The following is a 57,252-nucleotide window of genomic DNA, read 5'->3' as shown; positions in this document are numbered from 1 at the left end:
AAGAAATATCACTGGATTCCATTCTCAAAGTCAGCACCCACATTTCCATTCACAGTGCAGCAGAAAACAAGGCCCTTGTGTCTAAAAAAAGATCTTTGGCTTCTGGATTTTGATGTGTCAGGTCTCCCTGCTTCAAAGGTCTTAGGAGATGTTAAATGACAGGCTGCTTTGCGATGGTGCACTGGCTTTAAACTTCATATTTACATCGTCCAAGTTGAATTAAACATTGCTCAGTTCCCAATGGGGCGTATTTCCACAATCCTTCAGTGTAAATTACTTAGAGTGCTCCTTGGAAACTTCCGGAAAACCTCCGTGCTTATTTGGACTTTTAGACCATGTTTACTCTTGAACTACCATTACCAGGTTCCAAAAGCTCGTCAAATCTTAAAATAATTTTTAACCTATAATTACACACTGGGGGGGGAGAACTGCAGGTTCCAGGGGAGGCTGTAATTACATTTCTGTGGTTTTAAAAACTAACCGTAATTTGAGGCCATTTTCATTCTAATAGCATTCAGGAACCAAGAGCTCTTTGTATAACCCCCCAGGTACATAACGCGGGGGGAGGGGGGGCTAATGGGTTAGCCAATAGCGTGAAAGCAGCCAAGCTGCTGACCTTCTGAGTCCTCTGTAGCTGTGACCCGTGAGCTGCCTAACAGAGTTTCCCTCGCTCCTTCTGGGGTGGGGGGCAGAGAAAAGGCCGCATTGCAATGTCGCCCCACAAGACAGCGATGGGCATAAATAGATAAGTGTGGGGAGAGACACCGGCGGGTCGGTCCAAACTGGCACTGGAGGGTCGTCCCGATGCCATAGATCTCCAGACACAGGACTTAGAACCAAGGTGCCTGGCCCCCTACGGATGCTGTTTTATTTGAAGTTTAAAGGTCGTTCAGCCCCCGTATGGCGTGGAGGTCAGGGAGGTCACAGAGTTCACCGCCACAAGTTAACCCCAAATAAAGATGGCTACCACTCAGCGTCCCCCTGCTACCATATGCTGTGGGGACGGGAACCTGTCCCAGATGTTCCCCGTCTCCATAGCGAGAGTGTAGCCATGGAAACCGAGCTGAGGCATCCTGGGGGGAGAGCGCCCCCCCAGGGGAAACCAACATCTGCTTGTTTTCTTGTTTTCCTAACATGGCTCACACAGCCACCTCGTCTGGCATGGGTCGCGCTCCGCTCCTCTCGCCGCACGCTAACCACACCCTATTAAAAATAACTGTCCCAGTTAGGCCTCATGCATTATGCAGTCAGAAAGGTATGTCCTTAAAAACAGGCTAAAATTGGCAATGATTTTGGCTTTTGGGACAGTTTATTTGGAATGGATATACACAGTGTGTTCAAAACCTTCAAGACACCTTCCTAATATTGCCACAGTTTATTGGGTAACAGAGTGAACAGGGTGCAGGCAGCGGCCCACCGGGGTGCCCGACCGTACCAGCCCCCAGCCCCCTGTCCCCTGCCCCCTGCCCCCAGCCCCCAGCCCCCTGACCCCAGGCCCCAACCCCCAGGCCCTGTGCTGATTCTGCCGAGGTTTTCTGTGTAGCAGGTCTTTGCAGAAGCACATAGGAGACCGATGAGCATGAAAATCAGCGCTGCCTTCACAGACACACTCAGCCCAGTGCACCAGACTTCTGCTCTCACACCTGTTCAAAGGCTCTTTAGTCTTTCCCTCATAAGTACAATCTATTTACCTCAGTTCTCTCATGCCTTGAAAATCCTTCTTTAATTTGCCTCCTTCCCTTGATCTAGACTGATTGAAATCGATTCAATAGGTGAAATCAATTTGGGATACAACCACTCCTCTGACTGACCGTGTGCAAATACGACGGTCATAAAAAAATTCATTTTCAGACAAAATTTCCTGCGATAACAATGCATGCCAGAGTGAGAGAGATCTCTGAAGTGGAATGTACACAATGTTGTTAAAAACATCAGCTTGGCTCACAGATCCCAAGCTGCTTGGACTAATCAAAGAGCAGAAGGCGGAACATTACCTGATGTAGCAAATGCGTTTTCCCAAACTCTTGAAATGGCATTTCCATGAGAATCCTGTGACTGCGGTAAAACTAAATGTATACTGACTAGTCTCTTCTGGCTGTAATACCTTTCATCACAGGCAACTGATGTTCACCAGCCCTTTCACTGCGCGTGCGGAATCATGTTGATATCTATGAAAAGAGGCTAATCTCTGCTGTAACGGCATTTTGAGTTAATAGCCCCTTCTGCACCCCCTCTGCTTTTTCAGATTAGGGCAAATTTTAATATGCATTTGAATGTTCATTAGCTGTCTCTGGCTACAGCCACTGAGGGCGAATGGACACAGAGCAATTATTAACCAGGATGTATAGATTCTCCCCCACAGTCCATGGCTTAAACCACATTTCACTGGACATTTCTGTCTCATTGAGCTTTATGGTCATTAGTCTATTATTTGGACCCTTTCCACTCTGAATGGTGTGATTATAAATGAGCATGGATATCGCTCTCTTAACATCTCAACAGCTTTGTTGTCTTCTCTGGGCATGTACCCACACTGTGTGTGTGTGTGTGTGTGTGTGAGGGTCATGTGTACATTACACTGTGAGGACCAAATGTCCCCACAATGTGATAAGAGCCAACCATTTTGACATTGTGGGGACCACCTTTTCAGTCCCCACAAGGGGAAACTCAGTTTATAGAAATAGGATAGAATATAGAATAAAAATACATAATAGAAATCTGCATTTAAAAAACTAAAAATGTATTTTGTTTGGTTACTTATGGGATTACGGTTCTTCCCCATATAAATGAAAGGAAGGTCCCCACAAAGATATGAATACAAACATGTGTGTGTGTGTGCGTGATGAATAAAGGAATATTGAATAAGTTTTGAAGAGTGGCAAGTTTATTTAATACTAAATAATAAAAAGGGAATATGACTAAAGACTAATTAAGAAAACCCTACAGCACGTTCTGAAATTCAGACAATGACAGACTGAAGGCCTTCATTTCCACTGCCAGCCTTGATGTCTTTGCTGAGAGCCATGTGCTGTTCATCACCGTTATTGTATTTCAGAATTCTTCATATTTCACCATCATAATTCTCTGTCCCGCTGTCCTGTCGCCATCCATTCTTACATGATTGGTTGCCTGTTGCACACGGCACACTTTCCGTGCACGCTCTCAGGAGGTCGCCTGGGATGGGACTCGTTTGCTGAGCGAGGAGTGACTGCAGTAGCTTTCCGCTGGATTCACCCGCTGCCTTGAATGTCTCGAGCACTCAGCGCATGTGGTCTAAATTTAGGCAAAAGACGTGACCTCACTGAGATGACAGTGCAGCCCATACTGTAGATGTATCATAACAAACACCCACAAACCTACCTCCATGTTGAGTGTGTTAATTGCACTCTGGCTGTTTGTGCTGTTGACAAATTTTCCAAGGGAGACCATTCTTATTTGTTCTTCATGAAGTGGGTGAGGGGGTTTGTCCCACACAGTCTCTATGTTGTTTAACTACATTCTGCGTCTCTCAAGCGGTCGGCAGCTTTGTTGTGCAATGAGGGTCACTGTACCTGAGGCATACTTACATCAGGGACTTCAAATTAAAGGACATTTGTTTTTAAATTCCCTCCATACTTTTGTAAACATACCAAGATTCGTGCAGATGGAACAATGGTTGTGCAAACCATGCAGAATGAAGTTACAGCTACAAGCTGTGTTTCATTCAAATATGAAACAGCTCTTTAGAGCGGAATAACTTTCATGCAGTTTATATAACATATACCAGACCCCTGTGTGCTGCATATTCATGTACTTATGTATGGTCTGTGCATTTTATGTTTCTTGACGTGCATTTCTGAAATTTAATTCTGATTCCTAGTGATTCCTGGTTATAGTTCTTTTCATTCTGATATTATACGAGTTCGCCAACAGGGTCCCGTAGGTGGCGCTCCGTCATACATTGATCAGGGTCTCAGGGAGAGTTCAGGCTGGAAGGTCACGGGCCTCCGCGGATGTGAGTGGTCCAGACCACCCCACCGAATGGGTCCCACCCTACAGCTGAGACCGACAGGCCAAAGACAAGACATTAGTCTAAACTCGCAGAGGGGAAGCAGGCTTGGCATTCCGACCTGAGTACCCAGGCCCTGGGCTTGGGCGATGCATTATAACAGCGCCGTGGTCCGACCACAAAACGTCAGCACGCCACCACTTATCAAAACAACCCTATATGGGAAATGCAGCCACTCAGTCAGGCTCAGTCCCGCAAGTAAATAACAATTATGTCTTGCTGCAGACTGTTATGCTCTCAGCACAAAGGCTATGGGGAAGCGTCCTGAATGAAAAACAGGCTGCTGCACGAGCACCTCCCAGACACTCAACAGCTAGCGAAGCGGCGTGAGCCGGCTTTCCACGGTTCGAGCCGGTGATCCGCAGCTGGTGACAGAGGACAGAGGCCTTGCGGCCACCACACTTAATGCATGACAGCAAAGGGGGGGGGAGGTCCTTAAGAAAAACATAGCAGAAAGAACCTTCAGGGGTCCAGGGGCAGGAAGGAAAGAAACAGGTCAGACTGACGGCGTAGATGCCACGGTTAAACCGGCCCGAGTCATTTTCAGACTGGTTATATTTTATAGAAACTAAACTATTAAAATTAAGATGGACTTCATTGCTTTTTGAGGGAAATTCTGGATATTGCAGCATAACTAAATTTGCTAAATGAAATTTGACCATCACAGCAAACTGAATATGGATACATCTTCATGAATGTATTTTATTTATATATTTTTATAAATCGAAGATGAGATGAAATGAAATGAAATGAAATGAAGTGAAGTGAAGTGAAGTGAGTGAATGAATGAATGAATATTATTTTCAAGCCCAGCCAGTAGGGTTGGGATAAATTATTTTTAATCTTTCTGGTAATTAAACAGGCAAATGAGTAACCAATGAAAGCTTCTGACGCATCCAGAGTCGGGAAATGGTAAATAGTTTCACACATTACTCTTTCTTGTGAGTAAGTCAATAGACATGAATTCTTGACATTTTGCATAGTCTTCATGTTGGTCACGCCCTGCCAGCCTGGGAGATTTGCCTGTGCTTTTAGCATAAATGCTAACAGCTACGGGTGGAAATGATTGTGTACTATGAAGCTGAACAGGCGATTGAGAAGGAAATCCTGTCTGGCGCGCCAACACCACAACTGCTAGACTTTCTGCAAAGCCATTTCCATTTTATTTCCTCCGATTGTCAGAGAATAAAGGGACATGTCATTCAGGCAGTTTGCTGAGGTTTACGGAGAGGCAGACTGGGTGAGGCTTCTCTTAGAAACACAACCCTACACTAACACCTTGGGAACTATTTTTTCCCCCAAAAAGTCAGGAAAAACACACATCACTCAATCATGCCTCGGAGGGGAGGAGAGGGCAGCTCTGTAGTCAAACTGCTTATTTATTGTGTTCTGTTTCAGTAATTCTGAGTACTGCTTACCGAAGAAACGGATATGACTTCCCAGTAATGCTTTTTCATTGAACCGAAAGTTCCAATAACCAGGCTAAATTAAAATCATAAAATAAAAAAGAAATATATGCATTGCAGACATTAATGACAGTGGTTACTAATTTCAAAAGGTGTAGGATTACAAATAAACTTGTACAAAAGGGTAACAAGAAGGGTAACAAGGTCACAGCCCTGTAGACACCCAGCTCCCAGCATGCAAACCAGTAACCCAGTATCAGCTGTTTTTCAATAGGGTGGTTGTTAACTGGAAAAGTCCTTGGTTGTGGTGGGTGGACGGGGAAGGTGAGGTGGTGCAGTGGGTGTCACAGAAATGACTTTCAGCCTTTTAGAAGTTTTCAAATTCACAGTCAAAGTCAGTCATCTGGCACAGGATGTACTTCCACTGGCGATCCCTACAACAGAGAAACGGGAGACGTTTGAGATCGAGAAGGGAATCGACTAGGGATCTGGCCAACTTGGACCGGACGGGGAAGGGCGCTGGGAAGCAGACTACAGAGACTACTCAGATCAAACTGCTGTGTGATGCACTAGTGATGTAATGTCTCACTAATCAGGACACGTGCAAGGCTGTGCCCTCTGAGGTCCCGGCATCTAGCATACTGTCTTTTTTAGAAGCCAGTCGGGGGTAGAAATAAATAGGATTTTAAAAAAGCTCCTTTCTAACGCAATTAACAGGTGACGTGGAAGGGACATGAACGGAAGGCCTCGGTGTAGAATGGGGCAGAAAGACGATGCTTCAGCATTTATGACACTAAAGAAAGTTTTTCAGTGAAACTGGAATAGCACTGGGCGGGGATTCCCCCTCAGTTAGTCTGCACCACTGCATTTAGCCCGTCTCCTGATTTACAGTGGGGTCTAATCATAGTAGATTTATTTATTCATTCATTCGTTTGTTGGTTTTTAAATCAATTTCATTAGTTGAACAATAGTTCTGTTTATAATAATAATGGTATTTATAATTATTGACACAACTCTCTAACCCCTCCCTTATGTGAATATGTGATTTAAATTATGTAAATATGATTCTGACTTAGTCACTGCTTTTTGATAGCTGTCTGATCTCTGTGTGAAAGTGTGTGCATGTGTGTTTATGAACACAGTAGATTTAGACTCTGGTGTCTGGTGTGGACCTGACCTGAGCACAGCACTGAAGGTGGTCTGGGCCCCTCGAATGAAGTATCCATAGCCTGGAATGACCATCTCAGCCTCTTCCCTGTAATATTCCGGAACATCGTTGGTCTTCCTGTTAGGGAGAGGAGCACCAAGCTGATTGCTGTTCTGACATGTCAGCTGACATTTCCGCACCACCCCCATGGGCTGGAGCTAGCTGCTCGAGGGGCGGGGCCAGAGTAGCCCGGGGAGGCGTGGCCTTGGTGGAGGGGGCGGGGACATACCAGCAGGAGTATGGGCACCTGCGGCTGTAGCGGCAGCAGTAAAACTGCCACTCGCGGTCCAGCACGGCACTGAAGTACTGGCTCTGAACCCCGGCCACCAGCCCGTTGTTGGAGCACATGGAGGTCCTGCAAGGAAAAGGGCCCGGTGTCACCACAGTCATGGTGTTTATTGGTATTTATAACGCGGTTCTTGTCTAGGGTGAGGGACAAGGCACCGATCTGGTGTGTGCTGGCAACTGCAGAGACAGAAAAGCTGTAATGGAGAAAGATGCGTCTTTGAACCTTTGAATGCAGGACACACAGCAGCTGACCGCTTAACGGCTGCAGGACACACAGCAGCTGTCTGCTTAACGGCTGCAGGACACACAACAACTGACCGCTTAACGGCTGCAGGACACATAACAGCTGTCTGCTTAACGGCTGCAGGACACACAACAACTGACCGCTTAACGGCTGCAGGACACACAACAACTGACCGCTTAACGGCTGCAGGACACATAACAACTGACCGCTTAACGGCTGCAGGACACACAGCAGCTGACCGCTTAACGGCTGCAGGACACACAACAACTGACCGCTTAACGGCTGCAGGACACACAACAACTGACCGCTTAACGGCTGCAGGACACATAACAACTGTCCGCTTAACGGCTGCAGGACACACAACAGCTGTCCACTTAACGGCTGCTAATGCAGTCGTGCAACACGACACAGAAGTAATGAAAAAACAAAAGCACTAGGGTCTATTTCATTCCTTCCTATGAAGGCATTCTTCTTCATTCTTCATTTTTATTCACTGTGGAAAATGACTGTAACTCATTGCAACATGACAACCTGCTAGTAAAAGTCAAACTCAACAGTGAATAAAATTTGTTGATAACGGATCCTGCTGGATTCCAGCTGCCGCAATTCCAGGGCAGTGATTACTCTGATTGCCATCGGTAACAGGAGCCAGTTAAAACCAGCCTGGATTGCTTGTGCCTGTTAACCCACAGAACTCAAACTCTTGCAAACACAACGTAAATGTTTTACAATAAGACACCTTTGTTGACGGTGCAGGCTGTTGTTATCACAACAAGCTGACATCAGCAGCAGTTAATGTCTCAATTCGCTTTGCCACGGCAACCGTGTCCCCATAACATGCTGTTAGGGAACCTGAAATTGCACTGGCATTTTCTAATGCTAACTTAGGAGCTAATCGGGATGACCTCTGGAACAATGTAACATTTTCTTTAGATGAGTTTCATCGACCTGAGCTGTTCCTCTCCCCAGCATAAACACGAGGAGATTCCTTAAATTTTTCTAAAGGTTTCCATCTTTAGAACGAGTTGTTCTTTTTACCTGATTAAAATTTCACTTATTTCCTGAAAAATTCTCCCTCCTGGCACTTGAACCTTCAGCTTGTGGGTTTCCTCGCTGAGTGAGTGTGTGCTGCGTGCATTGCACAAATGGTGACCATGGTGTCCTCTTACACTGCAAGGTCAGCGACTGTCCCGCACACCTGAGTTGAAAGCATAACCCAGAAAGAGGAGTTATACCTTTCAACACCTGCTAATTCCTGCCTCGGCCTCCTCCTCACCTCGCTCCTCCATTTTTCTCCTTGACTGTGACCTTCTTTCTGATGTGAAACCAGAGGACATCTTTTGGGGGGGGCGGAGGTTACTTTTTAACCGGGGGAATAGAATACTGAAGTCCATAGGCGGAGACATTAGCTGCCCCCCACCCCCGAGGCATTCGCAAAAGCAACATTTGAGGAAAATGGGTGCTGCGGGGTGGGGGTGGGGGGGTAGGCAGGTGGACATAGCAAATGGGAAAACTTCCCAAGGGAAGTTCATTATGGGCAGATTTTCACATGGATAACAGAGATCTATGCAGTTCTGCTTTAGCCTTCTGGAAAATCTCAGGCTGCGGGGGAAGCCTGACATGACACCCCCATGTCGTACAGGCAGCCTGACACCCCCATGTCGTACAGGCCACTGAGACGACCTACATAAAGGCAGAGAGAAACACTGAGGGCCTCTTTATTAAATCTGCCCTATGCTAAGTACTATGGTAGCTTGAACACATTGCCTTGCACATATCTTCAAGGTGACAAGGTTCGTGGCCATTTCAGTTAAAATTATACCCCAGAAGTAGTGCTTTGATGTCATTCTGTAGCTGTTGGTGTCCTCAAGTTGCAAACATCTTTGCTGACCCCTCAGGATAGTATCAACGTTCACTGACGTCATCTTAAGGAAAAACACGATTGGATCAAGGTCAAATGAAGGGCACCGGTGTGTGTCATATTTCATTACGGTCAATATCATCAGCCAGTGGGCTGACAAATGTCCATGACACATAAAACAAGGCCTGTTGTTCCCGGTGACCATGAAGGAAAAGGTTCTATGAAGGTCAAAGTTCGCAGCCAGAGGGGTCTCGGAGCCCGGAGGGCCAAAATTAAACCTTAAAATGCTTCAGCAAGCACAGGAAAGAAGGCTGGACATGTGCTGGGCCAGGCTGCCAAGACAAACAGGGACATTTTGGCAGGAAACTTATTCCATCTGTCAGGGCAGACATGAGGCAGCCAAGATAGAGGGCTTCACTTTGACGGCGAGCAGAAAGCGAGGGAAGGTCTTCTAGGTTCGTAACGGAGGGCGCCCCACCGAACAGATCGGCACACCAGCAGACTTAGTGTGTAACTAAGAACAGCTTCTTTTACCTCAAGACAAGTCACTAACAGCAACAAATTAAGCTGTACTGCCCATTACATCATATGACAACCATTAAGTGTGACATCACCAGAGACCAAATCAGGCAGACTTGGGATTCTCAGTTCCGGATCTCTTGCATAATCTCTCTTCAGCTTGTTACTTATCTCTTCCCTCTTCAGCGTCTCCCCAGGCTTTTGAGGAACGATTGTTTGAGGAGGAGATAATCTCACACATTAAGGCTTGATGAACATCTAAGCTAATTATTTTGGCTTTTTAAAAAGGACACAGAAGGCTGAGGTCTTGCCGTTGGATGCCCTCTCGCACGCAGGGTCCACATGGAAATCTGTAGGAAACTTAGGTCTGAAAATAGCGTCAACTTTGAAAAGACAGTGTGATCCTTCACTATTAACCCCTTAATGGCTGCTTCATTCAGTTACAGGGCAAAACTGTCATTGAGCCGACAGGACAGATTAAATTTGGAAAGATACAAGGCTGTTCTCAGACTGTTTACAGTATGCAAATCCTCATATGCTGTAGGCTGCACCCGTGCTCCGAGGTGGCGATTCCCTTATTCCCAAAGAGTCCTAAAGTCTGTACACTCGGAGTTAGCCATCAGCAGGCAGCAGATTAAAACGGCATTGAAGTGTCACAGCACTGGTGCTGATCGTATTAACAGTCAGGTGGTTCCTGAATATTTTATGACATCACTGCGCCGGACCACTGTGGATGGTCTGTTTAATTAGCTCCGGCGAATAGTGTCACTCAGATACATAAACAGGAGGCATGACTGCAGCTGGACTCCCAGCATGCTCTGTGTCCTGTTAATCGTTCTTTCACCCCCGTCGGCAATTTACCGTTTCCATTTTGAACTGCCACCACTCTAGCATACTAATACGGGTGGTGGGGGGGGGGGTGTCTTAATGAAAAGATGCCTCATTCTAACAGTTGTTAGGGCAACAGGAAAATACAAAACCGAACCACTGACTCAGAGTGTGACCTCCATTGAGGGATAATGATGTCCTTAATGGTTTTTTTGGGAAGTCCCTGGAGTGAAGGCTGCGATGTAGTGCCGGTGGTTTGGGGATAGCTATCCAGGGCTGGGTTTGCGCGAGCAGAGGTGTGTAGATGTAGATGGGAGTGGAGATGCCATCAGTGGGCCGTCCTCTTAATGGCAGCACAGCGGTGAAGCGGACAGACGGATTACAGGCCACTTGGATGCTTTTTCCGGGTTATTAAACTGACTCCGGCCTTCCACACTCATGTCGGTGCTCTGTACGCACGTCCCCTCTTCCGGAGAAACATCGCAGGCGCCTGCTGATGGAATGTAACAGCAGAGAACCTAAACAGCGGCCCACAGATGGATGAAGCCGCTCGTTACCTTTTTCCAAATGGCGGCTTTCTCCAGTTCACCAGCTTGACACATAAAGCGAAGCAGGAAATGCACGAAAATCATTTCGGTTATATAAATTCCACTGGCGTGTGCAGGCGGCGTTTGCAGGCGGCGTTTGAAGGCGGCGTTTGCAGACGGCGTGTGCAGGCGGCGTTTGCAGGCGGCGTTTGCAGGCGGCGTGTGCAGGCGGCGTGTGCAGGCGGCGTTTGAAGGCGGCGTGTGCAGGCGGCGTTTGCAGGCGGCGTGTGCAGGCGGCGTGTGCAGGCGGCGTTTGCAGGCGGCGTGTGCAGGCGGCGTGTGCAGGCGGCGTTTGCAGGCGGCGTTTGCAGGCGGCGTGTGCAGGCGGCGTTTGCAGGCGGCGTGTGCAGATGGCATGTGCAGGCGGCGTTTGCAGGCGGCGTTTGCAGGTGGCGCAGCATATCTAACTATGTTTATCAGTCATATCGTCCCACTCCCACGAAAAAAAGGGACGCGGTTTTATAACCGCGCATTCAGAACCGATGTAGCGTTGCTGACCTGTAGGACCAATCAGAAGGTGACTTACAGGAAAGCAGGCGGCCATGGGAGCCACTCAACCTTCCTGTAGCCTCAAGTAAAAAAAAGACAAAGCCAGACAGAGGTCTCAGTTAGCTGCAGGCCTCCAGCTGACCAAGGCAGGCCTCTCCCACTGGGGACGAGCAGCTAATGAGCTGGGATGTTTCTCTAAATATTAGAGGAACCCAGGCTGCACTGACAGGGGACACAGGTCATGGTTTGGGTCTGGAAATTTCCCTCCATAAGGTCCCTGTTAGAGGACAGGGTGCAAACACAGGTTGTCAATAAGCATCGAAGCTAACAGCACTAGCCTCCTGGGTACCATGTTAAAGGCCGTCACACAGGACCTTCCTGTACCACCTAGTCCATATTGGGGGGGACACTTTGAGCTACTTCAGGTTTTACTAACTACTTTAAAACTGAAAGGCTCCTGTTCTTGGCTAATCAGTTCAGTTCTTCTTGTGCTTTGATTGGTTTGTTTCCCTGACTGAAAGACTCATCCAGCTGTTTCACATTAACATTAGTGACACATGCATGATTATAGGAGACTGACCAATCAGCACACAGCAACAACTTTACAACAAAATTTACAAATCCTGCCTCAGTACAATGTGTCCCCCCTGATCCCTGACATCGATTAGGTGGTAACCCTGATATGCATCATATTCTCCAGGAAACACAGAGATGCCAGATGGTGTAACTTCATGTCTTTGGACAGGAGGTGTGAGGCAACAGAGTTACCAACTAAGCCGTTGTAAAATTAAGAAAACACCGTTGTATGCTGTAGCAGACTTTGTCGATCCACAGCAGTGATAAATCATAAGTGTAATCTGTGGTGCTTTTTGCGGATTTTCTGGTCCAGAATCAGGCCTACAGAGGTGTTTAGGCAAAAATAAGTATGTGGAAAATCGATCCTTTCCTTACAATAGCCGTCCACTGTCGTAATGTCATGGCCTGAAAACACAGGCGGAATAACATCTATCAAAAAGGTTTGTTCTATGTGCAAATGTTGCCAAGAAATACTAATTTTGTGTTACAGCCAACCTAAACCCAGAAATGCATTTCCACAGAACAAAGAGCTGTCTGGCAACCAGATATTGCGAGCAGTTTGGGAAACAAACGGCACAGCTTCTGAGAGAGAGACTGTGGTTTAAATGACATGAGCCCACGCACTCGTCATCACTGTAGCATGTGTAAGATTCTTAGTCCACTCATTTGCATAAAAGCACATTAGTCACGTTAAATCAGGAGTGCATCTGGTCAGAGGCTCCAAGTGTTGAACCATTAAGTTGCACGAGCACAAATTAACAACCAATTATCCTCATTTACTATCTGACAACAGCACACAAATATAACAGATAGATAACTTTGATAGGTTGAACTGTTCACTATAAAACTTGCAGGAGACAACATGCTTTGTCAAAATATCAGGAGCGACTGTAGAATTATTACATGGGAGGTTCTGGTTTTCGTTGCAAATGGATGGAAAAGCCAAAATGAACTCCAGCTGAAGTAAACTAAAGAGAAACTGACAGGTCCGCACATCTTGGTTTAAAAATGAATGAGTATACAGCAAGTTTTAATGAGTACATATTGCAGTGAGTACTCTGCCTGTTTTAATGAGCACACTGCAATGAGTACACGGCAAATTGTAATGAGTACATATTGCAGTGAGTACTCTGCATGTTTTAATGAGCACACTGCAATGAGTACACGGCAAATTGTAATGAGTACATATTGCAGTGAGTACTCTGCATGTTATAATGAGCACACTGCAATGAGTACACGGCAAATTGTAATGAGTACATATTGCAGTGAGTACTCTGCATGTTTTAATGAGCACACTGCAATGAATACACGGCAAATTTTAATGAGTACATATTGCAGTGAGTACTCTGCAAGTTTTAATGAGCACACTGCAATGAATACACGGCAAATTTTAATGAGTACATATTGCAGTGAGTACTTTGCAAGTTTTAATGAGCACACTGCAATGAGTACACAGCAAATTTTAATGAGTACATATTGCAGTGAGTACTCTGCAAGTTTAATGAGCACACTGCAATGAATACACAGCAAATTTTAATGAGTACATATTGCAGTGAGTACTCTGCAAGTTTAATGAGCACATGTTGCAATTATTACACAGTAAATTTCACAGCCTTTATTGATTTCTAGTCCCCTTCCAAGACCTGAGCTTCATTCTGTGGGATGTGGAAAGTTTAGTCAGTGAGACAGCCCCCTTTCCAGATGGACCGTCCCTGGAGCCCTCAATTATGAACAAACAATGTGAGTGGTGCTATCGGCTACTCACAGCAAGCCTAACCTCACATCTGCCATCAACGAACCCTCACATAAGCCATCCCAAGCCAGCTGCCCTAAATCCATCTGGGCATCCATCATAACCCCCCCCCCCCCCCCACACACACACACACACAGTACCGTATTGGTTTATACATCCCTTTCATATAGGCGGAACTTGAGGAAGAATCCCCTCAAAGGTCCAGCAGCACTAACCAGTCTGTAGCAATGACCTGCTGATGTTCTTGCCAATGACAGACTGGGTGCGGGGGGAAGTGGCTGCCCTAGGGGCCTTACCATTCCATCCCGGCGCGGTTGATGTCGTCCCACCAGCACTCAGTGGGCTCCCCCAGGCTGGAAGGGGTGGGCTGGCACTCGAAGGTCCACAAGCGGTCGGACCCCTCCGCCTCGCTGAAGTAGCTCCGGATGGCCACAAGCGCTTCACCGTGGGGGCACTGGAAGTTGAAGCCCTGCCGGAACAAGTTGACCCAGGGCTCTTCGTATAGGTAGTTGGGATAACCCCAGGCTGAGGCCAGCAGGGGCACGAACCACAAAGTCAGCTGCATCCTGGGTTCCTGCTTCTCAGCCCACAGCGTCTGGCTCCCTGGAAGAGCCCCGGCCTCGTTATAAACCTCCGCACAGACATTTGACTCCCAGATGTTTTATATCACGATCCAAGACAATATGTAATTTGCTACGACAAAGACCGCTACGCCTGCAAACCGATCGTAATTTTTTTAAGGTGGAACCCTAACGGGCTTCCAAGAACTATAGTGCACATCAGGGAGGGATGCCTTAAAAAATAAGGAGCGCTTGGCCAGGGCTCTCGTTGTTAATGTATTGAGTGCTGTTATGTAAATAGTGGCCTTGCGGCTGGTTTTCCTTTCATTAGCGGTTCTCAGACGTCGGGCTCTTAGCGGACACGCTGGATGGAGCCCAGGTGCCTTCCCTGAGTGTGTGTCACTGCCTCCTCGGGAACAGAAAGGCCGATAAATAGGTGATAATAGACACGGTTTCCACGCTCCTTTCCGATGGCGTCTGGGCTGTGGGGCTGGCAGTCTGAGGCGAACACCGTCAGCCCAGCACACTGCATCACTCACCGTCAGCCCAGCACACTGCATCACTCACCGTCAGCCCAGCACACTGCATCACTCACCGTCAGCCCAGCACACTGCATCACTCACCGTCAGCCCAGCACACTGCATCACTCACCGTCAGCCCAGCACACTGCATCACTCACCGTCAGCCCAGCACACTGCATTATTCACCGTCAGCCCAGCACACTGCATCACTCACCAACACTTGAAAGCATTCTTATGTTGCCCATGCACCAAAACGTGTGTAAACTGCAAAACTGCACACAAATTACCATAACATTAAAAACAAGGGGCTTATCTACATGCCACTCAGGCCAATGCCCTGACAGAGCCAGTGTAAGGTAATACACTGCTTTAAAATTAAGGCTGTGTGTAAATGAACACTGGAATACACACTGACATCAAGGGAACGGGTCTGAAGCTTTTGTTTGAGGGTTTTGGGGACAGAGAGCAGTGCAGTGTGTGTCAGTGTGAAGCATTTCGAACAGGGTGTGTACACCAGGGGAACAAGCTGATTGAGCACTTAAAGCACCTCATATTTTAATTTCCATTAATTAACTACAATTAATGAAGGATGATAGATGGAGGGGATGGATGAATCGGACATAGTGTTTTTCATTAGCGTTATTAAATGAGGCACTGGTGATTGATTAAGCCAAATTCCATAACAGTATTTCCAAACTTCCCAGGAAGTGTTTACTTAACGACAATAAAACAGATCCCTGCAGGACCTCGATTTATAAGTTCTTCCAAACAAACTTCAGTGTTTCCACAGTTTTTATTTTTTTCTCCCCTCCTCTATTTTAGAAACAGATTGTTCTTGCAAAATGAAGCTGGATACAGAGGCCTTGGACGCCGAGGGAGATCGGGGGGAGTGTGTGCCCAGAAACCTCACAGCCTCAGCTGAGTCACCGAAGTTTCCATTATAAAACTCTTTGGCACTATAAGGAGGTTCCACTAGGGGGCGCAGCTATGAACCACCTCTAATTTGACCAAGCTAGCGAGATGGCAAAATTAATTTTTCTTGTGAAAACTGTCAGTGTTAATGCTACCACTAGCATTGCAGGTAATAAACTACCTGCCCTGACACGATGCATTTCTGAGCTGATAGTTTAGATTACGGTGTGCTTTGTGAGGCAGTTAAATGCGGTAAATGGAACAGTAATTGCACAAAGAGATTTTTCACAAATCCTGAGACCTGTACTACGAAGATGGGTTACTGGCTTATCGGGGTAACTTGTCGGATTTAAGGTACCACAGTTTAAATGGACTTCATATTCGTTCACTTACATTTTGCCCAGACTACCTTAAATCCAACAAGTTACCCTGATAAGCCAGTAACCCCACTTCGTAGTACAGGCCTCAGGTTTTGTGCAAAATCTCTTTACAAAAACCTCACTGAAACTGAAATAAAGCTTTCAAGCTCCATCCCTTTGTTCAAATATTAATAGATCTTATCAATGATTAAATGGTTAGCATAGTAAACTTTGGACTGAAACCTGGGCCTATGAATATTAGTTGCAGTTTTTTTTTTTGTATTGAGGCAGCAAAGGTCATGACAGAACAAGATCAAGGGTCTGTAGCGTATCTGTAAGGCAACGAGGCTTCGGTAGCTGTGAGGCGGAGACCGGCACTGAGGCGCAGAAGCCATAAAATCGGACAGCAAAAAAAAGTCAGTGACAAAGACTCAGGTGCCTTTTTGGGCCAAACTCATACTGGAGCGCCAGAACCGGCCCGCTTTTGCTGGCCATGTCAGCGGCTACACCTGCAACCAATCGGCACCCAGCAGCCGCAGAGGGAATGAATCCCTCGGCACGTAACCACGGCAGCCGCAGCTGCTTGCTTCATTTGCTGTTCTTTCCATGATGGCGAGGGCTGGCAGAGGTCGGGTGGGGCGGAGCTGGGGCGGGCGGAGCTCTGGCTGGCGGAGGTCGGGCTGGCAGAGGTCGGGTGGGGCGGAGCTGGGGCGGGCGGAGCTTGGGCTGGCGGAGGTCGGGTGGGGCAGAGCTAGGGCGGGCGGAGCTCTGGCTGGCGGAGGTCGGGCTGGCGGAGGTCGGGTGGGGTGGAGCTCTGGCTGGCGGAGGTCGGGCTGGCAGAGGTCGGGTGGGGCGGAGCTTGGGCGGGGCAGCCCCCGTTACACTCGGCTCCTTTCCGTGTCTCGTTCCATCCTCAGCATCCCTCCAGGAGCTGTGGAAGAGCAAAGAGCTGTGGCTCAGTCCTCAGAGCTGCAACATGTAAAGAAAACAAACACAGCTCAGATACAAAGGCTTGGTGACAGAGAATAAAATAAAGCTAGAGAACTGTCGGCATGCCATTTTTCTGCACTGTGAATCTGGGGATGTTGATGGATGTTTTTTTGATGATTTTACTCCATAAAGATGGTCTAGGTAACCTCTAATGGCCAGGTGGTAAATCACACACATTTCTTTCTGGGACACGGCTGCTTGAAGCACCTCCTAAGGACCTGCTGTTATCAGCATCTCTCCTCCGCTTCTTCAAAAGATCACTTCTTCATTCCGCCCCTTGCAGCCCAAACATGACCCGAAGTGACGAAATCGAGCTTCCTGGAAAAAAACACACACAGGAGTGAAAAGCATAAAGCTGTTTTCCCGTCAAGCTGCTGCCTGGAGCTGAGAAAAACACACAATTATTTTCTGTGTCTTAATCTGTTACAGTGGCTTTGATCTCACTGGAGAGCCGCCACACTTGAAAAAACCTCAAAATAAATAACAGCACTCCTCCCAAAATAGCACACGAGTCCCTGCTCCGACCGTATCGCCCAGAAAAACAGAAATCCAGCACCAGAGCCTGTATTTTTAACGAAATCAGTGAGATTGAAATATATTTTGGAGAGAAATTATGACCGGAAATTTCCATATCCACGGAAACGCTACTAAACCATTTGGATGGTGACAGCCATTCGGTCCAGTGAGGTGAAAGAATTCGACCCTTTTGTACAGTTTTCCAAAAGGGGTTTTCAACTAACTCTTGGCAAACTTACTGAACCTGGATTCAGGTCAGATGTGTTTTTTTTTGTTGTTGTTAAAAAAACTCCAGATAAAGGGTAGCATTGGCGTGCGTCAAACTTATTTGGAAGGCGAGAGTGATTCTGACGTAGGTGAGCCATCAAGCCGGTCCAAAACTCCTCTGGGACGTTGCATGCGGTTCAGATTATAAGCGGCTGGACCCAGTGCTAGCTTCAGGACTGGTTTGGCGGCAGCCTGGTTCTGCTCTGCCAGTTCGGCTGTACCAAAATCACCCTGGATGTGGAGGCCAGGCTGGGCCTGTGTTCCTCGAGCGGCTGCTGGAAACTCGGCTGTTTCCTGCCTCGTGAATCTTTCGTGAGGCTGCTGTTCATTTTTTGCTTTTTGTTTTGTCATAATGAAATAATCATGCCCTTGCTTAGTGAGTTGGGGATCAGTGCCTATATCTGGGAGGTTGTGGGTTCGAATTCCATGGCTGGTAATCTTGTCACACTCCACAGGTGCTGGCTGACGATGTGCACAGGTCCCAAAAGTTACTCTCAGCCACATGCACATGTGCGTCTCTCTGATGGGATGTGTGAGAACCAGCCGATGTTGCCATGGTGAAGAGGGCAGCACCACTACCAATGAGTTTGGGGGCATTTTTAGGTTGTGATCAGCCTTATTTTTGGGGGCAGGGGTTGTGCTTTTGCTAGAAACAGAGTGATCTACTCCTTTCATTTATGTTCTGTTAAGTTAACAAATTTAAAAAACAATCAGGTCCCACCGTAGTCTGCTCCTCCTGTTACAAGCAGTGCAAAGGCGCCCAGGTTGCTCTGGCTTTGTTCCTCATAAAGCTGCTATGAACCTGTGCAGCCTGTATTTTGGGGGGTGGGGGGTCTGCACCTGGTCCACACCGAGACAGGGAGTCAAACGGGGTCCCTGAGAATGACGCAGCTGTCAGGCCATTTCCTCTTTGGCGTGTCACAGGTGCCATATGACGGACTTGATAAATGACATCAGATCAGGCGGGAACAAGATCAGCATACAGGGCCCAGTCTTATCAGGACCCCCCCCTCCCCCTCCCCCTCCCCCCCCACCTCCCATGCCCAGCAAGTCACGACAAAGGTTTATTTAGGTCCTTGCAACAGGCCAACATTTGTAAACTACGCATAGCTTCCACATTCACTAAGTGTTACGCATTTCTTTGCCAAAAACGATGCCTTCATTAAATAAAATGAAATACAAAGGAATTATGATACTTTATTGGTCCCCACAGCAAAACTGTGCTTTGGCCAAGACTCAGACATAAAAAGGTCGGAGCAGACTGTGGGGTCACAGCACAGGGTGAGCCGGTGTGTGGTGTGATCGGGGCTCAGGGCCTCCTCAGGAGCCCAATGCTGGCCTCAGTCTGGCGACCTTCTGGTCTGTAAGGTGATTAGGATGAGATCCGTCCCATTTTCTATATAATGAAAAAATGAATGCAAATTCCCATCTACAGACAGTCAGAAGTATAGGAATGAATTTCCTTTCACATTCGCAATTACGTGAATCAACTATTCATTAAGTGATTTCATGTTCCGATAATGACAGGGTTGTTTACTCATAATTTTCCTCTAAGTAAATGTGACACCTCATAGTCCGCAGAAAGTGAGTACATGTATGCCCTCAATAATTCACAAATCAAGGAATTAGTGCAGCACGCCAATGGCCGAGGTAACAATGAGGTGCCATCTTCTCGATGTCCGGATGACTGGCCCCTCAGGTCCAACCCGGGCAGGTTAACAATGAAACGCTCCTGCTCCACACAAGGATCATATTTTATTTACGGCTGCCGTCATCTACGCGCTCGGCTGTAAACCGCCTCTCCGCCGTGTCCTCGGGCTACTCCGTGCCCCTCTGAGTTCCAGTGGCCACATACAGGAAGCCTGCAAATAACCGGAATGCCCAGCCTCAGACACACGCGTCCTCAGGTAACCCCGCAGTGACGGCACGGCAGCATCTGGACACCAGAATATTTCCGAAGACCTGGAGCTCATTAATTACCCACCTCATCAGGGGTCAATCGAGAGGGCGACTATCACCTTGGAGCATATTAACCGGGCCTCTAACCGGGCCTCTAACCGGGCCTCACGAGCGCCAGCGGCACCGCATGGCGGTAAGACAGCGCCAGGTCAGTCTCACATGCTCCAGGAGGTCTTCGGAAACCCGTGAAATTACATCCCAGAGACGGGTGGGATCTCAATCGGACACACCTGTGCGCCAAATTTAGGTCGAATACATCATGACACAACAACAGTCCTTCCTTCGTCATCTGTCTGCTTCCTCGTCCTCCTCGTTAACCTCATTAAGATGACGGCAATCCAGAATCCGGGAGGGGCGGGGTATGGCCGCGCTTCGCTGGCCTGCTGGAGGGAACCCGGAGAGTGGAGAACACACACACACATGCCGGCAGGTCCCCAAAGGGCACACACAAACTGCTCACTGCAGGTCCCCAAAGGGCACGCACTCACTGCTCACTGCAACACAGTGCACCATGCTTTGTGCAATAATATTTGTAAAATAACAGTTTATTAATCATTCATCAAGGAATAATCTAAAATTCATACATTAGTTTGACATAGGTGGATGAACAATTAGCTCATTTATTATTTAAAATTTAATTCTTTTTTTTTTTTGTAAACTCCAGTTTTGCTTACCTACTTAAACTCAGTGTAAGTAACCTGAAATGTATGTGATGCTCATGTCACCTTTGGGGAGAAGCCAGAACTGCTGCTGCAGTCAAACCCATCTCCATTCTGGCACCCAAAAAAGTCCCTGTTCCTTCCTGCAGTGGCTCAAGAAGCCAAAAGCTGGAAGCTGCTGAAACAGGAAAAGCCAGAAGCTTCCGGAGTTTAATGAGGACTGGTGGGCTGCTTGGGTAACTGGCACCAGCAGCTGTTTTTCCATTACATGGCCATCGTTAGAACTGCATTGTTTCTATTATGCTGGAAGAAAGCGAAAAAAAACACGTGCTTTAAATTCAAAGTACTTCTACATATAAACAGGATGAGGAAAGAAAGTGGATCGATGCTGGATCTGCTTAATCTGAATCAAGATCCATTTCTCTGCAATGTTCTGACCTCACTGACCTCCACCCTGAATACTTTCAGAGAAAATCTCGGTTGTAGAATATTTCACGTTAAAGAACCATTAGTCCTTGAGTCACACTACAAATTAAATATGTTCCTGAAGACGCAAGAACAGAAGTTGATGTCAGACATTTCTCTCCGACCTCGTTGACCCACACTTGGTGAGGTATTCAGTACGTCAGACACATTCTTCATGCCTGCGAGGCCTGTGCTGAGCGTCCCCGATCCGGATGGCCTTCCGAGCTGAGCGTCCCCGATCCGGACGGCCTTCCGAGCTGAGCGTCCCCGATCCGGACGGCCTTCCGAGCTGAGCGTCCCCGATCCGGACGGCCTTCCGAGCTGAGCGCCCCCGATCCGGACGGCCTTCCGAGCTGAGCGTCCCCGATCCGGACGGCCTTCCGAGCTGAGCGCCCCCGATCCGGATGGCCTTCCGAGCTGAGCGTCCCCGATCCGGACGGCCTTCCGAGCTTAGCGTCCCCGATCCGGACGGCCTTCCGAGCTGAGCGTCCCCGATCCGGACGGCCTTCTGCTCGGAAGTACCACTGCAGTTTATGGTTTTGCACACTGGTGGTGACAAATTAATGGGGGAGTAGCTCTTGAAGGCAAAACTAAGAATCTAAGATTCTGGCCCCACGTGTTTTTTTCACGGAAGTGCGGTCAGGGAGGATGAACGCTAAACCATCTCAGGCAGTTTATATCCCTATCTGACCTCAGATGTGACTGTGAAAGAGGCTCCCTTTCAGTAACAAGCTCATGTCGTTTTAAGGATGACAAAAGTTCTGTGTCAAAATGCTGAAAGTGCCATAGTTTCCCAGCCTGGAGAATCTCCAGTTCACTTAAGCACAGAAAACATGGACCATCTAGTAACATCAAAGACACGGCTTGGAGGAAACAGCTCATATTCTGGGATTGGCCTGGCAACCCTAGTCTCTTTTTGAAGCCAAGGAAATAAAGAGCTTTTGTCTAAAGGTGGATAGTTATAAATTTGTTTTGCCCAGCGCTGAGACATCGGATCTGACGGCCATCTGGAATACCGGTTGAAACTCCATGCCGTGTCACTCTGGGTCAGTATCGCAGTATCGCCTCTGTTCCTCTAATCAGTGTCTCACTGTCGCTTCTTTCGCCAAAGACACTTCAGTGTGATAATTTCTTTAGCACATAAAATGCGATATACATTGTAAATGTTTTAAGCTTAGCAGGCAGCTCTGAAAATAGATGATTGCCAAGTAAGTAAACTAATAATATGCACTGCTGACCTGAGACTTAGGGCAGGTCCCCTTTCCCAGGGATATCGAGATAGATATCTGAGTTTTATTGATGAGTTCAGAGGAGGCTTTTAGTGAAACATGACACTCACCTCCAAAAAGGGAGATTAAAAACATATTTTGGGTCACTGGACTGCGGGTCACGCGGCAGAGCTGAGGGGGACCATGTGGCCGAAAACGGTATTGCAGGCGACGCATTGGCAGCGGATGATTAGGAGCAGAGGAAAGTGAGGGTCAGGTAGCTGCTGGCACTCAGGAGAGCTCTGTGTGACGGCGCCGTGGGGTTAGTGGGCCCCTTCGATCTGGCGGGGGGCACAGCAGCACCAGTGACGCCCATTGGGACTGGGCAGGACGCGCTAAGCTAATTGCATACCAGCCGTTCACAAGCGGCTCTGATTGCGTGGGCATGCAGGAGCCCCCGCGCTGGGCGACACAACACGGCCAAAAAAGGGAGACGGCAGAAACCGTTCAGTGGCATTATGACTTTCGGGGGGGGGGGGGGCTTGTTTTCTTTGTCAGTCACCTCTAGTTCCCTGATCCTGAACCCGATTTAAAATGAGAGGCGGGAAAAAAGTAAAGTGTCACTCAAAACTCAGACCTGCCCTGGATCTTTCAAAAGGCGTGATTTTCGAAATGCTGTAATTCCCAAACAAAAGCCTTAATGCCCCCAGTTTATCTGGGAGATGTTTAGGCACTCTGGGGCCTCTTCTCCTCATCCTGCTGTGAAAATCGCTTCTGCCGCTTAAGCAGGACAGGAGGTGACTGGGCAGCATCTCCGTCGAGCTCTGCGCCTCCCTGGCTGAGCTGACAAGGCCCCCTGAAGGCCCAGCGGAATGCTCTCCGGCTCCCCGTCGAAGGGACGTCACGGAAAACGGGGATCTGCTTTGCTTCTGAGTGATTCGCCGTGGTTACGACCCACTTGGCTCTCTGCCCTCGGTCGCTGCCGTGGATCACTGACTGGCCCCGAGCTCTGGGTCCCCGCTGTGAGGGGCTGACTTTCTTGACCCGATCGCATCAAAAAAAAATAAATGAAAGCACAAGCTGGCAATGCGCAGAGCTGGCGTCATCCGTGACACGCTTTTCTGTTCACAGCGTTGTGAGCACTGTGGCACACATGCGGAGACAGTCATCTTCAAAGTTTCCAAATATACTTTCCTGTGCTTGCTGGCTTGGCACGGCGCCATGGTCAGCTTGACGCTGCTGGAGAAGCTGGATGGACAGTTTTTCATTTGCACACTGACCAGCTTGTCACAATGCTGCACTGGCCACTTCTGGCGTTATTATCAATATTCAGGAAATTATCCACATAACTGTACTTTGACTCATACAAATAAAGTCAGTCCTTACTCATCCATCAGTACTTGGGTCGAAATCTACCTAGTCGTACCTTTCATATTACCCATCCATTAATACTCAGATATATAACCATACAGGGTTGTTGTGAGCCAGCAGCTTATTCCAGAAATCACAGGGGGCCCCCTGGACAGCGCCAGTCCATCACAAGGTCAGTCTTTAGCCTGATGTGCAAAATCACATCAAAGTATCATTATTGTTATGAAGTCAGAAGTATCTATACTGTCCTTTGCAGCTGTAATACCCACGGGAGATGAAATTAAAAGATTGATGGTCATGGTATAGTACAAGAAAACAGTGAGAAATAGAATTATGATTATAGTCCTTTTCAATAATTAAAAATATAACAGTAAAAAAAAAAAATCACCCAGAATAACAGGACCACGGTATCATGTTCGTTTCTTGCCGTGTTCAGAACGAAGCGAACAGGGCTGCATTTAAAACGTCATGCCACACCTCAGACTCAGTTTATATGAGTTATTTAATAACAGTAAGCTTTGTGTTATCAATAAATTCACCACATACTGTGGAGGAGTATCCCTTGCCTGTATTTACTTAATGCTTGTTTAAACATGCAAAAAAAAAAAAAAAAAAAAAACACCAAGAACATTTAGTTCCAAGAAGAACTTACATTGGACTCCCAAAGTTAAGGCTTCAGAAGGTTTGGCGCGGAGGACGAACGCAACAGCCGCACAGACCAAGAGGCTACGAGTGTTTCTGTGAATCTACGCCGGAGGGTGACAGATAATCGGATGCTGCTTGTGGGTCCGGTGGCTACAGGTCGCTAATCAGTTAGCAGCATCGCTAGGCCATCAGAGGAGCCACGGACAAGTGGGTCTCTGGAGAGTCTGAGGGGGAGAGATTGAAGGCCAAGCAGACGGTGTGGCACAGAGATAGCAGCTATCACCCGTAAACAAAGCAGACAGGCGCTCACGTGTCGGTGTGTGAGGGCCAGAGCTCCCAGTGAAATGAAACTTATTTGGGGTTTTTTTCCGTTCAAATTTCCAATATCATTTTGTCTGTACCACTAAAAAATGTTTTTATGTGACACATGGAATTCAGTAAAAAATAAACTGACAAACCCGCTTTGTTATTAATTATATATTTGACAGTGTCACTAAATTGATTTTCCAAACGGCAGACCTATTCAGTGTTTACCTCATTTTGCTAAAAATAAAAATATACAACGGTTAAATTAATGAACTGCCAGACAAAGGAAGACAACAAAGGTTGAGACAAGCAGTCAATCCCTCAGCAGAATATCCACTGCGTGCTCTAACTGTTTAGAGGAAAACTGGGTCCGTGCTTTGCTTAGAAGTGTATTTTAGGAACAGTGGAATTACATCGTTTTATGTTTGTGGGTTAGGATACTGCAGGGCCCAAAAAGGTTCGAGAAGCTGTCATGTCACTGCACTCAGAACGTGCACAGAAGACAGGCCTCATTTCAGCATGGAAGAGTGCCACTGGGTATGATCCTCACACACAAGCAGCCAGCAAGAAAGTCAGCTGGGGCCGATGCCTGGAGGAACCGCAATGTACCCAGGCCCTGCGTCCGGTGCCCGGGGCGGCACAGAGCCCTTAAAGGTGCTGCACTGGATGCCCCACTTCTCACCCAGGTCATATTATTAGCCAGGGACTGGTCACCTGACACTCCGAGTACCGGATTTCTCATGTCCAATTCACCAAGGTACATGGGAGCCACCGTTTTGGATTTCCTGAAAACCAAATCCTTTGACATCCATCAAGATGCTTATCAGCAACCCGGTCAACTTTAGTAAAAGGGGGATGTGCAGGTATGGAGATGCTATCAGGGCTTCTCCATAACCCAGGACGACCCTCCCGGTTACTGGGACACCAGGGCCAGTGGGACAGAATCGCAGCTTTCAGTCGCTCTGCTTGTGAGAGCGAGCCGGGAGGCACCCAGCACGTACCACCGACGCCCACCTGCCAGAGCGGCTTACACCGGCGTCTAGGTTAGGGTCCCTCGAGCTCCGCCGGGCTCCTCGGCCACACGGTCGCACTCTGCACACATCTGCTCGAGCATCTGTGAGCGTTGAACAGAAGAGGCACGTTCAGACACCCGTGACCTGTGAAGGACGGCGTGTGAATGGGCGTGAGTTCCAGGTGCCCCACGGAGCATTTCACTTAATATGGAAGCTCTTCAAAATACAGAGAAACAAAGCCCCCCCTCCGAGAAAGTCCTCCTTTTCTTAGAAAAAGCACAGCCCGGTTTACTCTCTCTACCCCTCCCCCCCATGCCCCCTCCCATCTCTCCTATAATTTGTTTTGAAGTTAAATTAAAGGTGAGTGTTTACACTGTGCTGCAGGGATGAGTATTTCCTAGGGCTGTTTTTGCCGTCCCCCCCCCACCCCCCAGTCATCCAGAGGATGTGTTCCTTCCATGTCGCTGCACGAACATGTTGATGCTGACAATCAGGACTCACAACCCGGATTCTGTCTTTCGGGTCCGATGATGAATTGTTACTCCACCTATTGGAGTTTGCAGCCCATCGATCAAAACAAACATGTGACACTGGACGACTTTGTAAGCCTTCATACCATAATGCGAAACTGTCCTGGCAAGATCGTTGTTATTATCATTAACAATTATAAACTGGAAAGAGCAAATTTATTCATATATGTATCAGCAATTTAATCAACCACAAACTTTCAAGATAACTGGCATATGTTGATTTTTTTAACTTGTTGATTAGGAAACACAATCCAATCATAGACGATGTGTTTATCAAATGAGCGGATTCAGACTAAACTTAGTAGCTCTTATAAAGAAAGGCTGCATTTTTTTCCTCAGTTAATTCTTGGCAGAGATTTAGGAAGAATGACTAAATAGCAATGGACTTGCGGATTATGCAATTTCATATTTACCAAAAGGTACAGCCCCACGTTGTCTTTTGACGTACAAATATCCCTGGTGTTGTGCAATCGGTAACTAAGGTTGACTTTTATTAATTGCAATGTTTTCAGCTTATCTGCTTACTACATATCAAATGTTGGAGTGGGATGGTGAATTGTGCTGGGCAGTAAGGGCACTGCAGGCCCGACACATAATGTATATAATCAGATATGTTTCTGTTGAACATACATTTGTATTCGCTGCATTTTGCTGTCTTCCGCAATTAAGTAATTTATATCTAGATCTATATCGATAAAGGACCGTGCTCTAAGAGCAAAAATATTCAACTCAAAATCTGATAGCTTTTATTGCCATATTACTGAGTTTTAATGACAAATTCCTGACTTTGAAGCCATGACCTTGAAGAAGTTACTGGTAAATTACAGAAATGCCCTCAGCTGAAACTTCCTGTTCTGGGTCATGTGATTACAAGGGCACTGCAGAAGAATGACCTTTACACTGGTTTTTGCATTACAGACTGTGGGCCACTCTACTTTAGAGTCATGGCAAAAATGGACACTGACACCAAATGAAGGGGAGGGCCAATGTTTTGCCACTATCAACTGCAAAACAAACATTTCTAACTACTGTCAAGATGCCCTTGGTTACTCACCAACACATTCTTCACTCTGAAGATCCACGTGCTGGTAGACACATGGTGCTTTTGAACAGTTCTAAATCAGTATGAAAAAAATGAACAAACATTTTTAATGGGGGTTGAATGTTTCATGACCTGTATTATTAGGGTTATGATACAAAATATGGTCAAGCAAAGTGTGCAGGGTTAGGGATCTACTAGTGAGAATGTACTGAATGTAACTATGAGATCCACAGTAGGGACTCCTCAATTACTTTAGCTTGTTATTTAACATGAATTCAGTGCATGTCCACATAAAGAGTGTCTTGCACAATTTGGCACTGGTCTGTTGGTGCTGCCTTTCTCCATATTAATGACACCTGTGATCGATTTCTGTCCCCAACGGACAGTCAACCTTGTCCTCAACACACAAATCCTTCACCCTAGAAGAGCAGATTTGTTTACAGAACTGATGATTTGTTGGTGTCTTGACATAATAATACAAACGAAATAAAATCTTAAAAACTATAATATAAACCATCTGAAAATAATTCATACCTCAAGAAACACTGCACTGGGATTTTGATTAAATGTCATTATTAAATCCATTAGTCTTTTACTGCCTTTAACCTGCTAAAAGAATAACAAACAAGTGTTACCATCCATCCAACAAATGCAGGAGAACCACAGTTATTTGAACATGCGACCATCCATCAAATAATGCAAGTGGTTTGATATATACGGACGGGACACTAAAGGACACGGGTAGTTGTATTAACAGGCGCGTACTGAGGGAGAGCTTGCGTAAGAGTTAAAACGGCGGCGAGGTGGAGATGCCACTCAATACTAACGCATAGACATGCAGATGTTCAAAATCAACAGGAGGATGAAAACGTGACCTGAAAAAAATCACATTCGTGCCATAGCGCCATCTGCCATCCGAAAATTGAGTAGTGGCCTGCACATTAACTATAAAATACAAATTATAAATTGTTTATATACATAGGCGCACACACACAACGAGACATGCTATTTCACATAATTTCCTACATGCTGGTGTGTATTCAGTATTGGTTTCATATAACGTGCGTTGCTTTGTAGCGCGCTTACTTGGGCCAGCGCGTGTAAACGTAAGCACTACGTTCATAAAATCATGGCAAAAGCAACAGCCTTTAAAGTCCGTCCGCGGATCCCCAGCAAACGGCCAGAATTACATTCTAAAGGCGCCCACAGCGGCGGCCAGCACACGCTAACCGGACGCGTACCTCGGATGACGCAGCAGCGGTGGGCGGGGCTCCGGCCTCCCCGTACCGGAGACAAATAGGTTACGTAAGAAATATACGTCTTTTGATTGGTCAAGTTCGACCCTCCTCCCCGGTAGGTAACTTATTATATGACTTCGCGGGCGGAGCCGAGAGTCGGCAGCGATATATGTGTGGGGGTACATTAATGCAAGCTGGGCAGAGCGCTGTCTTTTTCGAAAACGAGAACAGGAGGGGAGGTTCCCATCAGTAGTATACCTGAGGGCAGTAACACAAAGGAAAAAACAGATCGTTCACTTTTTAGGAAATAAAAAGGGAACCGAAGTAACTCGCGATGCCCGCTTCAAATAAAGACGGTGATGATGGTTGGAAGAAGTTTCTTTGGAATTCGGAAAAGAAGGAATTGCTAGGACGGACTGCGGGGAGTTGGTGTAAGTAATCTATAGTCTTCATTTTAAAATAATCTAGTTAGAATATAGACATTAGTCTACCTGTCAAACTGGAATAGGCAGTGGGAGATGAGTTTTAGGGTTATGGATTTTATGTATTTTTCCATCTCCGTTTAAGCTCATTGTTTTAACTTGTCGCCTGCCTGTAGGGCTGTCTTTAGCTACATTTCCTGTGTTCGTTTCGCGACGAGGAAATACGGCACCTGTTTGATCCGACCGAGCGGCGGCTTCTTTTGACTTCGTGCTTTTCCGTACGCGACCGGTCCCTCTGCGCTTGAGTGGATGTGGCTCTTTTTACTTCGTGATCCCATGCATGGTCGCTCAGAAGTTCACGCAGCTTTAGTTATTTCATTTCTTTAAGTCCGTGCTGTTCCTCGTGCCTTCATGGACTGAAGTTTTCAAAATGAAAGAAACCTAATATATCTGAAGTGTACGGCTGTGTGCAGTTTCTACACTCCCAGCTCGTGATTTGTGTGTGTATGTGTGTGTGTAGGAGCGATGGGAGCGAGGTCATTTTGAAGGACGTCTGGTTTGAATAATTGGCTGCCGATGTATTATTTCGAAGAGGCGCACACACAATTTCCCCCATTTTTTTCGTAATGATCTGACTTCCACGCCGGTGCCAGACCGTTAAAATGAGCTTGAGATCTATAATTATTATAGATTAGTGGAGAATCTGGAGGGGGGGGGGTCACTGGTCAAACCATTAAAATGTTATTTAAAACGTACAGTTAAACCAATGAAACCGTGATTCCGTACAGAATACAGACTTAAAATGTATCACAGTCCAAGGTTAGTCAAGGTGATCTGGGATGTTCTGCATTCATGGGAAGACATTTCGCGTGTGTTATTGTAGTGTAGGCTCTGATGTAGCTAGTCAATGATGGAAATGCATTAACATCCGTTTCCCGTTGCTGCAGCATGTTGCGTGGTTTCACTGCCACTTCGCCGCTGTCTTTTTCGCTGTGCGTCGCTATAAAACATATTTTGTAGCATGTTGCGGTCAGTTTCCACTTATTTTTAATTGACGTGATTTATGTATGGCCTAAATGTCTAGAAAAGTTTTTTTTTTTTTGCTTCGGAAAAATGTACGTTGCATGTATATTTAGATCCTAATGAATGAAATGTTGTCGATGCACGATTTCTGGGGCGAACTTTGTAACCTCACCAGTATTAATCGGGAATTTTGTCAAACAAATGGTGATTAGCATACCCAGAAAATCGGACGCCTGTAAGATGAATTACGCCTTTTAGCTGTGATCTTAGATGGGAAAAAAACGCTTTCTTCAACCACTTATAACATTCTAAAATGCCGGTTACTAAAATCGTGGTTAAGCACGTTTTGTCTGCTCGGTGAAAGTGAAAGCACGTAGGTTTCAGTCCATGAGGACGAGCAGATCTCACTGGCTGCTGAGCACGACGCAGACGGGCCGTGCCAAGGTCCCCCCCCCCCCGTGCTTCATCCCTGATTCACAGGCCTGCTGATCATTATTAGTTACACCCCGCATGCATTTGTAACTTATTTGGAACTGGCCAATGACTGTAGCCCTCAGAATATGTCCTTTCTAAACGTCAGTTGCACTTTAACTGCTCAATGATCCTTCAAGGTTAGAGACTTTGCACCTCTTGCCATTTTATGAGTGGGTGGGATTTCAAGTGCAACTGAAGACTTGTTCAGGGAGTTCATCTTATGAAGCAGCTATACATGTGAATCTTATCTATTCCACCTTGTAAGAGGAATCTAAATCCAAAAAAAGCCTTTTAGGGGTTGTCTTAATGAACTTTGAATTACCTTCTGGGGATTATGTGTGTGTCTAGTTCAGTATGTGGTGGGAACATTTGGACAGTGTGATAAGTTTGGTATTTCATTGTGTTTGGCCAAGTCTAAACCAATGTGAGACATTGTGTACCAGTAACAGTGTCGGCCTTAAGGATAGTGGTACGATATTTTACCATCCTATGGATAGAGCTGTGATGTTTCCTGTTATGCGGGGGACACCCCCACACCTTGCTTGTGTCCTCTGTGTGCCAAGGACAGTCAGCGAGACGTTTGTCCATTCAAGGTTGGTGTGTAGAACAATGAGATTGTGACTGCTTCCTGTGAGCTTGGGGGTGGGGACTCGAGAGACAGGGCCCGCTTTGTGCCAAGTCACAGGACGGCCCTGCGGGGAGCCAGGACTCAAAGGTGCCGTTAAGATTTCCGTATTTGGGACACCGTTGATACCAGGAGAGGCCCTTAGCTGGCAGAATGTTCAAATGAGTCACACTTTACATGTGTCACTAGGTTTAATGCAGTGAATTTATATTTGCACAACTGACACTAGTCTCTAATTTATGCTCTGCGTAGGGTTGCTTTTGAAACATGAGTGACTTTGTAATTGTATGAAATTTGATTTTTAATCCCCTCCCATTACTCGACTGCTTGGTAATGCTGCGGAGTGACAGATGTACCTGAATGCTAACTCTGTATAAACAACGGATTTCAGGCCCATGCGTTACTCTCACAATGCACAAATCATTTGCCTTTTATTTTGTAGACACTTGTATCCAAAGCAACGCAGATGCTCGCCGGGTTACTTGTCCTTTTTCCTTGTTCTGGGAACATGCATGTTCTGTGGAGGGGGGGGGGGGTTCACACAGGCTTGCTGCTTTGATTACCTCCATTCGCATGTAGATCCACGGTCATTTAAACTGTCAGTAGGTAGCTGTGAGTTAAGTGACAGTTTCTTCATTTTACTTCCGCAGCCAAGATCCTCCTGTTCTATGTGATCTTCTACGGCTGCTTGGCTGGAATATTTATTGGGACCATCCAAGCCCTGCTACTCACCATCAGCGAGTACAAACCCACATACCAGGACAGAGTCGCACCACCGGGTAAGTGAGTCTCTTGCTCTGGAGCTCGCTGGGCTGGGCAGGCTGAAGCTGCGTGTGGGAATATCATTCCCGCACCTTCCTGTTATTTTTTTCACTCCTCTGTATATACAGGACCTATTCGGGCAGGAAAATATCATTTTACATGGATCACAGTGTGTTTACTGATATCTGTCTGCAGTTTAGGAAAGTCTACGCGAGGGTGTGAGTGTTTTAATTCGGGTGTAGAAACATGTTCTAATAAAGGCCTCTCTTAATGCCATTCTTAAATATAGGAACTCTGTAGATTCGACTGATATTCCCAGTTTCTCAATCACTAATTTTTGCCAGTTTATAATTTTACCATTCAGTATGTGATGTTTGTAAAGCACTCACTGAAAAATAGCATCTGAAAAATGCTAAAGCTAGCGTTCTACTTCAGAAAGTAAGGTCGTTTTTGGATATGTAATGACTTTATGCTGTTGTGTGGAGGATCTGCAGAGTAACTTTGTTTACAATCTTTCATATCTTTCTGCTCTTCACGTCTGGGTAACTGTGCTGCGTCGCACTGCACTGAAGGCTCTGTACACTGCCCGGTGCATGTGATCTGGGCCGTTCTGCTTAGCTGGGTGCCACGCCATTTTATCATGTTTGACATTATATGAATTAACAAATTTATTATTCCTGTATTGGACCAACTGCCTATACAGCATTATCATTTTTCAACATGCAGTATGTGTAAGGTTCAATTATGTCAACCATATCTCTGCATATGACTGTTTGAATATAGATATAATCCTTATGCCAAACAAGGCTGAAGCATGTGATTTAATTTCTTGGTAAATATCCTTCTGGGAGTATGGAGGCTCCCCATGTGAGTGTCTGACTGAATGAAATGGGTGGCATCCATCTTAGCCCTGCTCGATGAGGGCCATCAACCTTTTAATGGCTGGCTTGTGTTCTTTGTGACCCAGCTGTCCCTCACAGGGCAATCTGTAGGTATGTACTACTCCACAAAGCTGCTTATTTGTACATCTGATTAAAAGGATCTTTTGGCCTATGAAGACCTCAGTATGTGTTAATGTATTGCATGTAATGTTTTAATCGGCAAATGCAGAGCTTGTCTAAGCTTGCTCAGTTACGGATTCTCCTCTCTCTGGCGAAGCCCATTTACCACAATTGCTAAATTTCTCTGAACTCTTGTGTTATGCCATGTAAAAAAAATCTCCACATCACCCCGGTATCCCTCCACATCACCCCGGTATCCCTCCACATCACCCCGGTATCCCTCCACATCACCCCGGTAGCCCTCCACATCACCCCGGTAGCCCTCCACATCACCCCGGTAGCCCTCCACATCCCAATGCACTGGCTTAAAGGCTTCCTGTTCCCCTTTTGTCTGTTTCAAGGGCCTAAAAATCAGGCATGTTGATTTTAAACGACCGAGGCTGGGAAGCTCTCTGGACAGTCAGGCCTCCCAAGGAAACTGCAGCGGCAGGGGTGGGGTCCCTTGCCTGGACGGGCATCCCCCCCTTTGTCAGTTTCTTGAAAGAAGGAACTGGACAAGAAGCTGCATCCCCCCCCCCCGGTCTGTTAAAAGTTTCCATTGTGAGGCAGACGCACGTGAGCTAGGGAGAGTGTCGCAAGTTTGACCTGAAAGTGTGTGTGTGTGTGTGTGTGTGTATTAGGATTATATTACATTGTGGGGACCAATTGTCCCCCCACAATGCAGTAATACCTGTTTTTTGTTGTGGGGACCATTTTTCAGGCCCACAAAGATTTGTGAAAGCAGTCAAAGTAAAAATGCCAAAAGTCTCATATTGTTTCGTTACTTGTGGTTAAGGTTAGAGCTGGGTAGCGGTTAAGGTCATCATGTTGGGATTAGAGTTTTCCCCATAGAAATGAATGGAGAGTCCCCACAAAAATATAATTACAAACCTGTGTGTGTGTGTGTGTGTGTGTGTGTGTGTGTGTGTGTGTATATAAAAATATATAAAATAAATATAGCATTGGGGGACCAAATGTGCCCACAGTGTGATTAAAAACCTGTTATTTTGACATTGTGTGGACCAAAAAATGGGGAAACAGTTATATAAAAATAGGGTTTTTCCCCATAGAAATGAATGGATGGTCCCCACAAAGATATGAGTACAGGTGTTTGTGTTTGGGGGGGGGGGTCCCCATTAAGAGTGATTCATACAATCTGTGTCATTTAGAGAATTTTTTGAAGCCTGACTAAGTTTGGAACCGAGAGGCGTCTGACGTTTCCCCATCTTGATCGTCCTCCCCTTTTCTGTGACACGATTGGCCCTTTGCCTGCATAGTATCGTCTCTGGGGGGAAATTACTGCCGTGAAGCACGTGGCCCCTTGAAAACGCCACTGCCATGACGTGTGCTGGCGTATCTGCATGTGGGACCGTGGCAGAAGCGTTGGCGTTGTCGGCATGGGAACGGCGCGAACAAGAATGCAGCTGATGCAAATTAACCGCCTTTCCATTGCTGCTGATGCGCTTGTACTGCTGATGTCTGGTTAAACTGCTTGGAGATTCTGTAAAAGGAGATGTGACACTAAACCAACCTTAATATTTCACTCTCTTCATGCATCCTTCCATTTCTCTCCCCCTTTTCTCCAGGTTTAACACACACCCCTAAGTCTGACAAATCCGAGCTGTCCTTCAAAATGTCGGACCCGATGACATACTTAAAATATACAAAAGGCTTGACAGAATTTCTAAAGATGTATGATGATGAAGTGCAAGAAGGTAAATTTGAAGACTGTGGAGGTAAGGATCTTCATTCTGTTTTTGGATGCCTCCTTCCCTTCTACACCATTATAAAGCGCATGAATGGATGGTGCACTGAGCATTTAAGGCAATAGGAGCTGAGTCAGATTTCAGGTTTATAAAGTGTGTGGCCAGTGTCCAAAGTCTAGGTATAAGGTGGTTACATAAGAGGAAAGCCTGTCCTCATTTAATCTGCTAAAAGGCTACTTTACATTGAGGAAAAATGAATCCTGGGTGGTCATCCTTAAGCACAATATTCAGCTTAAGACTTGGGTGAAAGCCTTGATCAGCCATCGAGAGATTAGCTAAACTTTTTTCCAGACTTATTTGGCTAAAACATGGTGGATGAATAGAAGCTGCAAGAATATTGTCTGAATATTATCTGGAACCTGTCTGCTCTCTCTAGATACCCCAGGAGAGTACAAGAACAGGGGCGATATAGACGACAACGAAGGTGTCAGGGACTCGTGTCGTTTCAAGAGGACCTGGTTGGGCCCCTGCTCTGGTCTGACTGATACAGAGTTCGGGTTCAAGGAAGGGAAACCCTGCCTGATCGTCAAACTCAACAGGATAGTCAACTTCAGACCAAAGGTGAGGCCCTTCCGTCTGAGGCCTGTGATTTCTCTGAAGTTTTATCTTTCTCTGTGATAAATCTACAGCAATTGTGGCAAATTTCTCTGTATGAGATGAGGGGGGTGGTTCATCTCTGCCGCTGCAAAGCTTGCTGCCATCGTCGGGCCTTCTCCCACCACATTCACACCTTTTATTATTTGTCTAACTGTTCCCCCCCCCCCCCCCAATAGCCTCCGATGTCCAACAGCTCCATCCCCGAGGAAGCCCAGTATAAAGTGCAGCCCAATGTGATTCCCCTCTACTGTACAAACAAGGTATGACTGCGTTCCCCAGTGCGCCACAGCCCATAATCCTCTGGCTGTCATGGTATCCGTCCGTTGAATTGCACCCTCTCGGTTGGTGTCACACATACTGGCGAGCGGAGCTTCACTCCGAACCTCGAATCTATGATACTGTATTAAATTTTGTGGATGAGTAGGAAGGCTCCCTTGGGGGGGGTGTAGAGTGTTTGGCTTGGTGTCCAGTTTGAGTTGGTTGGTCGTGAAGCTTGCGCTCGGTGGCCAATAAGACTCACTGTCACGATTCTCTCTGTAGAGGGAAGAGGACGCCGGGAAGGTCGGCGAGGTCCGGTACCATGGCATTGGCGCTGGCTTCCCCTTGCAGTACTACCCCTACTACGGCAAGGCACTGCAGCCAAATTACCTCCAGCCTCTGGTGGCCATCCAGTTTGTCAACCTCACGATTGGCACGGAGCTGCGCATCGACTGCCGGGTCTACGGCGAGAACATTAACTACAGTGATAAGGACCGTTACCAGGGACGCTTCGACATCAAGATCACGGTCGAGTCATGACCTCGGCTCTCAAAAATAGCACATTCTGCCCCATTTCAAAACCAACAAAATGTAGAAAAGAGGAAAAAAAAAGAATAGTCTTGAACAAACTGTCATAAATACGGGACCTACACTTAATCTGTACGCTTTACACTAGCTTTTCAGCATCTTTTAGGCTTAGATTGTAAATTACAGGAAGTAGCAATAGCAGAGTATTTATTCTACTGTAAATGATAATTCCTTGAGCCATGGGACATGTTCATTACTGTAAATTATAATTCCACTACTGATATGTAGCGAGCAGTGTTTTGTCCCTTAAGTATTGCTGCCTTGTGTGGTTTCTATATATTTTTGGAGTGTACAGTAAAAGTAGTCGCAAACAACTGTTCCTTTCCAAGCCATGTTGTAATTTTACGTTCTCTTATGTGAGCAAGCTTTAGCGGTCCAAGGTGTGTGTGTGTGTGTGTGTGTGTGTGTGTGTGTGTGTGTGTGTGTGTGTGCGCGTGTGTGTGTGCGTGTGCGTCTACTTGCTATCTGAAGGTACTGACATGGTATGTTCTGCTCCTGGGGCTGTGTGGGAGGAGATGACTGCACTCCACGGAAACCTACTTTTTTTTTTTCCCTTTGTCTTCTAGTCAATGATTGGGGGGGGGGCTAAATTTTGCATCACATTGGTTTAGTTTTCTTCCTCCTTTTCGAATCACTGTTAAATGTAGGACAAGGGGGATTATTATGCTTCTTGGGGCAGGGGAAGGTGCTTGCAGGTTTTCCATTCGCGTTAGATTTTGTGTAGAGCTGTTGCCTTAATGGCAATGGTGCCAACTCAGTGCTTTTAAAGAGGAAAACGTTTTGCTGGAGACATCACATGACGTGGTGTGACTTTCTGATGAATGTTTTAGCCATTTTCATTTTATATTTATGCAGTTGTGCATTTTTTTTCTTTTCTTCTGCAGGAAAAAAATAAAATACCAAAGCCAACGGTCAAAGTTTCAAACCCTAAGCAGTGCCCGTGTAATTGGTTGTTTCGGTGTTAATGTGCAAGTCTGTACATCCGTAAAACTTTCAGGAGTCAATCCGCTCTTGTTGTTCATTTAATCTGGGTAAGGAAAAATAAAATGGAGAAAATATTCTGCTGTCACGTTGCTTTTTGTTTCGTGTGACAATGTCCCATATTGCAGACTCTATAAAGTAATATGGTAACGCTTTATTTGCGGGGGCACTAGTAACTTAATTACTCTGTTACTACTCAAGTACAAACCATGAACATAGTAACTGCATGAACTGTTATGATTAATTAATGATGAAAGAACATGGAATCCGTATGTGACTAACACTTCTTGGATTTATTTAACCAGTAACCAAGTGCTACTATATTATTTGTGACCCCTCGAGTAAAGTGTGACCCAAGCTACTTTTCCGTCTCCAAAGAGTTTTCAGACCATGGGGAAAAGGCGGGACTTCTTTTGCATTTTGCTGTCATTTAAAAAAAATCTCACTTGGGGCAGTAATGCGTGTTTCTTGGTGATTGTTCACCATTGTTTTGGTGTTTGTTTATTTATTTTTAAGTCTGGCTGCCACAGCCCGGTTCCCCATGTGCTGTGGAGAGCACTCACAGCTGGGAAATGATTAATCCGTAGCAGCTCGCTGACTGGCTGCAAAGATCAGGTCCTTATAACAACGACAGTTGGGAGGTCAAACCCACTGGAGTTGAACAATAGGCTCAAGCCCTGCTCTGTCTGTTCCTGTGCAGATTTGAGTCATGGGGTGTGTGTCAGGACAGTGCTGCGCCATTCATTCAGCTTTACTTTTTTGTCCATACCTTACTTTATAGTAATTAACATTAAGCACTTAATTTAACTTTTTTTTTTTTTACAACTCTAACAATCAGTGATGTCATTTCCTTTATGCTTACTGGCTAGACTGGTTTGTTTGTCTTCGGAAACACCCAGAAGCTTCTCTCTCCATCATGCCAACTCTAAGACTGAGCAAGCGCTACAGCCGCTAGCATGATGTTTAAAGACGATATGTGATCTGAAGCCTTTTATTCCCTCCCTGACATTTTCGGTACTTCAGCTGAAATGTTCCACTGTTTCTCGCTGTAACGATTTGGGTTTGTAACTTAAAAGTTTATTGGTTAAAATTCCACTGCGTCTATAAGCAAGGTCTTGCATATTTCAGATGAAATGCTCCGGTAAAATGTCCAGATACATAAATGAATAAAAATATGTGCATTGCTAAGCAGCATAAATACACATTAACTGTAGGCCTCACCTCCATTAAACGTCAGGTTCTGGTTAAGCAGCCGGCTGCGTGACATGTGACTTGCAGAGAGTCCCGAAGACGGGAATGAGACGATGTCCCCTCTCAGAAAAGCAATCACTGCCTCGCCTGCATGACCTCCAGACGCAGATAGTGCGACTGGCACACGAAGGTCTGCTTAGAATTCAGCGGTGTGGATCCATTTGTTAAACCTGAATATTCTGCCTCTGCTGTGTTTCAATCTTTCATTCTTCCTCGGCTGTTATAACCCCCCCCCCCCCCCCAATTTCACTGTAACTTCAAGAAAGTGGAAATTAAATGTTTAAGCCAATGAATAAATTACTGTTTCCTCTCAATGCTGAAGTCCTCCAAGATTTTGACTTACTGTTTTTTTTGTGATTTTTGACAGCCAGAATTTTCCATGGTTCATGTTTTTTCCACACCACTAACCCTTTGCTGGTCTCATTACTAAAATAATTGTGTTGCCATTGTGCTTCCTGATTTTCCACTTTTATTTATTTTCCTATGAAAATAGGCTGCTTGCTGGTCAGGATGCCCCCCCCAACTGAATTATTGATTAAATAATTTCCATTTACTCCTGAAAGTGTCAACAATCAATAGTATTTGCTCCGTTTATTTACATAACACTATTTTTATCTTTTGCGCATCCGGAGAACCCAGACATTTGGATTAGTTGACCCCATTCTTCCATTCACTGCTTAGCATTAGATTCAAGCTTAAGTCCTTAATACTGTCGACATTCAGGAAAATCAGCATAACTGCTGAGATTCGACCAGAAAAACTATAATGTAAAAAGACTGACTCTACGTGGGGAGTGTAATTCTTATACCTGTGACTGCAGTGAAATAAAGTCAAAACAAAAAATAAACCTTGGGGGTTGTTATCTAGCTACCTGTCATCACATGGACTGTGTAAATCACCTGTGCTAAAAAATATACAAACAGTCATTGAGAGGATCACTCAGTGAGCAAGGAGGGCTTTCAGTGCTGGGACCGCACACGCTGACAAATGGACAAGTAGGCTGCAGTAATGTTTATAAGGCTCTCTGGATAATAGCATTCAGCTATTAATTAAGATGGTGGGATAGTATTTTGTCTCAAACTCCTGCTTATGTTTGAGGATTTGGAAAACACCACAGGTAATGCATATTTCTACTGTAATGTAACATATCAAGGCTGTAATTACAAAGAAAGCACTGCTGAAATTTGCTACCAACGTTTTCCACTCTTCATGCCGTGGGAATATGAGAGCAGAGACGGAACTACGCCTACATCTCAGCTGTCGTTTCTCCACCATCACCTTTGTCTGAGTGGTCGGTAAGTGAACAAAGAGCTACGTGTGTGTGAGACGTGTGGAAGAGCAGCTGCATGGAGTTTGTGTTTACATGGACTGGAGCAGGCAAGGCAAAAAATGAGCCATTCAATTGCATCATATATAAAATACAAAAAACATGCATGTCGGATTCACCTTAGTATACAATGGGCTCTGTGGTGGGTTGGCGCCCCATCCTGGGTTGTTCCCTGCCTTGCCCTGCATAGGACAAGCAGTTACAGACAATGGATGGATGAATGGATATATGGGCTAAAGTAGAGGTGTATGTGCTTGGAAAATAAATTATTTTTTAAATAATTTAAAAGCAAGTGTGCCATTAGGGATGTTGTGCCCCTAATACAGACCAATTCAATTATGAAATCCCCCTATCACCCCCCTTTTCGGGTGCCCCTGATTAAAAAGGGTGTGGAACCTGAGCAGGAAATCAGGGTGTTTCACGTACAGTCTTTTAGAAACTAACCAAGCTCTGTCCTCCTAAAGTGGACCAAAAAGTGGAGCAACAGAAAAGGTGCTCAGTTCTTTTTGCATTCACACTGTGAGTTAATTGAAGGAGGACTCCGTTCCCTTTGAGTTTACATTGTGAGTTCATTTGAAAGAGGACTCAGTTCTCCTTTTGGTCCATTTCAGCTATGATGGGGCTCCAGTCCTCTTTCTGTTCACACTGTAGTTCCTATGACGTTCTCAGATCTTCACTGCTGTGGATTATGGGTGGCGTCCCAGTGCAATCGCATGTGATCTGTCCGTGGCAGGGGTGGGGAACCTGATTGCCATGGCGTTTGTGTGGCGTTTTCCTGGGGACTGGACTGGAGTTGTGGACCACTGCTTCATTATTGGCCGATTGAGAAGTCATCCCGAAAAACCCACACCCACACCGGTCTTCCATGGATCAGGTTCCCCACCTTTGGTCTACGGCAAGCCTAGTGGACTAAAATTAAATGGCGATTGGCTAACCGCAACACGGATTTGAAGCAAGCCAAGCTGAGACCACCGCCCGGTTCGGTTCATTTCAGACGGGACGTTGGAGTGCTCACATATGTGTAAAAAATGCTGACTAATTGCTCTGCGCTCTTTTTGAGGACTGAAAGGGACCAAGTGTGAAAACACCTTCAGCGATTTGGTCAGGAGCAAAATTTCTTCGGCAATACGGCCAGAGCTGGTTGGCTGTAATTACACCAGCAAGCCACAGGTGATCTGCAGACAGCAGGCAAAATTTCATTCTAATGAGCCCACATGGGACACCAAAGTACCTGCTTGCAGGAGAACCACCAGTCTGCATTGGGAGTAATGGGCAGCACCATATACCGTACTCACACTGCACTGGGGCTTCCCAGAACTGAAGGTTCTGATGCCTACTGGCATATGCGATTAGAGGGACTTTTAGAGGGAAATTGAAATCTATTTACGTACAAGCATCTTTATGACTAGCCCATGGACATTATTCATCTCCAGTGTGTTAACCATGTTCAATAAGAAACTATTCATTTACTTAGTACTACAATGAAGATTTGTACTTACAAAGTCTGATACCATGGTGACATTGCACTCTCTGCAGCTACTGCAACAAAGAGATCTTCACAACACCAGTAATGCTCTCAGATGGAGGCTAGGCTAGGCTAGGCGTCTTGCCTCAAAATGCTCTCCCTGAGAGGATGGTGCTAACTGACATAAGTCTTACATTCTGTTCACATTCCCGTTGAAATTTCTTCAGCAGCAGCTTGAAAGGGATGCGAAGTTCCCTGCCACCTGGACTTTAATCGGCTGTTGGAGGCCTGCAGTGGCAGGCCACGGGCCGGCTTTGGCTGGCACTCATCCAGGTGCCAGTGTGTGGCAGGCCACGGGCCGGCTTTGGCTGGCACTCACCGGGGTGCCAGTGTGCGGCAGGCCGGTGCCAGTATGCAGCAGGCCACGAGCTGACTTTGTCTGGCACTCGCCGGGGTGCCAGTGTGCGGCAGGCCACGAGCTGACTTTGTCTGGCACTCGCTGGGGTGCCAGAGTGCGGCAGGCCAGTGCCAGTGTGCGGCAGGCCGGTGCCAGTTTTCGGCAGGCCCTGCTGCATCTGCTGATGCAGGTGGCAGGTAACTGCTGATTAGCGCTCCTCTGTAGACATCCCCAGGGCCTGCTGTCATGATTACACAAGTCCACACATGCAGCCACAATTTATATAGAATTATCCAGCTTGAAAACATCAGCACACGTGCACAGGCTGCAGTTTCCAATTGGTGCAAAGTAAAATCTCCACCATTCAAGTCAGTTCCATGAATGGTTAAAATACAGAGAACCAAAACACATATAATCTACTTGCAATATATTTACACAACAGGAATTCATTTTCACTTCCAAATTTGAATGTTTTCTGTTTACAGTTTTAAAAAAATCATTGACCTGTTCCTAATTCAGCATGACTAAATAAATAAAATAAAATAAATACAGCATATATAATGAAAGTCTGGCTGATCAGTTATATATGATGTCTGCTTTGAAACAGGAGCAGATTTAATGTGACTCAGAAACAGGCTTTTGATTTGTAATGCAAAAAAAGAAACAAATCTAAGTCACTTTACAATTCATCATTTCATCAGTTCATCATTTCATCAATTCATCATTTCATCAATTCATCATTCATCAATTCATTACATTCACTTATTTATTGTGTGTTTTTTGTCGTCTTCGTCTATGTTTACTGTCTGCAGGGGCACAAGTAAGAATTTCATTGTACATGGTACTCATACTCGTACATATGACAATAAAAGAATTGAATTGAATTGAATTGAATTGAATTGAATTGAATAAACACATTCGAGGCAAATCCGAGGCTAGGGAACCACCCCAAGAACATGCTGCTATTAACATAAGAAACAAACCTCGTTTCCCACGCCAAAAAGGTTCCGTCAAAAAAATCATCTCCCTCCAGCAAGCCTTGGGATGCCTATATGAGTCACTTGGAATCTTGACCTCAGCGGAATTAGCATCCCTGTACAGCAGAAAGACATTCATTCACTTCCTGGCACTTGATTAAAAATTGCTGCATGTCTGAAAGAGGAGGGCCCTGGCTGTGTTTTTATGAATAAGCATGTGACAATGCTTGCACCTAAATGATAGTATTTCCATGTCATATGGTTTGGGTAATGCGAGAGCACCAGCCATAAAATGAAATCACAGTGGTATGCTAATAACACAGCTTAAATTAATTTAATTCATTACTTTTTAGCACGCAAGTAAAGATAGAAGAACTCTATTACTGATTGAGTAATTTTCAAAGGAAAATTAAGATCAAATAAATACAAACATTTTTAGCATCCTGTGTGACAGCATGGTGTCTTTAGGGGATCTCATGCCCTGATAGTCAGGCCTCTGAGCCCCGCTTGATTCACGCACTGTCGCCATGATCTCCCTACACTGTGTGGGCTTCTCTGGGCAGTCCCATTTGTTTTGTCTACTGCCATATGCTGCCTAGGAGCTATTTTCCATCTACAAGGATGGATGGATGAAAGCATATTTTGACATATTTTGTAAAGTACAAAAAATTGGACTTTGACTTCTCAATGGTGCAGTCAAAGTGAATGCCGGAAACAGGCCTAAGGTACTCTGCACAACCCCCCCCCCCCCCCCACACACACACACAAGCACGCCTGGAATCACAAGACACGGGTGTAGGAGGCCCATTAGCCAGAGCGGCCTGGGAAATGGACTGTACATCCCTTTGGTCTGGAGGTCTGCACAATAACCAAACTGCACGATATGAATAAACAATGCAGGTCTGCTCAGAGGCCCCTCTGCGTGGGCCGTCTCAGGCCGCACTTGATGACTGCGCACGTTGCCCCCCACCCCTACCAGCCGACCCAGCTCTGGGGTGGGGGGGCTTAAGGGGGAGCAGAATGAACGCTGAGTAGTCCAGAGTGACGGGGACAGAACAGTGCAGTTTTGTGTCTGCAGAGAGAACAGTTTGGGGGGGGGGGGGGGGGGTCACATGACAGTGTGATGCGTCGTGTGACTTGGCAGGAGGAATGAAGAGGCGTGGAAGCTAGCGGGCCGTGCTAGGCACAAAGGTGACAGCCAACCTGAAGACCTTGTCCCCATTTCTCTAAGAGATTCCATTGGTATAATATTGTTAGTATTATTCAATCAGGCATTGATGTGACCAGCTAAGACCTACTCTGCAATCCAGGTTTACTCCTGCCAACAGTCCCTAAACACCGTCACCACTCCCTCAAGTTCAACCACATGTCTGTGTGTCAGTATCTGAAAGATACCCTCAGAAATGATAAAGCATTCCAGTCGCACTCCACCTGGAATGTCGCCCAGAAGTGGTGTAGTTTATGGGAAATGTTAGCCTCGCCAATGGCTTGAGACCTGACACTCGTAAGTGCGGGTTACCGTTTACTTTCAACGCAACTTACCGTTTCAAGTCTTACACATAGGCTACTCCATTGACGATGACATACGCAGACAGACAGCCTGAGAATCAGTGGACGAAACGTGACTCAGTAAACTCACAAGCTCTCCATAACTACCATCCAAGAAGGTCATTTTAAACAAGAAAACGTCAGTCAGCCCTGTTTGCCAGGACATCAGCTGGGCTTAAGCAGTAGTGCGTGACAGTAAGTTTTAGTAACCATATTTCAGAAAATATGACAGCATAACTGAACTTCAGATAAATCATTCAGTTCATTAGTAATTCAGTCAATATCAAATAGCAGAAGTCAGATGTTTTGTCCATGAGAATAGCATCAGAGCTTTTATTGACAAAGACTTTTTCCAAATATTTGTTTTCTGTTTATTAATTTTAGAGTAGCAACTGACAGAGAAGAAAGGTTGTTCATGTCACACTGACATTCTTCTGCAGCCCAGCGATAGCATCGAACTCTGAGTACAGAGTGTTCTGCCTTCTGTAGACAGTGAGCTGAAGACACCCAGCCACATGTGGAGTGTCTGTGGGGTAGCTCCACCCCGCTCTATTCCTATTGGTGGATCTCCTAAGCCATATGACACATGACGGCCAATACGCAATGAGTGTACATTCTAAGTTGATGAGCAGGGGATTGGCCTATGTCTATCAGAGAAAATAAGCAGGAAGCACATGTGGAACAGAGTGCTTTATGCTGCTGCGCTGACAGGGAGCATTTCTGCAGACCTAGCACAGAGTGACCATGAGCAGGAAGTCCATCTGAATGAGGAAGAGAGAAGGCTGTAAGATCATCTGAATTCATGCCGGCCACAAGAACAATGTGAATACTTAAGTGAAATGGACTCAGATGCCAGAGGCTAATTACAAAACCACATTGTTATTTTAAAGCATTGGTTCTGACAAAGAAATGAATAAACTTGTTTGGGGAAGTAATGAGACAATACTGTCTGACAATACTGTAATCTAATGAAGCGGATATCTGCTGAAAAGGAAACCAGACAGCTGTGAATGGAATGAATAACTGGGTCATAGTGTTGATGACAACCTCTCTATACCAGACTGGAATAGGGTTTCACCTTTCGTGCTGCTGGTGACTCCTGTGTGCTGTCAGGGAATGCTTTCAGGTCGGGGTGCAGCCGTGCATTCTGGGAATTCAGCTTAGTTTTATTTCACATGAGGGATTGACAAGCGCCTGAGATACAAGCCCAGTCCTGCACGTTGGATGGGAAAGCGAAGGAAAACTGGAAATGGTGGGATTCCATGTGAAAGCCGAAGGGCATGTAAGAAGCCGCGGAAAACGAGGGATCGATGCCGTCGTGATGTTATAAGCCGTGAAAGTTTCATTCAGCCAATGCAAACGACGACAAGCGAAACGGACATCAGCGGCAGAGACCTACTGATGAGTTAAACATGGAGGGGGTGAGGATTAGTGGGTCAGAAGGGCGTCCTCACCCTGCCTGACAGACCGCAGCAAGGCGGAGGGCGTCCTCACCCTGCCTGACAGACCGCAGCAAAGCGGAGGGCGTCCTCAGTGCATTAAGGAAGAGCAATGCAGCGACACAGAAGCCACGAGTCGACCTCACTGGTCAGACATGTTACCGGCTACCTGCACATCATCTGTGGGCATTTGGGACTGCAGGATGTGCAGACTGGATGCATGTAACGGTGCAGGCAGGAGCGATGCAGGCACATAGGGCAACGACGCAGAGAAGTGCTAATTGGCAAATAAATAATACAATCAACTGTACATGAAGCAAGAATGAGAGACGCCCAGGGCAACTTCTAATAACTGGGTAGGAGGATCGCAAGGGTGTTTTCAAAATCAAATTATCAAAAGGGAATTTTGTCCACTTATATTGCTGTTGTTCCCACGTGTTGCAGCAGCCATGTTATGGAAATGTAATGCATGTATTACAAGGACATTAAAAATCCCAAAATCAAATTCCAGACATTCCCATACAAAATTTGTACTATTAGTAATAAGATTAAGTAAGGTTTTTGTACAACAAAGATAGCTTTATTATTTAACCCAAATAAATAGTCACGCTCAGTAGGGAAATTTCTGGGTCTAGTGAAACAAGTATAGCGAGAGACTCGCTAAATCTCCTCACTGAGAATGACCTTCTCCTGCACTGTTTCCCTTCAGTATTATGAAGTCCTTCCCATAAACTGCACACTTTGTACCACGGCGATGGCACAGTGATGACACGTGACGGATCGCTGCAGCCCCATTCAGCAGGGTCAGACGATCCCTCCAGCTCCGCGTCTCATTAGAGCCCGGCTGCGGTTGCCGTGACAACAAAATAAACAAAAACAATTTTAAAAAGCCACAAATTCTTAACGGTCCTTACGTAACTTGCCACTAGTCGGTAGGTTTTCTTTTATTTTTTTTTGACAGGGTGTCAATACCCGATACGATTCACGTGGAGTGAGATACAGACAAGCACACAATAAAAGACACCCAGCAGGTCTGTCTGGAAGCCAGACTGATATAAAGCTTTTCATTAAATTCTCCCCTAAATTGTAGCTGCCAGCATCAGACTGCTTGGCATATATCTTAAATAACATGGTTGGCGCCACACCAGGAAGCCACCTCTGGGATTGTGAGACCAACATAACCCAAATATCCAATTAGACCTTAAATAGCTGATCCTAACCCCGTTAAACTGGAGGATTTCTATGAACTCTGTCAAGCGTGAGGGAGCCTCTGGTGAGTTTGCATTGTCTGGTGACTTGGCATGCATTTCGATGTAAGAATTTGACGTGGCCTCGGATTACCAAACGTTACGGTCTAAGTCATGCCGTAGGTCTAACTCAAAGTCAGTCATGCCAGATAAAGCCCAGGGCTTTGAGACTTTCACGCAAATATTTGAGGTGAACCTTGCTCGTAACCAGAGGACCCCCTGTAATAACCCTCTAGACACTGACATGTTTCCCAATAAAATATTCAAGGATCCTTACCGCTGCCCAGCTGGTAACTGACCCCTCCCTCTCAGGACACTGACATGGCTGCCCCCCATCATCACAGCTGAAATTGCCAAGCCACGTGGCAGCCCCCGCCTCACGGAGGGCTTGAGAGGGAGCCGGGAGAGAGACAGGAGCTGATTGGGAAGAAGAAGATTGAAAACCTGTGTGTGTGACAGCAGGCAGGAGAAGCAGACACTCACAGCCATATGCAGGAAAAATGGCAATGCAATGCAGATCTCTTTGACCTTACTGTTACTATGGCAGCAAGTCACCATGTGCCAGGAAACCTTAAACACCAAACCCAATCTTCAGGCCAGTGGTGCGCTCTGCTCCCATCTGTGCCAGGGTTGAGCAATCTGCTTTGAGCGTGGGGGGAGGACAGACTCCTGCAGCCACCATCCCCCCCCATTGGTGCCGGGTACCTTCAGCGGATGTGTTACTTCGCAGACCTCTGTGGAGATCTCTTTTATTTCTTTGTGGTTATGGTGAATACATGTCTATCTACTCGGAAAGGTGTGGCTAATGGTGTCACAGCACAGGTGTTTTTAGGGTTGAGCAGAACTGTAAGGAGACACATCAGACACAATCCCACCTGGTTCTGTGAACTCATGACCCCTCTGTGATCACATGACCCCACAAGGGACTAAGTATATCCAACACAAAGAATTATGCAACACTATATGCATCTAACAATCTTTTTGTGACCCGTGTGCTTTTGCAAAGCTTTAAGCACAAGCACAGTCATGAAATGGCCAAATGAGAAAATGAGAAAATCCCGGCCTGCCCCCTGGAAGCCCTTTTGTTGTTGTAACTCTCACCTAACTAAGCTGGGCCGCTCCCAGATCCAGGAGTTGTTTGTTCTTCTGGTCAAGCATAGAAGAAAGAAAACAGGGTGGAAAAAAGAAAAACAGACACGTAATCTTCTCCTGGCTTGTATCTCCTTCTGCAGAACTTCAGCCTTTCAATGACAGTGTCCACAGTGGACGTGATGGGACAGGCCTGCATGAAGACTTGCATGAAATAACCTGTGAATGATTTCATGGGCATTCTTGTGAATTAACATAATTTCAGTTTGACCTGGTGAATAAAATGACCTTATTTGCTTATTGTAAACTGAGATAATGATAAACATATCCTTTAATCTAAAGAAGAAGCTGTGTCTTGGCTTGGTATGGAGCCCCATGGCCTGCACCTTCAGGGTTCTGCAGTATCTTGGCTTGGTATGGAGCCCCATGCCCTGCACCTCCAGGTTCTGCAGTGTCTTGGCTTGGTATGGAGCCCCATGCCCTGCACCTCCAGGTTCTGCAGTGTCTTGGCTTGGTATGGAGCCCCATGGCCTGCACCTCCAGGTTCTGCAGTATCTTGGCTTGGTATGGAGCCCCATGGCCTGCACCTCCAGGGTTCTGCAGTATCTTGGCTTGGTATGGAGCCCCATGGCCTGCACCTTCAGGGTTCTGCAGTATCTTGGCTTGGTATGGAGTCCCATGGCCTGCACCTCCAGTGTTCTGCAGTGTCTTGGCTTGGTATGGAGCCCCATGGCCTGCACCTCCAGGTTCTGCAGTGTCTTGGCTTGGTATGGAGCCCCATGGCCTGCACCTCCAGTGTTCTGCAGTATCTTGGCTTGGTATGGAGTCCCATGGCCTGCACCTTCAGGGTTCTGCAGTATCTTGGCTTGGTATGGAGCCCCATGGCCTGCACCTTCAGGGTTATGCAGTGTCTTGGCTTGGTATGGAGCCCCATGGCCTGCACCTTCAGGGTTCTGCAGTGTCTTGGCTTGGTATTTAGCCCTATGTCCTGCACCTCCGGGGTTCTGCCTTTGCTTCCAGGCCCAACTGTACATTTGAAGTTTTTTGTATTGGCCTGTGTTCACTCCAGATACTCTGCTCTGCTGCCCCGGTCCACCAACATGCTGCTCAATTGAACTGGTGTCTCATAAACGCCCTGCGACAGACTGGCATCCCGCCCTGTGCCCCAGGACCCCTGAGACAGGCCCTGAGGTCATTGTGACCTTGAACTGAGTGTCTTTGAAATGAATGAATTAAGGCCCAGAACATCATTTCATTTATACAGTCATGCAAAGAGGGTTACAAAGACCTGGTCTGAAAAGCACAGGCCCAAGAGAGCTACATAAAAGAAATGATTATGCAAAGAGAGGCTAAACAGGTGTCACCTCCAGCCCACCTTACTGTCCCCTTCCTAGCGTAAGCCGAACGAGTCACACCTGTTACTCATTTGTCATGTCTCTCGTTCCTAACCCTCATGTTAATCACTCCCAGCTGTCTCTCGTTATCTCCTTCATTAGTCTCATATATATGTGCTTCCCAGTCCTGTGTTTCCCAGTCCAGTCATTGAAGTCAGTCCTTGTGTTGTCAGTGCCTCGCCCACAGTAAGTTCTCCCTTTAGACCCTTTGCAGTCCAGTTTGTTTCCCTGTTCCCATCTGACCCAATAAAGCCCCTTTTGTTTTCCTGCCCTTGAGTCCTTCGTCCCTCGTATCCTGACAACAGGGCCTAGATTGTGATAGGCTGTCATGGAAAAGTTACAAAAAACCTTCCAAAAGAGCTTCAAAAGTCTCTTATAGTCAAGACGTAAGGCTTACACCTGTCTGTTCCACAATAGACAGTTTATGATTGTGAAGCTAAAAAAGGTCACGTGTTCCCCTTCACTACCCCATTGACAGGTTCTGAGAAAGTGCTCATATTCACTTGGTACACCCATGGATTTACAGAGATGCCCTTGACCTTAAACCCCCGTTGGTTCCACGAACTGTCAAGGTTCAAAGCACATTTATGCCTGTACACACTTTTTTCAGGTAGCAGGTGACGGTGGAGTTCTGTTTATTCTAGCGAAGGACAGCTATAAAGAGGCCCGTAAATTCATGGAAGTTCCCCACAGTGACGCAGGGCACTGCTTGGTGTCTCCAGAAGGATAAGGTTTCAGGCCGTAAAAAAAGGGCATAAAATAACAGGAGCAACAGTGCGGAGCCGGCCATGGGAGCGTGCAAAAAATCCTGAATTCTTATTTAATTTGACAAATGTGTTACGTTTATGGGCTGTTTTTGATGTAGTGGTGATGTCATTTCCTGTGCCAGAAAGTAGTAAATTAGCCCTTAGATGGGAAAATATGAACTACCATGACAGTCAATAGGCGATCATCTTATTGAGGGAGAAACACTACCTTAGCTAGTGAGGGTGGGTGAACAAATTAGAGGTTTATGGGATAGTGTCCCCCCCCCCCCCCCAAACAAGTAAATTACCACACTGGCTGTGTTCGGTGGCAGAAAAGGCACAGTGTTACAACAGTCTAAATTCAATCCGATAATTAGTGCCAATGGTGAGGTAACACCGGTGCAATGGAGGGGACAGCAGAGCCGGAGGAGGGAGTGGGTCTGCACTCCGGATAACAGGAGGAGAGTGCCTGGCGCAGCTACAGCTCCATGAAATCACTCACAGACTCCAGCACAGGCTGAGCCCAGGCTGCAGAGCACAGGCTGCTGAGCACAGGCTGCAGAGCACAGGCTGCTGAGCACAGGCTGCAGAGCACAGGCTGCTGAGCACAGGCTGCAGAGCACAGGCTGCAGAGCACAGGCTGAGCTCAGGCTGCAGGGCGGATGCCAGCCATCCCTGCACGCCAGGCAGCCCGGATGTCACCTTTCAGCTGCCTTTCTGAGCCCCCACAGTGGCTGCCCCCCCCCCCAAATGTTAAATAGTTAATCCCTCGAAACTGAAAATCCTTCACATCCAACCGCATAGCTATTATTCCGCATGTGCATGATTCTGTTTGATTCTGCAGAACTGCATGTTAGCATTATACTGTAATATGGTTTTCTTTGTCTTCCAGCTCTGCTGGTCATTACAATCGATCATGTTGGAATAAGTGTCATGCTTTGTGCATAAAATATTATTCTTTGTATATATGCATAAGAGAAATATATGAAGGCCGGTGGAAGCCAAAAAAGCTACTGCCAAAATCTACATCAAAGCAGTTTTGTGATACTGTATGATTCTGAATTACGATGGGAGCAGAAGCCGTCAGCAGAATTGTTAGCAGGAAGCTCTGACGAGGCCCAGCGGAATGGCCTGTTGGGCAGGACCAAGGGCCACCAATCATTCACAGCCTCGTTAGCCTCGTTAGCTCCCACGAAGGGCCTTCCTGTGCACCCGCAGAGAAAAAGCAGAGGATTGGGGAGCCAGTGTTTTTCATCTCCATGTCTCCTTGGTTATCGGGGCCAAGTCATCTCTCTGTATCAAATACACTTGTTCAGAGTTTCAGCACAGGCCACAGACTACAGTGGCACAGATTAACGGCAGAAGCAGCTGGGAAGAAGCTGTGTTTCTTTAAAATGACGCCCTTTACGTCGTCGGGCCAGAAGGTGTCTCATTTCTTACCAGGAGAATTACCTGATAAACCATATTACCTCGTTCACTAGATAAGACCAACCCCCTTCCTCGTTCTTTAAAAGATATCAAATTTACGACATCATGAACAGCTCTCTCAGTGTGCTTAAACTAACTGTGTTTCATAGGTTACTCAAATTACATTCCATACCTTTATAATAACCTACAATAAACTCATGTGATGAATGGTGAGTGAGTGTGCCCTGTGAAATTTTGGCGCCCCATCCTGGGTCATTCCCTGCCTCACATCCATAGCTGTTGTGATGGACTCGGACCCCCGTGACCCCGCACAGGATGGATGGATGAATGGATGGAAATTCATGCTAGGGCATAACTTTGCCAGACAGATAAACTAGTCAATACATCTTCCAAAGTTTAACAGTTCACAATGTTCAGTTTCAAATTCTGTGCGTATATGATTAGATGCTTAATCAATGCATTCTTAATAAGAATCTAGGCCTTTCCTGCACTCAGGGTCATACTATTCATGGATTTTCAGGGGAACAGAGCACTACTCCTTCTGGAATGCTGCAAGTCCGGGGTCCTCTGCCATAGATGTGCTGGCTGGATGGATGGATGGATGGATGAATGGATGGATGGAAGGACGGACGGACTATGGATGGATAATTTTCCATGTTCTACATCAGTATCCAGGTCTGGCCATGATTCACCCCTGAAATCTCCGCTACGTCAAGCACTTTGTCATGGTAGGTAGCCGGTTTGCGCTGGAGCGGCTCTAACCCAGGGCCGCTGGTAATACCCTGATGGAAGTTTCACTCCGCAGGGCACCGTAACGGCAGAAGGCCTGCTTCATGCTGGGATGGGCAACTGCTGAAATTTGGGTGCAGCATCGCAATTAATCATGCGTAGTTAGACTCCCCTACTGCGACAAATAGCCGTGTCCTGTTCCGGCCTGTTGAATGGACTAGCTTACTCCATCTTACTCACAGTCAGACACCCGCAAAACACACCGAGCAGAGACTCAGCCCAGCTAATTTCAAGACTTTATTAATCAAAGCAAATAATTAGAATATACTGCATAGCTACTGATCCTGATCTCTGTTGAATTATAGCCTCTGGTATCGAGGCTCGATTTTCCCACTAATGCTAAAATATTCGCCTCATCTCCCCAGGATTATCTGTCCTGTTATGCCATGATATGGATCGGATACGAAGGGATTACTCCGAACCCCTGGGCCCTGAGACACCCGGAAGCCCCCCCCCCCCCCCCCCGGCGGGCCATGTGACCTCAGGGGTCTGCCCCATCACGCCTCCCAGGCACCAGCCAGCGTGTCACGACAGCCCTGCCGCTCTCCACAGCCGACGAGCAGAAGGCAGCTGTCGGCCTGGGGAGTCGTCACGACGAGGGCCGGAGATGACTCATCTCTGCAGATAATTCCCCCCCCCCACGCGTGAGCGCTCGCCCTGCCACTGATGTCTGTCTGTTCTACCCATGCCCTCATTTTCCCTCATTATTGCTTCCCCTCATGTCCCCCCCGCCCCCCCTAGCAGGAGTGTTAGCAATTACATTTGTCACGCTGGATGACTTCAGACATGCTAATGTGTGTTAGCGCTGATACAAATACCAGCCGCCCATTTGCGGTCAGCGCCCCCCTCTGGTCTGTTTCATCGAAGGAAAACATAGCATTATGCTAATTATCCCACAATGGCTCAGAGGCGGCTATGATTATTTCTCCAAAATACTGCCATGGTCAGCTGTTGGTAGCTGTGATGCAAAATTCCAACTTCCAGCACCCAGAGCTCAAAAAGTCTTCCTGTGCATATGATGGAGGGCCAGTGTTTTTCAACATGTTGCCCATGTAGGTTATTAATTTGCCATTATAATATTATGGGAGCCAGGCTCATTGTTTGTGAATGAAGGTTAGTATAAAACTGAAGCAAACAAGACACTGGGGACTGGATGCTAAGGTGTGCTACGTGTGGTTCGGTTAGCATACAGATATCTTGACCTCATTCTCCGTGGGCTGTTTATAGCCTTTACTCTAGAAGTAGCAACCAGCAAAGAGCTGGCCTCTGTTTTTGGGAAGTGGATCTGCTCTCCCACCCACCCAAAGTCGACCTTTCCTGTCGATCGAAAGCGTGACTGAGAACACACTTCTGGGTGCAGCAGGCGCGCCAAAGAGCAGTAGGTTATAATCAAAAAGGCCAGGATGTTCCCTAGCCCTGACCTGTCTGACCTCAAGGGCGTCAGTCGTCTCTCGCCAAGAGGAGGTCCTGATCACACGTCCAGTCATTAACATTTGGTTTCTGTGTCAGTGACATCCGCTCACCCTCTGCTATTAGCAGAATGAACAGCCCTGGCCCAGGTCACATGGCCTGTCGATACCCATTGGACTGCCAAAAGTCAATAGGAACATCTCTGGGTCATGTGACTTCATCTGCTCATGAAAAGGCGGGGGTAGAAGGCAGCAGAGTTTCCATTTAGGAGTTAATCGAATCTGAAGGGAGGGTGGGGGTGCTTGTGACTGATCATGGAAAAGCCACTCTTTCAGTAGTGTGTAGCTGTAGAACACTAACCTCTAAGCTTAGCTAAGGGCATCTTTTGCTAATTTGATGCAAAAACAGAAATGCTGGTTACAGGGGCGCAGTAACCAAATATTACGTCTTTATGCTTATGTTCTCGTTGATTCATGCTACTTTTGTATGGTATTTTTTCCCCAAAGGGCTATTTTTTTCCTTTGACTTGTACCGGATAGTCTTTCCATGGTGAATCTGATAATTAGCTACAATTTAGTACACAAGACTGAGTTTGACAGACTGTGCAAGAAAGTGGAAGAGCACCAGAATAAAACAATGGAAGCTGACTGTAAAGCCAATCTCACTGTCAGCTCTGATAAAGGGAGCAGGGTAGAGCCCGCGCTGTGGGGGTGGGGGTTCTGTGGAGTACACACCAACACCGGGTTTCACCCTGGCGCCGGCGAATCGCAGCTGCCTTTTCTCACACGCGGCCTGTCCCGAGGCGGAGAGCTATAGGATTTCATTTCACAGATGGGATTTTGGAGCCAATGAATGATGCCTATGCCAGCCCTGCCCCGCCCCCTCCCCACTGACACCTCCCATTTATTGGCTTACATTGTGTAATGATGTTAAATCAGTCGCCTGCAGACCTATAAGATTCACTTTGTGATCATACAAAACTTCTTTGTCAAATCCCGGTGTCCCCCCTCCCCCAGGAACAACCAGTGTCCCCTGGGGATGGGTCGCTTCCCTTCAGACCTGTCCCACAATACCCCTTTGCAGGGAAACAAAGGACTCCATGCTGGCAGCAGTGGGGGGGGGCACTGAGGAGAGGATTAGGGTTTTCATTGATGCTGCTTTGATCAAGCAGCATGGGGGTCGTTTGGGGTGAACAGTAAGGGGGCGAGGAGTTTTGGAGACGCTGCTCCACACTCCAGGCTTCCCTTTGGGCCGCGGCAGTCAGTAGTCGCAGTACGACAGAGTGCTGTCTAATCTCCAGCAGAAGTACGATGGGCATATGGGCATATGGGCATACCACAACATGGCACTGCCTGTCTGATTGGGCGACGACCCCACCACCTGCCTATTCTTAGACCAGAGCTCATCAGTCCCAGGTCACTCTGAACAATCCTGATGCGTCAATCTTTGGCACAGCGACTATTTTTAAAAAGCACGTTACTGGAATGTGCTTCTGATACGTTATTGGGCTACAGGGGTATGTGTGAGCTCTGTACGAAGCTACCATAGAAGAGTGCCCCCCCCCACACAGCATGCACGTATTCAGATGATGGGGACAGGAGACCAGCGCACTATATGCCCTCAAATGAAGGTGACAGGGTCGGACCAAATCAGGCGAGAAAGCGAAAGCGAAATGCATTCATTCACAGTGTTGGGAGTTTAGCTGTTATGTAAACAAGACCAAGGTATCTAACTGATGTATTTATATTTATGATGCAGAAACATGTCTCTAAGTACCGGATGGGTACTATCCTCACACTTCTCAAACAAAACAGGGGACTAATTATTATTATTGTTAATATTATTATTACTACTAATAATAATTATATATATATATTTTTTATTATTATTTTTTTTTTTTTTTTTTTTTTTTCAAAGCAATATAAAATTTCACCCTCCTGCAACTTGAAGAGGCAAATATTACATTGAAAATCCAAGGTGTTAGCTATGATACTACGTATATCATTACTTTAATGGTAATGCTCTTCCTTATATTCCCTGTGGGGGTAAATCCAGGAACCAGCCACTAAACCTGTTTGTGAATGGAACGTCCATCCTGCTTAATGAACAGCTACACTGCTTGTCTGAGGTTTACTATTTTTTTCTTATCTGCGGTAATCCTGAGCCCCTCCAAGGGTATGGAGCCACACCGACTGGGGCGCCCAGGCCATGCCCCTAGGGCGGGGGGGGGGGGTCTGATTCCGACCAGCCCTATGCACTTGCAGGAAGTAATCGAATGACCCCGGCTTCAGTGCCGCATGCAGGATTTCACAGAGCGTTGTCTAACAAAATGGTGCCGTGGCTCATCTTTCAGTGGCATTTTAATTACCCCTCTGGGGCATGTGTGGTGTCACGATGCAGAAACTGAACCGACTGAAGGATCAGTCTTGTTTTACCAAGGAAACACTTCTGAAGGTTACCCATTAAACCTGCACCCTCACTGCGCGTTTCTGCTCACCTGGATAAAGACACTGTCTTTTCTTAGGATTTATTAGTATTATTAATAGTATTAATAATTTTATTGCTAATGTTAAAAGATAAAAACAGTGACATCTTTGCTAACCAAATAGAGGAACTATTAAATGCTTTGAGTTCTAGGGATCAGTGTAAGAGATTCATAATATACATGCTAAATGATGTGTAAATTGTGTGATGTGTGATGAGGTTCTCCATAGCCCCTTGTGGGACCCATGTGATGAGGTTCTCCATAGCTCTACGTGGGACCCATGTGATGAGGTTCTCCACAGCCCCACATGGGACCCATGTGATGAGGTTCTCTATAGCCCCACGCATGCTTCATTAGGGCAACTGCTTCTCTCGGAGGACTCTGACACAGTGGCTGTGCAACTAAAGAAGCAGGTGACTTGTTCAGACTAAAAGATGGTTTGGGAGCAGCATGGCTTTGGAAAGGCAGGTCGCAAGAGCGACGGTGAAGGAGAGCCGAATGTAACAGAGCAGACTGGCTGCTGGTCAAAGGGCTTTTTGGGAGCAGGCTCAGCAAGGTCTGATTAAGGGGAATGGGAGCCTGTTGAGTAGTTTCAGGGTCTCTCTACTACCTGGTGTATCGTTCGTCTTTGATGGTTTCGTGTACACACTTAATTAAAAACGGATCGCTGTTATTTTTTTGGTTTCTATCAGGAGCACTTAATATTTATTCTAGCTCATGAGGACTTAGGGGAAATATGAAAGTTAAAATGGAAAATTGTTTCCAAAACCACAGCAGGACTGCTGATATTACCTTGTCTTTTCAGCCCGATCCCCGTCGTTTTGCAGAAATACACTCAGTGAGTGCAATATATGAAGAAATAAACATATCATTATGTTTTAACAATCAGATGTCACATGTCTGCAGTGCAAATCCGCTTATATGCCAGATTAGAGCAGGAAGGTGATAAAATTACAGTAATCTACCCCATGATTTCAGACCTGATTAGTCTAGGGGAAAAAAAACGGATTAAGCAGCAAGCATGAAAAACGAAGTCCGACTTCCGAGAGTGGTAATTATTCACCGTGGAGACACTCGCGGTGTTCCTGGTGTACTCAGCGGCAGCATGTGGCCTGCTGGCTACGTAATAACCTTTTCACAAGCCAGAGAGAGTACCAGTCACTTCAAAATTCCTCCATCGCACCAAGAGTAAGCAAAAGAAATGGGGAGGACTATCGCCGATCTCTTAAGTAATCTCTGTGAGGCAGATTGTTAGACAGCTAAAGTGTCCATTAAGAGCTCATTATTGCCCTCTAAAGCATGTAATGGCCGTGGGTTTACAAATGGGTGCTGAGCACATGTGAGGACGCTATGTGAG

At 46.4% G+C, this 57,252-nt stretch overlaps 2 protein-coding genes and 1 long non-coding RNA gene across 3 annotated transcripts; 1 reads left to right on the top strand and 2 right to left on the bottom strand.

The window, feature by feature from the left end:
* Positions 1 to 5,407: 5,407 nt before the first annotated feature.
* On the bottom strand, positions 5,408 to 16,126 carry dpt (dermatopontin). The gene is made up of 4 exons (XM_023800996.2): positions 14,103 to 16,126; positions 6,891 to 7,016; positions 6,632 to 6,739; positions 5,408 to 5,888 (listed from the first exon to the last, which is right to left on the bottom strand). The coding sequence occupies exons 1-4, from the start codon at positions 14,369 to 14,371 to the stop codon at positions 5,822 to 5,824; spliced, it is 570 nt and encodes a 189-aa protein (XP_023656764.1). The 5' UTR covers positions 14,372 to 16,126; the 3' UTR covers positions 5,408 to 5,821.
* Positions 16,127 to 18,987: 2,861 nt separating this feature from the next.
* LOC140578468 (uncharacterized) lies at positions 18,988 to 24,224 on the bottom strand. Its single transcript, XR_011982645.1, has 3 exons — positions 20,565 to 24,224; positions 20,121 to 20,273; positions 18,988 to 19,793 (listed from the first exon to the last, which is right to left on the bottom strand). It is a non-coding gene; the product is annotated as an uncharacterized lncRNA (long non-coding RNA).
* Positions 24,225 to 28,509: 4,285 nt separating this feature from the next.
* On the top strand, positions 28,510 to 36,980 carry atp1b1a (ATPase Na+/K+ transporting subunit beta 1a). Its single transcript, XM_023800995.2, has 6 exons — positions 28,510 to 28,798; positions 31,562 to 31,690; positions 34,300 to 34,449; positions 34,856 to 35,040; positions 35,253 to 35,336; positions 35,617 to 36,980. Exons 1-6 carry the CDS (start codon positions 28,702 to 28,704, stop codon positions 35,872 to 35,874), a joined length of 903 nt encoding a protein of 300 aa, XP_023656763.1. The 5' UTR covers positions 28,510 to 28,701; the 3' UTR covers positions 35,875 to 36,980.
* Positions 36,981 to 57,252: the final 20,272 nt, after the last annotated feature.

Source organism: Paramormyrops kingsleyae, chromosome 1 (assembly GCF_048594095.1).
Source record: "Paramormyrops kingsleyae isolate MSU_618 chromosome 1, PKINGS_0.4, whole genome shotgun sequence".
In the NCBI taxonomy this organism is placed as follows: Eukaryota; Metazoa; Chordata; class Actinopteri; order Osteoglossiformes; family Mormyridae; genus Paramormyrops; species Paramormyrops kingsleyae.
This window is presented reverse-complemented; position numbering and strand designations above follow the sequence as displayed.

Excerpts from the sequence above, each read along its gene's own strand:
- atp1b1a (XM_023800995.2), top strand. The coding sequence starts at position 28,702 with ATGCCCGCTTCAAATAAAGACGGTGATGATGGTTGGAAGAAGTTTCTT. Across the intron at positions 34,450-34,855 it reads TAAATTTGAAGACTGTGGAG|ATACCCCAGGAGAGTACAAG; the intron begins GTAAGGATCTTC and ends TGCTCTCTCTAG. Across the intron at positions 35,041-35,252 it reads TAGTCAACTTCAGACCAAAG|CCTCCGATGTCCAACAGCTC; the intron begins GTGAGGCCCTTC and ends CCCCCCCAATAG.
- dpt (XM_023800996.2), bottom strand. The coding sequence starts at position 14,371 with ATGCAGCTGACTTTGTGGTTCGTGCCCCTGCTGGCCTCAGCCTGGGGT. Across the intron at positions 7,017-14,102 it reads AACCGCGCCGGGATGGAATG|GACCTCCATGTGCTCCAACA; the intron begins GTAAGGCCCCTA and ends TTTTCCTTGCAG. Across the intron at positions 6,740-6,890 it reads AGGTGCCCATACTCCTGCTG|GAAGACCAACGATGTTCCGG; the intron begins GTATGTCCCCGC and ends TCTCCCTAACAG.